This window comes from Nesoenas mayeri (genome assembly GCF_963082525.1).
Source record: "Nesoenas mayeri genome assembly, chromosome: 13".
In the NCBI taxonomy this organism is placed as follows: domain Eukaryota; kingdom Metazoa; phylum Chordata; class Aves; order Columbiformes; family Columbidae; genus Nesoenas; species Nesoenas mayeri.
The window spans coordinates 11,547,175-11,619,263 of record NC_137550.1 but is presented as its reverse complement, the minus strand read 5'-3'; positions in this window follow the sequence as shown (position 1 = coordinate 11,619,263).

Sequence of the window (72,089 nt, the reverse complement as noted above, 5' to 3'; positions counted from 1 at the left end):
TATATCTATACAGTAAAACTTTATTACTTCCGCTTTACTATGAGAGGTGTTCTGAAAAGGGTTGTAATTATATGAGATACTAGTGTGAGGAGAAGGCTGGGAGAATGTCAGTGAACTCTCTCAGCAGGTGGGGAGAGGGGAAAACCTGTGGTGCACAGAGAGCAGCTGGTGAGGAGGAGATACCACGCAGAAGGGCACAAGGGGTTCTGAGGTGGTGCTGAGGGTTGGGGACGTGACCCGAGGAGGATGTTGCCATCCTGCCTGGCAGACTGCCTGTGTTCCAGGATCAGCCTCTCGTGCTTTTAGCCGATGGGAAAGCCTAAAAACTCATGTGGCCTTAAAGATGCCTTTTGACTATACATAGCAGTCATGGTGATAATAGTAACAGGGAGTAGTATTGCCAAATGTGCCTGCCCGTGTCTTTTAAATACGCGAAGAACTAGAAGATAAGTTTCTATTATCTTGCCTTTGTTTTACTGAAACTAAGTGTTTAATTGAGATAGAGAAGCTATTAATAGTCCATGTGAATATATTAAAAGATTAGGCACTGTTAAAAAAAATTGGTCTCTTTTTTCATGCTGGGCCAAGGTAAGACTCCACCATTGGGAAAATTCGGAGATGACTGTTGGTTTTGGTGAGGTGAACTCTAGTTGTGCCTGTTGGGCGCAACGGGTGCTGGGCAGTGGGGAGTGCTTGGGCATCCCCAGAGCTCCAGGAACCTTGGTGTTTGTCTCTTACAGAGCTTCACAAAAACAACAATAGATACATCTGGGTTTAAAACAATAAAAAAGAGTATCCCACAGCGTGTGGGCAAAACTAGATTTTTTTTTCGTCATAGCCATTGAGCTTCGTATTTAATAAATGCTATTAGAATAACAGTGGGATGTGAAATATCCTGTTGAGTCTTAATAGAAACGTTATCCATCTGCTGGCAGATCATAGTGGTGTGTTAATATGGTGGCTGGGATATTTTTTGCCACATTTATTACACACTTGGCTACACAGCCGTGGGTGATGTTGCCTTCTGGGCTGATACCCTGAGCGCTGATGAGAACCTTGTGCTGGATTGATGCGCCTCTAGACTCAGGTGCAGGCGGAGAGTGTTGCTCAGATATCCTGAGCAAGACCCTACCTGGCAACTCCTCTTAGGACTTGTGTTTCCCCTGAAGTATTCCCAGTGACAAGAGCTTTCCTGTGTGTTGCACTTGTCTGTGCTCTCACTGACAGGGTAACCCCCAAGAACCACGCTGAAGGGAGCAATATGGAGAGACTAATACAGCTGCTATATCAATCATTCCCTGACAAACCATAAGACATGCATGTATCTGGGAGAAATAACAAAAACTGCTGCATATATAGCAGAGGGGAATCTCTACAAGTGTGTCCTACCCACGTGTGAGCAATGTATGCTCTTGAAGCATCTCAGGGACCTTATCCTAGAGCCTATCCTCCAACTCAGTGTATGTGAGTGGTGGGTTTTTAATCTTATTTTTTAAAACACATGTCATTATTAACCAACATGCTATTTCCAAAATCCATTTTAACATCTTGTCACCCTTCCCACCCTTCTGCTTTCAGTAGCATTCCTCCATACAGATGACAAGATGTTTTCCTCTGGGGTCCAGTCCCAGTTCCTGCAGCACTGGGGCTGCTCCTGTTGGCTGGATGTCATTGCTCCTGTCTGGCTGGCACTGAGACACCAACATTGTCAGCAAATAGCTTCTTCAGCTTATACTTGTGAATACAAGTCTCACAAATGAAACGGAATTGTTAATAGGATTTTTACCCAGTAGTGTGGCACCTAATTTTTATGATCAGTGAAAGGACATCTGTGTTTCCTGCTCCTTTGGCTACTTTTTGAAGGGATATGGGAGGTGTCTGTGGAGGTGCCCAGTGTTGGGCAGGTAAAAAACCCAGGGGCAGGAGGAAGCTTCGTTATTGTTTCTTAATTTCCTAACACTAAACAAAGCTGGAAAACAATTGAGAAGGGAAAATGTAGCTGTGGTATAAATATAAGACTTGAAGGACAAATCTATGGACAACTTTGGTCAAGCTACAAATGTCCCCACAAAAAAAAAATCAATTAATCCTTGCGCCCCCAAATCCTGCCCCATGTCAAGTGAGAGCAGTGATGCCTGCAGGGCATCCTGAGACAGCCTGAGGATTTTTCTTTCTCTAAATAGCATGGCCTTCAACAAAATAAGAGAATATAAATAATAGTACTTCACCTAGCATGATTTGCTGGTTTTTAGAGATGATTAAAACCAATTCTACTTTATGGAAATATTAATATCAGGAATATTAAGTTTCTAAAATCTCCCATGATCTTGTCTTAAATCAGTTTTTCAATAAGAATTTTTTTTTTTGAAGACACTGATTTTTTTGGCAACTGTATTTGATTGAACAGCCAGTTAAACTTGCAGTGTAATAAAATACAAGTAATTTGAAACCTTTTGTCTTCTATATCCTACCTGAAAATGCTTTGCAATGAAAGTAGACATGTGTCTTACTAGTAAGCTGGCAAACTGTTTTTTCAGGAGAGGATGGGAAGCAGGGTTCAAATTCTTTTGCAAGGTAGAGTACTGCATCCTATCCTTTTTCCTCATTTCCATTAATGAGAACAAGTGGTTTTCTGTATGGCTTAATATGTTGGAAAAAATGGAAGGGAATGTAATAACAGGCTGGAGATCACTAGTTATGAGCGAATTTGAGCTCTGTAATGGTCTCTTGAAACTTACTTGGTATATACTTCTGCTGAAGAGCAATACAGCATTGTATAATTATGACCATAAAAGTGCAAAAGCTGTCACCCCCCCCAAATAAATCATAGTGAGATATAAACACCCAGATACATGTTTTGTTTCTTTGAGCGACGATAGAAGTAGTCCAGGGATTTGCAGTTTAGAGTTTTCCTCCTCTCATCCTCTGATTGCACTCCCTATCTCTGGCCTTAGCTGACAGTTCTTGTTTTCAAGGAGAAACTCTGAAAAATAGCTTTCTCTGTGACAAGATAGGGTTTGGTGTTAATGCTGAAAAGAAACATGCCTTCCAGGTAGTGTTCTAGTGAGTTGCATAGCTTCTTTAATAAACTGAACGCAGCACAAATCTTTAAAGAACCAGTATTCCAATACTTAAATAATAGAACTGATCGTTGTTTTTTATCCAAAGTACCCCATCACTGGTAGTTCAAAAGCAGTCACCTACTTTTCTTGCAAACCACAAGTCTGGCATAAAACCTTTTCAATGCTACTGTAATTAGATTTTACAGGCAGCTATTAGTGTCATCCTTCATTTGCATGTGCAATGCAAAGGTAGGCTAGGTTCTCCCTGTTTGGGGGTGACCGAGAGACTAAGGAACTGCAGCTTCTTGAGGAGTTGGAGAAATGACTTCTTCACTTCAGGGGTTCTTTCAGTGGAGGAGTAAGAGGATCAAGGCTGGCAGTTGGGGTGAGAAACCATAATGTATTTCAAATGCATTTTTAAGAGATGCCATTTTTAAATTTGGTGTCTCTTTGCTCTTATCTTTCAAGTCTGTGATATTCTGGGTAAGACATGAGGAAAATCAGTTAATTATTTAGTGAGGCAAAGATTTTTGAAAGCAGACTAAAATTTGAGCTCTATTCTGCATTCCTGTTTTGAATTAATCCTGAAATATGGCACAAACAGCCTGGTCTGACCATTACTGATCTCAGAGGACCTGATGTGCCCAATCTCCCAGACACTACAGTGACAGGTAGAAGGATAAAACCCTGGGCAGCGCACAGTCAATGCTGACTGAACTGCAATACTGGGGTATGTAGGTGGACAGGATATAATTATCTCAGGTGACAACTGGCAAGACCCTTGGTTGTAAGAGCAAAAACCATAAATGAAAAGTCACTTGTGAGATGCAGTTTTCAGGCAAGGTGTTTATGAACCCAGATCTATCATTGGGTAATAAAAGCAGAATAACTGGATAAATGATGGTGAACCCTGAGAGAGGTTGCTAGTTTAAGCTCTTCTGTGAAAGGGAAGAGCTGGCTCTAAACTGAAATACCTAGATATTTTTGGTGCTGGTTGACCTGACTGTGACTTGCTCTACTAAGAAGAGTGCAAATTGCCAGGAGAGCAATAGTTGTCCTGCAGTTAATCAGTGATCACAAGGGCAATGTGCAGTACCATCGTTATAGAGCAGCCTGGGATTACAGGCATGAAAAGAGGGTTTCCCGACTGATTTAGTCAGGAAAATCCAGTCTACCAACTGAGAGAAAATTAAGGTAATAAAACCCCCTCTGACTAGCAGGCAAGAGAAAAACAGTAATGAGGCAAATATTACCTGAGAACAGATGAGTGCCCTCTAATTTGGCAGAAGTTAAGGGCTTAAGCTCTTCATGGTAAGAGCCCACTTGTAACAACAGTTTACTCGATTCTCTTCATCCATCTATGCATTTTTCTTCTCTCCTGGTCTTTGCGCTTTTTTTATAATCTCTTTTATCTTGTGCTGAGGTTTCACGTAGGAACTGCAGCTTTGTCCTTTTCAGATAGGAAATACAGACTCTAATACATAGGGTGATTTTTGTTTAGTTCAACAGTTACTAGCAGGAAAAGGGAACAGATATTTTTGTGAGTGTATCCATCTGTATATGGCAGGGATATCTTAACTGTTCTTCCCTGCTGTGTATGCCGAGATTTTTCTTCAGGGGAACATTGAAAAGAGCATAACAAAGTGAGCTCAGGCCACTTTGAAGGAAGGGGATCTCTGAAGGTTTAAAATTATCCTTGATGTGGCTGTTCCCATCAATGTGAGTAGGCATTGACTAATAAAATCAATCTTAAAATGCATGGATTAGGAGGTGGCTTGAGTGCATGTAGGCATGGGTGAGCAGCAGTGTGGTGTCAGCTACCGGGGTTCAGCGGGAGTGAATTTCTGACACGTGTAACTCAGATACTGCACAGGATGAATGCACAAAGCCCGGGAGTAGCTGTTGCCCTAGAATTCTTAGAGCTTTATTTTTCCTGGATATTTATTAAAAACTGAGAGCTTGTTCTGTAGCAGTTAGAAGAAAAGATACGCAGGTGGGAAGGATTTGCGGATCCAGGCAGCTCATATCACCTGAGACAAGTTCAAAGCCAAGCTAGTGTTAATAATCTAATTTAAATGTGCATTCTGACTGTAATTATTATTAATTTTTTTTTCCTGTTAGCATGAAATGTTGTTAAACTTACAGCTGTCATCCAGTTCTGTTGGCAGTATGTGGTTCAGGTACTATACAAGTTATCAAATTAACTTTTTTTCCTTTCAATTGCAATTACTGGTCTAATTAATAGTATAATTAAAAGCCTCACTACCCTTTGGGAGCAGTAGAAACTGCAAGGTGTTTCCTCTTCTTGTCAGAGTGCCAGCAAGGCAAACTTCAGCTGAAATAATGGATCATCAAGTGGCATTGAAAAACCAAACCATGGGCCTGGTTTTGAGTTCTGTGTTATTTCTGGCCTCCTGATAGCAGTGTTGTTCTTCTGCATGTCTGTTAACAACACATAGTAATTCTGGCAGGTCTGATGTCATGGCATAATCCATCTGCACAGCGGGTTTTGCACCAGGTAGTTAAGAACAGGATGTGCCTCTAGAGTGTGAGTACAGGGCAATGCTTTCCAAAGGATGCGGTGGCTTTGCATTGCACTCCAGAGACAATCTCGTTCCCAAGACACGACTGTAGATGTCAGTGTTTAACTGGCGCAGTGTTATGACTGCCCTGCTGCATTAATTTAAGTCAATGTTTGATTCTGGCTTTTCACTGCAATGGGAAAAATGTGCTTTCCAAACTGGGACTTGGTATCTGAGAAGAGTGGTCTCCTTCAATAAAATGCTTGATTCAAAAGCCTTTTTTTCCTTATTCATACTGAATTTTCCTCTGCGACCTCAAAAAAAAAATATCTGAATTACAGACTTGTAAATTCGTGCTGTTGATTTGAAGCTGTGTGTGGCTGTTGTTGTTGTTATGTGACAGGATGCTGTACAGAATTGCCAAATGGTATTAATGAGAAGCATAGAATAGTTCTGCATGTGTTTCAGTATTCCCTGAGTTTCTCAAGAAGTATTTTTACCAAGAACTTGAATAGTTCAATTAATCTATGTTTCCTAATGGGACAACTGAACATAGCAAAGGCTCCTGTTGACAGCAGAAGACTGTAACTATAGAACATGGCGATTTTTGCACAATATATGTAGTTTTTTAGCATCTTTAACTGTATAATAAGTTCTGGGGTTTTTTTAAGTGTGATTTGAAGGCCACTGCATGTTTTCATTTGACTTCTTTTTGCCAAACCCAAAATATCTTTTGAAGATGAAAGTGGAGTAAAATTATCAAATTTTGGAGCATCTGCTGAACTGTGGCGTTGAATTTTGTATGATGTGAAGGTTAAGCAAACACTGATTAAAACAAACATAACAGGTATATATTGTTTCCAAATCAGCTATGCTGCATGTATTACAACATGAAATATGGTTAATTTATACTCCTGTGTCTGATTCTCAGGAGAAGAGGCATTGCATGTTATAATGGGCTTCCAGGCTACTGCATCTGTCACTACCCAGTGAAATCTTTCAGCTAATAGAACAACATGTAAATAGAACTGGAATTGAACATGCTCTGACTGTCCAGGGCCAGAAATAAAGCCTGCAAGTGCTTGTTGCTACGTGCTCATTTTAGAGTGCTTCTTCAGCATTCTAGTTAAAATTTAAGCAGATGAATAATATCCATGCCAGTCATAATTGAAAGAGCTGAGGAGTTCCAATAAAAAATTAAAGGGAAGGCTTCTTGTGAGAGAAATGTGATGGTTGTCTTCTGATTAAGAAACTCTAGAGATGTGATGGGTGGGACAGGTAGGGCAGTCCTCTAACCTGTCTTGGTATTTCTATGCTTGAGGGGGGAGAGGTAAAAAAAACCACATTAATCTAGTTGCAATTTTTCTGTGAAGGTTCCTAGCTAAGGAAAATTGACCTGAATTTGCCCAGACTGCTCTCAAACACTGCAAAATTCTATTTGGGACGGGACTCTGCCACCTGTGTCCTGTCCAGTGTCCCCAGCTATTGCAGGATGGGGACTGTTGGCTGGGTGTTGCCTCCCCTGAGAGCATCCCTTTGCTCTCCAGAGGCCTGCCCTTTGGCTGTGGAAGTGGCAGCTGTGGGCTTTGTGTTTGGGAGGACAGGAGTGACAGGAGCAAAGAAAATGGGAACAGAGAGCCTGCAGGAACCTGGGCGGTTGGAATTGCAGAGAATTAGGATGTATCAGTGAGAGCTACTTCCAGTGGAGAACATAAAGGCTACTTAACCAGGACCTGAATTGATCTCTTCTGGAATACTGTGTACAGTTCTGATGACCTGTGTCCAAGGAAAATAAAGTGGTACAAGGAAAGCTTGCTAGTGTGCTAAGACAAATGGAGAGCCTGCTTTATGAGGGAAGACTAGAAGAGGTTGGCTTGCTTGCATTGCATAGTGTAATGAAGGCCAAGAGGGGATATGTTTGCCTGTAAATATATCAAGGAGATAAATATCAGGCAGGGAGAAGGCTCCTGCTGGAGGCCAGATAAAGCATAGTTCCTAGTAGAGGCTGTTGCTGCCATGAAGATGAGGGGGTATAAAACACTTATTCTTTTGCTGGCCATGGAAGTGAAGGCCTTGGTGATGCTGTCTGGTGGGAGTGATGGGACATGAACCATGGTGTTGAAGGTGGTCATCAATCAGCTAAGGACTGACAAACAAAGGGCCCTGTGATCCCTCAGAGCAGATTTCAGGGGAAGGGAGCAGACCAGTGCTTTGGGCAGACTGGTTGTGATGCACAAGGAACTTCCAGTGGGAATCTTCTGACTTGATCCTGCACTTGTGTTTCTGTTAATATCTGTGAGCTTCAATACAACTTGCCACAGGCAGGAGTGTTTGCCCCTGTAGATGTTGGATTAAAGCTTGTCCAGAAACTTTTAACAGGAAGGTTTTTCATTGTTTGCTTCATGGCAGCCTGCTATTTCTAGATACATTTAACCTTGGTGGGTCTTCTGGAGTACGAGAAAACTTTGGGGTAAGGCTGGAAATAACAACAGACAAGTTGTTAAGGCACTGATCTGGTATGCTGCAGGTTGAGCTCTTGGTCAGCCTGAACAGGTCTTGAGAACTCTGGCATCTTGTATTTTTGGCTGGGTGTGCTTAGTCCTATTGGAGTTCCATTTTGTCCTCTCTCCTAATCGGTTACAAGAGGTTTTTTAGCAAATGTATATGCAAACCTATATTGGAAACGGGTATGTCCTGACTTTTAGGAAAGTATGTTAGAGGTGAGAACTGAGATCAGCATGTCCTCTGGGAGCCATGCAGCTGGATTTTGCTGGAATCCAGGTGGTTGTTCAAGGCTCTCAGGCTACCATATCCATCTGCATTATTGTGAGGTGCAGACTGTTTCCATATCTTGCAAAGTTGCATATGTTTACTTAGAGGAGAAGGCAGTTGGCTTTGCTGGATTCCCTAGTCTCTGGGATCCTTTAAAGTCAGTTTAAATGTCACGGTACTAGTTGGACATAAACTCTATTTTCTAACTTAGCAAAGACTTTACAGCATGCTGTAAGAAACAGGAACTTTTGCTGGCCTTTTAGTTAACTTCAAAGATTAATTTATATTGTTTCCGCACTTCCTTATTCAAATGCATATGAGGAAATGCCACTTACATCAGTAAAAGCCTGAGGCTTTATTAATGTAAAACCCATAAGTAAATCTCCTAACAGTAGAGATTTGTCATCATTGGTATACCTATATGGAAATGTTTAGCTGTGGAAGAGTAGACTTGTTGTGCCTGATCTTGCTGTCTAAATGTTGGCAGCTCAAGAATTTCTAAAGCAGATGCATGACTTTCAAAATGGATCAAGGAAAACATGTAGCCAACACTGCAGAGGCTGTTCTCTTTCCATGCAACTAATTGCCAATAATTTAGCTGGGGTGGCTTTACTCTGGGAGGGGGCTTTCTACACGCAGACACGGAGCTCTGCGTGCACTGAGGTTCTGTCACTGGGAGCCTTTTTAAATGGAAAGCTGACTTAGAGCTTTGTACAGAGCCACTCCCAGGGGAGGTGCTTCACAGCAAGGAGAACAATAAAGAGAAAACACTTCCCTCTGGGAAGATTTTCTAGATTATATCCAAGCTTTGGACCACTGTACATCTTATTCCCTATAGGAAGCATGTGTCCAATTTTTCATGTTGGATTGAGATTTAATTTTAGCCTTAGCTTGAGGGTCTTGTATACTTCAGCACCTTGTGGAATGATCTTTTTGCTTTGTAAAGACATTGCTGACATAACTGTATTGCTGGAAGATGTATCTTGATGCCAGAACACTAACTGCATCCTATTTGTGTTGAAGAATTTGTTCTGCATTTGTGAATCATCTGTGAGAGATGGTTGTGATTCAGCATCTCCCACAGTAAAACCTGGTCAGGTCTTCATCTACACAATCTCTGTGGCTGTCACTCAGTTGGAACAGGATCTCCTGTGCTGGTATCCAAGAGTTACTGTAAGCCAGAAGAAATTTGTTATGATTGTCAAACCCTGCAACAAAGATGATCAAGGGAGTGGGGCATCTCCCTTATGAGGAGGGACTGAAGGAGCTGGGGCTCTTGAGCTGGAGAAGAGGAGACTGAGGGGTGACCTCATTAATGTTTACAGATAGATAAAGGGTGAGTGTCAGGAGGATGGAGCCAGGCTCTTCTCGGTGACAACCAATGATAGGACAAGGGGTAATGGGTACAAACTGGAACACAGGAGGTTCCACTTAAATTTGAGAAGAAACTTCTTCTAGGTGAGAGTGGTAGAGCCTGGCCCAGGCTGCCCAGGGAGGTTGTGGAGTCTCCTTCTGTGCAGACATTCCAACCTGCCTGGACACCTTCCTGTGTAACCTCATCTGGGTGTTCCTGCTCCATGGGGGGATTGCACTGGATGAGCTTTCCAGGTCCCTTCAACCCCTGACATTCTGGGATTCTGTGTCTTCCAGGAGAACCTGACGGCTCAGGAACCCCATTAGCTCTGTGCTTTTCTTGCCTCTTGCAAGAATTGGTATCCAAAGTTCAGGTAGGCTGCATATCTTGTAAGCATTTGCAGCAGGGAGACCAAACACTCTCTCTACATTAGGGTACCTTTGTATCATAGGGCTGTCTTTGAGTACATAATCTGCATTTATTTTGGATGAAACCAAACTGCGGAATACAATCTAGGATTGCCTCTACTATGCTCCAGTGACCAATGGGCATGTTGGTCTGTGGGACCAACTACATTTGGTCTGAAGGGGAATCTCTCAGAAATGTGCGCAACGCAAATATTGTGTTTTTAGCACCACCTCTTTTACTCTGTAGATCTGATCCCACTGCACTGTGCTACTTGTCAGAGTAGATATATAACCTGAGCCTTTCAGAACTGATGGCAAAGAACCTGTCTGAGCCAGGAATTCAGTCAGTGTCAAGAAGATAATCTTATGGAATATATGAAGATTGTCAGTAGACAGCCATTCTTTATAACTTCCCGAGTCACAGTTAACACTTGGATATAACTTGGTGTTACTGACATAACTCATGCCGCTTTTCTGCCTGTAGCTCAAAGTAGCACTTAAATATTTATTTAATTTGCTTAACTTCAGAAAACAAACACTCCAACAAACCTAACCTCATTTTGGAGTAGTCCCAATACAAACAGGACAAAAGATTGTCTTGAGAAACAACATTTAAACTGATGAGATGCTCAGTGAAAGGCAAGCACAGACATCTCTGAAATGGAAATGCAGTGCTGAAGCACTCAGTAGAAGGTGCTTTATTTCTGCTGACATATGGGTCTTCAGGTAGGATTGCACTCCTCTCGAAGTTAGTGTCAGAATTCCTCTGGATTCCCCTGAACAAAGCTCGTGGATCTGTCAGCCTTTGTCTGACACATGGCTGTGTTGCAGAGAAAATGAAACCTTTGCCTAGATCTGCATATGTCATATACAGACTTGAATACTTTTCCTCTGATATACTGTCCACCTTTCCAGGTTTAGCTATTTTCATAGAATCATAGAATGGCTTGGGTTGGAAAGGAGCTTAGAGATCATTCAGTTCCAAGCCCCTGCCCTGGGCAGGGACACCTCCCACCAGACCAGGTCTGTCAGAGCCCCATCCAGCCTGATCTGGAACACTTCCAGGGACGGGGCATCCACAGCTTCTCTGGGCAGCCTGGGCCGGGGCCTCCCCACCCCATGATAAATAATTTCTTCCTTATATCTAATCTAAATCTACCTGCTTCCAGTTTAAAGCCTTTCTTACAGCAAAGCAGAATGTACCTGGGGACAGCAGCAATTGGTGACATACTGATTTGAGGCTTTGTGCTGTGCTGATAAATGAAATGGTATCTCATGCTCTGGCAGTAGGTGTGTGTGTGGGAAATCCTAACTCAATGTGTATGCGGCAAGGTCTGAATTACGATCACTATCAGTTTATGTGGGGCCTAGGGTTGTTCTGGGCAGAGTATTTCCTGTAACTTGATTTAAAGAATGTCAAATTCCTGGGGTCTGGGGAGAAGAGGTGGGCTTGTGTAATTGCAGAGTATTAAAACCTTCAGGCAGGGTTAGTTCAGAATATGAAAACTCAATTACTTGTTCTGGCACTTACTGAGACATCACAGGCTTTCATGCCGCACACCACTCAGTTTGAGTCAGGCTCTAAGTTCACAGCACGCTACAGCTTTAGTTATCCAAACTGGCATCCACCAGGCTTGTAAGAACAGCCCTACTTTCATTAGCTGGAATAGTTTGTATTAGTCTCTACCTGTAGTACAGAGATCTGAGCCACAGAGGTTGCATAATGTGACACTTTTAGCAGAATGAATTTGTGTTTAGACCAAGACAATTCATTATGTGCTGTAGCGTATTCCCACACATTATTGTATATTTGGACAGGAGTGGGAGCTGTTGCAGAACAGTGGGTTCTATGTGGTTCCGTTGTTTTAAATATATCAACTCTGAGATCTCCTTGTGGAAGGTTTGGTTATATGGGACTTTTTAATGTGTTATTTTAGGAAAGGTTTTTCAGTATTTGAAGTGAGTATTCAGAACACCTAGAAATAACACGGTTAACCCACAGGAGTTGTAAAGGATGGCAGTAGGATACTCAGCAGAATGAAATACTTCAGCTTACAGGATACCACCCAAAAGGAAATTTTGAGATCTGGTTGCAAACCTTTCATTAACAGTAATATCCACATGACCTTGAGCAATTTCTGCTCCTCAGTTCTGTTTCTGTTCCTATCTTTTCTGCTATTACTGCCAGCAAGAGGTGCTTTTCTGGTGAGAGTTGTCTGTTGTTTTGTGGGCTCTAGTAGAAGGAGAACTTGCTCTTGTTTTGCACCTCTAGATGTTTCTGCAATGTAAGTGAAAATAAAAGCTTTCATCAGACAGTGTAATTATTATTTTTCTAATATACAGTTAGTTTTTATATGGAACATTCAAGGTGAGCTTCTGAGTGCCTGTCTGGGAGGCGGTGGGCACGTTACAATCTAGGAGAGTGAAAAAGGTTTACAGGGGTAACCAGTGTTACAGGCTACAGAGGGGGATAAGAATTTGTAAGAATTAGATCAAGGAAAACCATAGTGATCTTTTCAGCTTATTTGTTGCAAAGAGCTGATGGAATACCTTTTTAAGCTCCATATGCTCTCTTGTGGTTATCTGTCCACTTAAAATTAGGGCTAAATTTGGCCCTCTGTTATATGGCAGAAGGTGATGATCCGTACACAACTTGCCTGATGCAAATTTTTAGGAGGCAATTGTATGTAGTTTGAGAGCGTTTCAGGGCTTCCTAGCTTTGCTGCTGTATTCCCTTGTAGCAATGGGCTTGTCCCATAGGGTCACTGAGAAGCTTCATGAGTGTTGGTCTCTCCATGAAAGATCCCTGGGCAGAGGGCAGTCTGAGTACAATACGTGTCTTCAGAATGGCTTCAGCCTTTTGCAGTTTAGATGGCAGTGCTTTGAATGAGAATCTCTGTGACTAGTGGAGTGCCTGCAAGTAGTTCTTTTTTGTTATAAGCATTTAGAGTTTTCCAGTCATCTTCTGGAGTATAACCAGCCCCAAGGGCAGGCAGAAGAACCTCTGAACTCATTTTCCTCTTTTTATTTTGGTGTTCAGGTACTGGTCTGTCGCAATAAGTATGCTTGAATGTCTTGGCATGTAATGTGCCAGTGCTCAGCTGCTTCTGCAGTGACAGACTTCATACCAAGTAGGTGGCAGCTGCAGTGGTGTGCAGGCTCTTCCAGGTACCTCTGCCCTCTGAGTGGCTCAACAGATGTTTGTTTTCAGACTGTTTATCTGCAGTAAAGAAGTTGTGCCCTTGTTTGGGTTATCATTGCCCTATAGATCTTGCTAGTGGGAGATGATCTTCCTTCTCGAATTATTCTCTCTGAATCCCAACGACAATGTGTCCTTTTCAAGTGATAGGAGCAGACCTGAAATACAGCCTTAACCTGACTTATGTTGCTGGGTCAAGTATCTGGTAAGCAGGACAGGATAATGCAAAGCAGTGTTGGCTAGACTTCACATAATAATTTTGTCTTGGCTAAGTCTGGACATTCCTTTTGAACATTCACATATTGATACAGTCTCCTCAGCTTTCTAAAGAACCAGAGCGAAACCATTAGAAGTTAAGCTATTGGATAACTTTAGAGATTATGCTGATTTCCTTACCCTCCCCCCCCTCCCCCCCAATAACAGAAATAATGTGTTGATTTGACTCTATAGACAAATTAATTTCATGTGGCTTGTTTCTAGCTACCTTAGACTTTTTTTTTTTTCCCCCTATATTGGACATATATTTGATATAATATTATTAGACTTGCTTGCAGTAATCATTAGGGATGTGTAGTCTGTCTTTCCTTCAGATCAATAACACTTTACCACTAAAGTGCTTTTTTTTTTTTTTTGAAGAATAGCCATTCCAAGTATGGTACACCCATATAAACCCCTGTAACTGTTAATTAAAACAGATTGCGGTTTGCACCTTCTGTTACACAGTCATATTTGGAATGATAGAAATGAGAAGTTCTGTACAGGAAATATTTTTGCTCAGCCATCACAAATGTTGTCTTGCCAGCTGCTGATTTCCAGAGTGATACAAGAGACCTGTTTTCTGCTGTGTTTGTAGCTGGCGATAGATGTATCAGTAATTACTAATATTCTAATGACTACTGTGGTGATTGAGAACAAGTGCTGATATAATCAGAGTGCAGGATGATGTGCATACAGAGAAGTCCAGTTTAGGCATGACTGAACTGTTAATCATTTGGATGCTTTCACATGCTTCTGAGTTTGCTGATCACTGGCCTGCAATACTGTAGTAGCAATGATTATATTGGAAAAAAACATAATATGCAGGGGCAGGAGTTATCAACTCACCTGGTTACTATTGTCCCTCAGGCCCTTGTGATATACTGGAAGGTGCAGACATCCTGCTGTTGGACGTTGGAATGGGTGATGTTGAAAATGTGTAGTTTTTAACATGAGACACTGCAGTTTCATGAAGGAAAAGTGGCATTGTGAGTCTGTTCTGAATTCTTAACTCAGCGATCATGGAGAATTATTTGATCTGGGTTCAGATACTCAGGGTAGTAAAATAGATAAATGTCTTAGTGTATACATATGTTCCTAAAACACACGTCTCCTGAGGGGTGTTTTTGTCTATAATAAATACTAAATAATGTACTAACTTAACAACACGTTTTCCTGACCAGGTAAGCTCTTTGCCTTTTAAACTTCCTGACTGTAAGAGTGGAGAAACTTTTCTACATGTATGCTTGTTTTTTCTTTCTGAAAGCATTTGTTGTGAGACGGTTGTGATGTTAAAAATTGTAGGAAGCTTTTGATTGCGATTACACTGCTGCTCTAATCTTTTTTTCTGAAGGTGAATACAGAAAAGCAACCTATTTCTTACAATATAGCTATGTTTCACTTAATGTGATGGGACGTTGACCTCTGCTGTGGATTGCTGATTTGTTGTATTGAGATTCCTCCTGGGGGTCCAAATGAGGATGGCTGATGAGACTGAATTCCTGCAGTAGCATTAATTACTGCCTGGAGCAACTCAAGAGAGGATGGAGAGAAGCTGGCATGTTACTGAAACATTCCTGTTGGTTTCTGTGGAATTAAGAGAAGGAGGATGTAGTCCTCTTTACGTAGCATTTTGTTGTTTACTCCTAATTAGCAAGGATCATACTAAAACTGAGAGTTTATTTTCATATTTACTTTTCATTTTCATGTTCTTGAATTGCTTTAGATTTGTCATGTCTTCTAGGGTTTTTTAAATGTAAGCATTTGTGTCAAAGGAAGATAATGTGTTATTGTTGCATGCTGTTGTTTTAGTATCGGAGAGATGTGAAATATTTCTGGCAATACATTACAAATACACTGGAGTGGTCCTGTGCTCAGCAGTGGTGACTTGTGCCATTTGTTCTCAGAGGAATTTCATCCTTAATTTCTCTTTACTTCAGTAGTAGTTGAATGTTAACTATACTTAAATATCCTGAAGATCCAATAGAACTATGTAATTATTTATGCTGTTAAAAATAGGAGCGTCCTTGTTTAATATTCACTAGCTCTACCAAATAATGAGAAGTCATTGTGTTCACTGAGATGCTGAAAGGATGAGGTCTCGATTTTTATTTTGGAAGAACTATTTCTGGTTTAAGAAAAAAAAAAGTTAGAAGTCATATATTTGAAATAGTTTGTGGGAATTTGTCTCCATTCAGGGCTAATTCATTTGACATACGTGGCATGTTCCAGGCTAATCAAAGGCTGTAAAGATTTGTGCCACTCCTCAGCTCACTGCTGAAGTCTTTCTCTTGGTTGTGCACTGAAGCAAACCTGTGACCTGCTCCAGGTCCCTTCTTAGTGTTTTTGGCAGACTACAAGAGGGTACAATATTATATTACCTGATTCCATCTGTATCCTTGCTGTAGGTTGTGCTTCATTTTGGCAGCTCATGACCTTGTGTGGGTGGTTTATCACTGGGTCTGCTCACCATGTGTGTTAGCGGAGAGAGAATTTGCCTTGGGTAATGCTCTGTCCTGCCCCCAACAGGTCTCTGTTCCTGACAAAGCAACACATTCTCATATTTCTTCAGTAAACGTGCTGGGCTGTAATAGAAAGGTGTCAATCCTCCTCCATGGTTATGGATTTTTATGCAAATGCACAACTATTGATAACCTGTGTTTTGCATCCTTAATCACAGTTAGTTTCAGGTACAGGTTATGGGCTTGCTGTTGCCAAATTGTCAAATATACAGTATAAAATGGAAACCTGATGGAGGCATTTTTGACTAGATGTAACGTAGGACTTTAAAGCTTTTAGACTTGTCATATGGCTTAGGAAAGATTCTGGTTGGAGCTCCCACCACAGGTGGAAGATCTCAGCCTCTGTTTTCAGGCCGAAGGAGCAGTCTGATGGATCCCAGTATATGTTTTCAGACTAACATGTCCAAAGAGTTGAGTTCTCTCATAAAACTAGCAATATGTGAAGCATTAAATATATACATAACTCTTATTAACCACAAGCAATTAAATCTGCAGCTGCAATGACAATGTGCATGAAGCAACAGGCATTAAGGCAGGAAGTATAGGACGAGCAGTGCTGACATGGCAATGGCTGCTCTCAAAGCAGTTCTCTCTGCGGAGACTCAAACCTCCCTCATTATGACACAGGGATGATAATACTTTGCACTTACATCGCACTATACATGTTCACAGTGCTGTACTAACATTAGCTATAATTAATCCTTGCTACACCCCCGCAGGGAAGAGAAGTATTATTACTTATTCCTGTGACAGTGCTGGCAACTATTGCAGGTGGGCTACCACTGACTGGTTATTGTTGTAATCTTTATGCAGAGATCCTCAGCAGTTGGCACTTTGTACCAGGATGTCATCAGAAATGCAGCAAGTATTCCAGTTAGTCCCCCTTCTTGTGTGCCTTTTTAGTCACCTGCCATCTTGAACGCATGTTGCCTCAGGACTGTGAGCTGGGCAATGTCCCTTTCCTGCTAATAGTTTTTGGGCTGGTACAGTCTGCACCTTGTGTTATGTCTCTGTAGCCAAGCCTCACCTTGCACTCCCAAAAGAGCATTAAGGAGAAAACTAAAATAACAACATTGTACAGAGTCATGAACAGCAGTGATGTCCAGGTTGAGGAGGTGGTGTTCTGGGGGTGTTTCTGTATGAATTTAACATTATTTCTACGTGTTTTAAGATGTGCTTTGATCACTAAATACCAGTGCTATTAGAATTTCACACCAGCAAACTTTAAGCGACTCAGCAAAACAGTGTTCATCCACCCAGTGATGCATCTGACCTGCATTCAGGTTTTTGCACCCCTGCATTCATGGGAACTCTTGCTGTGAGTAGCCCGTTGTCCTTGGCTGTGTTTTTCCTCTTCATTCAGGGTACTTACATGGTTGAGCTCCACAAAGGTGTCTTGTTACTATGGGGCAAGTTATTTTTAAAGTTATGTTCTCAACTCCTGCAGTTTGTGAACCTGTTTAACTTTTAGTTTTACTCATATAGGTAAGAAACACGAAGGTGTTGTATTATTATTATTTTTTTTAAGTTGGTACAGAAAATGTTTGTAATGGATTTGAAAAAACTTGAAAATTCTCTAGAAAAGATGGCTCTCTAAAGATTGAAATTAAAAAGGAATTTTCAGGATCTCTTTTTCTTTTAGGGGAGCGACACTTTTACCTTGGAGATTTTGTTTTGGTGGTGCTGAACATTAACGGAGCTCTTGGCATTGGGAAGCTCAGTATTTCCTGCCTGTTCCCAACTTGGGAATATTCCTGCTTTCTGCTGTGAAGAGGTGGGAAATACATAATGTTCAGCCTCTGTGTAGGCTGTTGTTCCTTCTATTCACATTTGCTGAGGACACTGAAGTACCAGAATAATATGAACATGTACAATATAGTTGTCAAAATAATATATTTGTTGTTTAAAGATGGAAGAGGAGTATGGTTTGTACCAAGTAGTCCTGGAGATCCAAGTGGGAGTTGTTAGTGTTTAGCAGAGCCAAGACAGGGTTTTAGAATGAACTTGAAAATGAAAAGCTGTGTTGAGATTTCTTTTTAATGCTGGAGTAATTCAATAGGAAAGTTCTTGTTATAAAGAACTTTTTATAAGAAGAGCTCCCTTATTCTCATTAACTAGGTTCCTGCCCAGGTTTTAGCATGCTGGGCTGTGTCCTCATGTTGAATGGGGTACACCAGGGGAGTCAAACTCGCTTTCACCGGGGGCCATATCAGCCTCACAGTTGCCTTCAAAGGGCCAAATGTAATTTTAGGACTCCTACATTTATAGAGTCCTAAAATTATATTAGTCCCTTTGAACACTTGCTTTCATTCTGATGTGCTGGAAGAAGAGTGATAATGCAGATATGTATCACTGAGTGCTGTTTCTATTCATATATCTACCTTAATCATGCAGGATTTTCAGAATTTTAGTGGCTTTAATCTAGTCTCTAGTGTTGCTCCTGTAGCTTAAAATGAGCTATAGATGGTTCTGTTACAAAGACAATAGCAGAGAGTGAAGACCAATTGCTTGTGCAAGAATGTTGCTTGTGTATGTTATTGGATTGTGATATTTGCACTTGAATTAATGCAAGTATGTAAGGTGAGGTGTTTTTATCCTGCGTTGTTGATTTGTATGTGCGAAGGCATGCATACGCTTGTGTGCGCTTCCTGTGCATAAATCTGTTGTCTGCCTCTGAAGCTACTTGCAGATTTGATGGCTTTTGATATCTCACACCAAAGCAGAGGAGGAAATGCTAACCAAGCTCTCCATCCAAGTTACCTGGAAGAGCCTGTTTCGTTTGTGTAAATGAGAAGGAGGCCCAAAGGAAAAGGTTGTGGCTAGGAGCAGAAGAAAAGCATCATCCTGACTGTAGAAGAGGAGAAGTAACTAAGATATTTATTTCTATCAGGCTGGAGAACAACATATGTTAGACAGGCTTGACTTTTTCCAAGCATAAACTTTACTGTGACATGCTCTGCTACACACAGCAACAAACACCCCTGAAGCAGAACATCAGATGGAGCATTTAGTGAACACAGGGTAGCGGATGCAGGATGGTGTTTGTTTAAAAAGAAGCTGGCATTTGTCAGAAGCTGCGGCAAATATGCCATTATTTTTTATTTTCTACACAACCTGTGAGATATCAGACATGTTCCAATGAGATTCTGAAATACCAAGCTTATAAATATTGATAGGGAAAGTTCATTCTTATCCATGGAGAGAGATTGCATTTTGCAATTATACAGCTTCACTCAAGTGAACTATATTGCAATTTGTTCTTCTTTCTCCCTCACAGGAGAAGCTGTTCAGAGTTACAGTTCAACCTCTGTTCTCAATCAACCCTCTTTTGCCACCTCTATCTCCTAGTTGATGAGATATTTAAAATTGCCTGGTGTTCAGAGGATGCCAAACAGGGAGATTTCTAAGGCATATGTTGAAAACTTATAAATTGGCAGCAGCTGTTTTCTGTTAGAAGAATGTGAAAGATGGTCATAATTTCTCATTTGAAATAAGATGTTGCATTTTTAAGCAAAGCTTCTGAAAATATTGACTTTTTAAAGCAAAAATTATTTTATTTCAGGTTTTTATGGATTACCTCTGTGCAATATCCTCTGGGTAAGTCACGGCACATTACAGATATTGCATGTTATTATGTAAAACGTGGGCTGCAACCCTGTAATGTGCTGTGGTTCTTTCATGGGTTGCAGTGAAAGCATACAAGATATTTCCATCAGTCTTCATTACAGTAAAACCATCAGAAGTGTCCAACCCTTATTTAACTTCAGACTTAAAAACAAAGCAATAGGATGATAAGAAATGGCCTCAGGTTGCATCAGGGGAGGTTTAGATTGGATATTAGGGAATTTTTTTTCATGGAACAGGTTGTTAGACTTTGGAACAGGCTTCCCAGGGAAGTGATTGAGTCGCCATCGCTGGAGGTGTTTAAAAGACCTGTAGGTGAGGTTCTTAGGGACATGGTTTAGTTCCAGAGTTGGGTTAATGGTTGGATTCGATGATCTTGAGGATCTCTTCCAACCAAAATGATTCTGTGATAAAACAAAAAAACCTGAGATCTCAAAAGAACCCAAAACAAAACAAAGAAAAAAAAAAAACCCAAACCACCCAACAAAAAAAACAATACAAAACTTTTTCCTGGTTAATAGCCCTGCTGGTGATATGTCAGCTCTGGGGCCCCCAACATGAGAAGGACATGGACCTGTTGGAGCAAGTTCAGAGGAGGCCACAGAAATGATCCGAGGCTGGAACAGCTGTGCTACGAACACCGGCTGAGAGAGCTGGGGTTGTTCAGCCTGCAGAAGAGAAGGCTCTGGGGAGACCTGCCAGTACCTAAAGGGACCTACAAGAAAGCTGGAGAGGGACTTTTTACAAGGGCACACAGTGACTGGACAAGGGGTAAGGGCTTTAAACTGGAAGAGGAGAGATTTAGATTAGATACAAGGAAGAACTTCTTCCCCATGAGGGTGTTGAGGCACTGGCACAGGCTGCCCAGAGCAGCTGTGGATGCCCCATCCTGGAAGTGTTCCAGACCGGGCTGGATGGGGCTCTGAGAGACCTGGTCTGGTGGGAGGTGTCCCTGCCTGGGGCAGGGGCTTGGAACTAGATAACCTCCAAGGTTCCTTCCAACCCAAACCATTCTATGATTCTATGAATTTTAAAGTCTCTGAATATCAAAATGGGACTGTCTTTCACTAAGGAGATGTAAGTTTCTCTCCTTGAGTCTGACTGGCACATTGATTTTCAGGCAATACGTGACTGCAGAGATTGCTTTTCATTCTTTCAGCCTTCAGTGAGATATTTTCACTACTGCATCAAAACTAACACCTGCTGTGAACAATGGCTGACAGGTACATAGTCTCTTGTAAACCGTGTAAGCTGCGCACATAATCTTATGCTGCTTGTTTAGTATCTTCGAAGCTGAAGACAAAGCTTTTGAATCTGATTTGAAATAAAAGATATATGAAGCAAATGCTTCCCGAGATGAATCACTGACCTTAGCTGCTTGCATATAACTCTACACAGGGAATCTGAGCTTTGTGTTCCCTATTTTGAAACATAGACAGTAAAACTGTATAACAGCAAGGCGGGTTGTAATACCCCTCACACGCAGGGGGCTGTCTGTAGAGACATGGAAGGCTGATCAAGCTGACTGCTGCTTGTCTGTCTGCAGATCTGTCCCTGGGGTTGGATCTTGCAGAGCTGCTGGGCAGCCAGGTCTGTGTGCTCTTGTGTTGCGCCCTGAGCGTTGCTCAGGACCCTGCTGCCCTCCTCTGCCTTTCTGCACTTGACTTCATATTTTCCTTTTCTCCACTGCATGGAAGCCCTGTTGCTGTTCCTCTGGCCCCTTTCAAGGGTCCTTGTTGTGGTCCAACACCACCACAGGGACTGGATGCCCCTTCAGGACAGAAGAGAAAGGGGACAATCCAGTGGCTTTCAGAGGTACTGCTTTGCTCTGCCAGCCACAGGCTTCTTGTCAGGTATCCCACAGCTGGTTTTATTTTCAAATTGGTTGACTGTGATTTTCTATGATTATGACTGCAGTTTTTGTTCTCTAAATAGACAATAGGGACGGGCTACTCAGTGAGATCAAAACTGCTTTAATAGTACATTTTTTGTCAAAGGTACATACCTGTAGTAGAGCTGTGTTCAAACTGAATCCTGTTAAGCTTTTACTGGTACGCAGTGAGAGCATGTAAATACATAAGATATTGAAGTAAAATTACATCCTGATGTTCTTGCCCTCAGAATTATGCAGGCATTGATTTTCAGTATATATGCTGCAGTGCCTTCATGCAGAACCATAATGGATTTGCTTACTGTCTGGTAGAAGGGCTTGTGAAATTGCCCGCTTCTGGGAGCGTGAACCCACGTCAGAAATGAGCTAAAATCAAACACAAGCAGAAATCCAGATCTCCAATTGCCTGAAGCTGTATTGTCCTGGGCTGTGATTTAGCGAAAGAAGTAGAGTCATCCCAGATGAGCACTTGTGTTTGAGCCCCTGTACAAATAAGTACCTTGGTGCAGAAGGGGATGGCTCTTCAGGTGCCTTTTTTTCATTAGATCATGGTGTTGTGACTAAACAACATGTTCTTGTGTCACTTTGCCTGGAGACTTCTCTGTGGATGAGGTGAGCAGCTTCGTGTGGCTGCTGGAGTGCATATCACAGCTGTGTTGCAGAGGGAAAAATCCTTGTGTAAGGAGTGAGGCAGTGGAAGACGAGACTCACCTCTCCAACTTGGCTGAGCTTATCTGCTGGGTCACTGAAATATCAGGTGAAGTTAAAGCAATGTGAACTTAGGAATTCTTTTTACGACATGCAAACTGTGCTGATAAATGCAATGTGAGGGAGAAACCTGTGGTGGATGGCAGGTCCTCTGGGCTTCATGCCAACCAAAAGTCATACGGCTGTAGCGGATATCTTGCTGAAGCTGCACTAACAAATTCTGGCAAGAGACTGAACAAATGTAGTTTGGCAAGAATCTAGAGCTGTTGGATTCAGCAATGCATGCATATGGTTGTATATGCTTTGGTCCTCTTGGACCTATGCTGTGTCAAGTGAACATCCCCTGGATATTTTCCTGGCCTCTGGTGTGTCGGTTTGAGATGAACTTTCTTCTGGAATAGTTTTTCTACCACTGTGCAAGGCAGCACAGGATGATGGAGCAGCCATGTGGCAAGAGGCTTTGCCCACTTGGGGTTATTAAACTGGCACACTAGGTCTTACAAGAACAGATACTTTATCCTTTGTGCATAGTAAAATTATTTCTCTGTGCAATTATAAATACAAATACATGCATTTTTTTCTTACTCTCCCCCCCTTTTTTTTCCCCTTTGTGTTGGCAGTTGCATGTCCCCTTTTCATCCCTGCTATTCCCCGTGTAGCTGCGTTTCCCTGGTGGCTGTGGGGACCTGCTGGATGTTCACTTCAAGGGTGTGTTCCCTACTTTGAACTGTCCTTTGTGGCAGTAGTGGTTCTTTATGCAGACAACTTCAGTATCAGACCCAAGACTTCTAAGAAGCCTTTAGAATCACTGAATGAAAGTGCTGTGAAGTGTAATTAGCTTGAATTTAGAGTCAACTTTAGTCCTCTTGAAGTAAGTAAGTGTAAAACTTACTTTTAGCATTCGATGGAGAAAAGACCATGATGTTCAGTCATGGATATAAAAGTCATTGATGTTTCAGGCCAGTGCTGTGGTTTGTGGTGGTATAGATAAATCCCACATGTGAAGCTTTGCCCAGTGCAAGGCAGCAGCAGTGTGAAGCTGTCTGTGCTTTATAAGTCACTTAGGGTAAAGAGAGCTTTTCCAACAGCAGGCTGTGATAAGACAGGCTGCAGCCTTTGGATGTTCCCCTAATGCCTTGAAGTGCATATGGAAAAGATAAATGCTTTAGGACGTGTGAAATATTAGTAGCTATACAAAATATTGGTAGAATATCTGTAGCAAGTGTTTCCTGTTGATATTGAGGAGGAGTGACTAGGGCAAAATACGTACTAAAATGCATCATGCTAACTCATAGGCAAAGGTTGCAAGCATAGATTTCTCATGGAAATGTGATGTTATTGTATGCCTCAAGGTCACATGCAGATATGTTCTCTAGGTACTTACCTGTGCAGATTTTTCACAAGTTGATGCATTACCTTGCTCGCATTTGTTCAAGGACAACTCATGTAGAATGAGAGGAACTTGAACAGCCCCAGGCGGTGCTGCTTTTATAATTCAAAATTAGAGGGACCACATTTTTCATAATTAGGGAAAAAAGCAGGAGCAGCTGACTGACTTTTGTTATTAAAGAATAACTGAATATTCCTGGCAGATATGTGAACATGAATTATGCTTTGAGATACTTAATAATAAGGTAGTGAATCTATCTTTTTAATGCAGGAGATATTTTCCCTAGAATTGTTTGCTTACTTGCAGTGCAGTTGCTGTATTCAAGGACAAGAAACACTCTATCAGTGTTTTTTCCCTGTGTTTTTTTTTTGCAGCCAGTTACAGCCCACAAATTCATAAATTCTGATGGATTTTAGTAGCGTACAAGTGGAATAGGTAGATCTACTTATTTTTGTTACTGTTATTAACACAAAAGCCTGTGAAGACAGACACAAAGGAATGGAAAATCAGTGTAAGAATAACTCCTACTAAAACTCTGGACAGCAAAATGGTTGGAGAGTAGGGAAGGAGAGGGATACATATTGGCACATGTATTGGATGATTCCCTAAGGAGTAGTGTCTTCTGGAAGGTAAAGCTGCCTGGTTTTGAATTTCAAGATTAAACTGCTACTATTTGGTTTAAATAGGAAAATAATAATAATAAAAAAATAAAAACAATTGAAATCCCTAATAACTGAGCAGACCACACTTCAAAAGTATTTCCTGATAGAACTTCCTGGCATCATGTCAGGGCTGGATCCCGGTGCAGTTTAAATAGTCCTAAGTAGCTGGTGGAGCTGCAGTGTGCTGGACGATCTGGAATAAGCCATCAGACAGGAGTGTCCATTAAGAATTCTCCTAATGTAGCACAAGCAGCACTTAAGGTCTCTACTGCCACGGGTGAGTTTCATAATTGTGAGATTTGGTTTTATCCAGGTGAAGCTGTTGTAAAACAGAATGAGTATTTTGGTATTTACAGTCTTATGTTGGATTGTGTAATTTCTTTTGAATGTCATCTCTAAGATAAGGACATCCCCAAGATGCCATCACTAAGCATGACAGAAGACTTACCTCAATTCACTGCACACCACAGCCCAAAATATATACTATAAATACACTTTAAGTTGTTATTTATCAGGCAGTGGTTTTGTAAATGAATAATACAGCCGAGAAGAAAATGTTCCTATCATGCTGGCTGCTGGGGCAGGTTGTGCAGTGCTATGTTTATCATGTGCATAGGAGGAGTGGGTGAGGTTGAAATACAGATGTCATGTTGCAGCAATGGGGCTGTAATTGGCTGGATACTTGACAGTCCTGTTTTCTAATTATTGATACTGAGGCTTTGATCAGATGTATTTTATTGTTATGTTTAAGCAATTATTTAGCCTGCATGCAACATGTATTTAAAGCATGTAAATAATAACAAATGGGCCTACACCACCTTGTGCTTAGGTAAGGATAGGAAAGGCAAATTTCTAAGGCAAAACATCTTTGTGAAAGGAAGACTTGTATCTAATGGATTTGGGTTATACAAGAAAGAGATAAAACATCCGTTTTCAAGAGTGGAACATACAAAAGCAGGCAAGATCACTTTAAGAGGAGCTTGTGGCCATGTTCATTAGTGGTTGCTGCTGTGACCAGCCCATATGATTGTATAATTTTGGTAGTGATGCACAGGTTTAACCAACCGCCAGCTGTGAAGAGAACAGTGCACTTTGCTGGTGTAGCTGCTGACTGGAGCAACAGTTGAAATCTGCTTTATGTTTATACTTAAGATGTGTGCTTTTTTTGCTAAGGCTGTTTGATGTGCACGGTGACTTGCATGTTGTCCAGGACTGGCATGAACACACTTCATCTGTGGGAGCTGGCAAGGTCTTGTGTGTGAAAGGGGGAGGAGGAAATCCTGCTCTGTGTGTCAGGGCCACTCTGTACATGAGCCCTGTCAGTGCGGCTGGAGAAGCTGAGCACCATTTGTTGTGTGAGGAGGTAGCAAGAACTCCTGCTGTGGTTTTTCTGTGCTTCAGCAAGGGCACAGCTCAGGTGGGGGACCTGGGAAAGGCGTAGGACCATTGTCTGGGTAGAACCAAATGCATAGCAGCTCTCTGCGGGAAACAAAATTGGCCTGGCACAAACCTGAGGGGTGAGGTTTTGTAGGCACAGCTGTTGCCTGTGCCTTCAGGTTATTGCAAGTATTAGTACAGCTTCTCCTTTAGCACATTGGGGAAACACAATCCCCTCAGCTGATTGATTATTTTTTTTTTTTCTTCTCTTTAACTAGATGCTTTGAGTCTGTGTTGCTCATCCTTCCATTAATTTTCACTGATAAAAGGAATGAAAGTCTTGGTCTGGCCTGGCCCCATGCTTACTGCAGCACTCTCTTAAAGCTTCCTTGCAGTGCTGTTAGCTGTATTCTCTGGGTGTATCATTCTCTTGCATAAAGAACTGTTCCGTACTTTGGTTTACCCATTAATATGAAGGCTTTCTTGTTGCTTTAGCTTCTGGAAGAAAGCTATTTTCCTTTCATATTATTAAAATCACGTCCTCTCTGTCACTGCAGAGCTGTGTCCCGCTCAGGTTGGAGCTGACAATCCCTTCTACCTTGCTGGCAGTTGATATAAATAAATGCTGAAAAGGTGAGGCAGGTTCAGCAGTTGGAGATAAGGACAGCAAAGGGAACTCGGCCAGGATGAAATGATGATGTTGCATGACTGAGGATTTCTTGCTGAAGCACTTATTGGGTGTGAAACGGTGAGAGTTGACAAGTGTTGTGTGGCATCTCTTATAGAGGAGATTTCCTAGAGATCTTTGGACAGATTTGACTTTGCTTTTCACTACCTGTTTAGGTAAATAAAATTTGAAAATTGAGAAAGGGAGAACAATCATGCTGAGATATCTATATCTATATCTATCTATATCTACATCTATATATATATGTATCCATATCTATCTATCTATCTATTTCCCCCCCTGAATACTGTTGTTCCCCTGATGAACTGCTATATTAATTCCACTGGAAGGAGAAACTAGAAATTGGTTTAGAGAGGTTTACAACTTTAATGCTGTTTTCTGATGCTTGCCTTGTGTAGTGTTATTTAGGTTTATATTAATATGTGGCAATTCTGTGTTGATTACTTTGATGCATTGAAAATATAGCATCTGAACAGATTGGAAGGATAAAATACAGGGTGAACCTGGTCATTGCAGGAGACTAGTAATATAAGTGAACATGTACATGTTGCCTTTCATTTCCATTGAGGAACATAAATACTTCCACACAGGTCTTATTTAGCACAGCAGTCTGTGTCTGACTGTGCCTGAAAGAGGATGCCTAGGGAAAGAATACATGGAGCAAAGCAAATACTCTCCAGTCTTCTGCCTGTTGCAAATACTCTCAGCAATCAGCAGTTTAAAATTTTTGATGACCTAGGAGTGCAGAGATCCCTTAATATATTTTAAGGAACCTGACAGATTAAATTATGCTTTGATTCCTTGTAAAATGATTATGCTGGGGAGTGAGCCTTCCAATAAAGAAATAGGCTCTGAGAAGAGACATGAGAAGTTGCAGCATTCTCAGTCAAAGGTGGGGAAGCAGAGCAGTGTTTTAGCAGATGGGGATGACAGATGAACAATAGCTTAGGTCTTTGAAAAATGAAAAAACTTAGAAGCATCCATTAAGGGACTGGGTGGCTCAGACATTGGTAATGACTAATGTGCCATTTGCCTGTTCAGATTTGGCACAGACCCACAAGAATGCGGTTTTCTCTGCTCAGGACTGTTATATAGCTGATAATGCTACTGGACTCGGTATCATGTATAACTATGCGGAATATTTATTTTTATGTATGAATGAATTTTCTACTTTGCTAGAATGAGGGATTGCACTCAGTACAGATGGGACTGGTGTTGGCCGGGGTCTCCTCTGGTTAGCTCAGTGAGGGAATTCCCATTGATGGCAGCGGAACGTGCCCATGCCAGCGCTCCAGGGCTTTGCGAGCTGACTGGCCCACGGCCACTTGCAGGGCAAAGGTAGAGAATGTGCCAAGGCAGCAGCATGTGAAGTGTTTGCGCTGTTTGTTTGTGCATGAGGCGTGGGTGCAAAAATACAAACCCTCAGTCATTGTTAATGTCATTTTTTCACCCACGACACTGGAATTTGGCACATTTCTATCCTCCACAAGTGTTACTGCGAGTATGTGGCACTGCACAGCCTGCAATGGCAGTTAGCCCTTGTAGCGCACAAAGTATTGGTGACAGTAAGCTCTGTTTTTCTCATTAATTAAAAAACCCCCAACACTTTGACTTAAAATAATGCTGCCCAAAGCTCTGTTCTGTCCTGAAAACTGCACTGTGTAAAAGCAGAGGAAATGAATTGCTTGGGAACTTGCTCATGACAGCACTGTGTGGACTTTATCCATCTCTTGCTCTGTGTAGATACTCTGTACTAAACCGTAGAGCTAAACCAGCCAAGATCTGTACAAGAAACTCCCCAGAACCCAGGAGCCTTGAGATATATTTTCCTTGGTTTAAGGTCTTGATTTACGTGTTTAATTGGTTAGGAATGAACTGCGAACTTCTGTACATCTTAATCCAGAGAATGTAGGAGTGTTGATTGAAGTCCCTTTTGCTGTTAGAACTGTGAAGTTAGAGTAATCATGTATTTTGCTTTATGCATTTTGTCTTGGTCAGGGGGGGATATGGTTAGACAATCTCCTCTGGCTGCAGTCTCAGATGATCAGAGTTGAGATGGGAACTGTTAATTGGCTTTTGCTACAAATCTCAAGCCTTTTCTTCCTGATATTCACTAACTGAGATTACATTTTATGTTTATTTACTGGATGATGTATGTTATATTTGAGGTCTATATAATTTCTTCCCTAATTTAAATCTTCTGCAGATCATACCAGTCAGAGGAGGTCCTGGCTGAGGCTTTGCTCTGTCAAATTCTGTCTTGTACAAGCATCTGAGAACAAAAAATAATATAGAGAAGGCCAGAAAATGTAGTCAGATCTTTCGTTCTGCTATTCTTCCCACTCTGCTGTTGTTAAGAGGGGTATGTGACCCAGCACTATCTGCAAGCTCGTAGAAGTTTGTCAGTGCTGGTTCTGCTCTTGATTTTGTTCTCAGACATTTGGCTCATCTGGTATTTAAGTGGGCACGTGATCCTGAGCTATAGGGCCACTGAGTTCTCACATTGAGTTGGCTCTGTTGAAAGAAATACAGTTTTTCATTCACTGATGATAAAAGAACGGGTTTCCTGTCATAGATCAGATATCTTTGCAGAGCTCAGTTTGGATTTTCCAATATGTCAGGTGTTTGTGCAGCAATACATAAAATAAAGAGGTATCTCTATAGGTTGCTTAAGTTATTCTGTAAATTGCTTTTGGAGGAGGAAAATACTTGGTGGAATATAGGACATACTGAGTTGGTAAAGAACAAAAAGCTCATATCTCTCTCTCCCAGCCTTTTGCATTCCAGATACCTGAGCATGGACTGAATAGATGAATCCCAGAGCTTATGACTCAACACCATAATTTAAGCTCATAGAAACACATTCCAAAAATACATTGAAAAATAAAGCTGTTCAGCTGGTCTTTTCTAGCAGTAGAAAATGAGGCTTCCGGTGATATAGCTCTAGTTATTGTGTGGTGATTTAGTAAGCATTTTAAGAATCCATTTATTCGGGGCTAGGGTTATACATTTCTGTCCTGAGCAGCATCTTGCTTTGTCGAATGCAGGCACTGCTGACAGCAGGAGGATACTTAGAGACTGCATGACTAATTCAGTGGTTTTGTGTTAACGGTAAATTTTTTGCTTTGTTGTTCATAGGGAAGGCTCTATACATGTATATTGCTAATTGTAGTAATAATTTTTATTAATTAGCTGGTAAGTAGTAATGTCTTTCCCAGTTTACCTGAGCCTGGAGCCTTTTACAAGCTCCTCTTACTGTCATCCATGAAACTCCTCTATCTGGAGCTGATCGTCTCTGTCGGCCAGTTGCTTTGTTTCAGTGAATCACTCTGCTGAGGAGGTTGCTCCACACCTCTGCTTCTTAGCAAATTGCCTTCTGAGCCCTGGCACCGAAATCCAATTGGTTATGCTTCATTATCTCATTCAATGGAAATTCAGTCTCCTGAAGACTGCAATTAAGTTTCCTCTTTGTCTGAAAGACACAGAATTTAACTGCAATCTTGTTGGTCTCCTCTGAAGCGGGGGAAGGAGGAAAAGGCAGAAAAACATTGAACCAAACTGGAGCCAACACACTTTGACAGCCTGTTTTTTTTCATTTGGTAGTTTTGCTTTCCTGTATGTGACTTGGATCTGGAAGCCTGGAGCTGTGGATGAGGCCAGGGAGGGAAACCGGGCTGGTGGCTCCATCCATGAGACTTGGGTGACTCAGGCCACTCAGTTGTCTTCAAGGCCCGATGCTTTGACCCACACCATTCCTGCTGCTCATACCACCTGCAAACTCTGTGCTTGTCACACAGATCCCTTGTGTTTAGCATGCTTTAACTTGATTAGAGGAGTTCTATAGGTATCATGTTTTCTGCTCAGTAGACATAAAGGTCTGTTCACAGGCTACAAAAGTAGTTCAGGCACTCATAACTGGAGGTACTTATTGCCCAAACTGAGGGTCTATGGTTTATTGACAGTAAAAGGAATCCCTGTCTTAAGATGAGCTAATGCATGAGAGAGGCTTCTAGCCTTAATTTCTGATGCTTGACTTCCTGGTGAGACAAGGGCTGTGACTAGAAGTGGAAAGAATGACACAGTGGCAGGGTTATTTAGCCAATCCTTTTTTCTGTAGATTGTGGAAGATGGAGCAGGAGATGCCGTAAGTTCTGTGCAAAACCAGTGCTGCTGTTCTGCAATAGTGCAAAAATCTGGATCTGTAAGCTTTGGCTGCTTCTGGTCTCAAACATCGTCCCACCTCATTTTTTGATTTTCAGGTGTGCCTCCTTTAGCCTGCCGTCCCCAGATTTGCTGAGTTATTCCATGCCACTGCTGTGAGCTCGGTGGATTTTTCAAAGTGATGGCTTCATTATTATTATTATATTTTTTTCTCTGCTCTTCACAGTTGTGTCAGACTGCCCTCCAGCAAAATGCATTTTGGGTATGAGCTCTCACCAGTCCCTCTAGGAATAAGTCACCACTTCATTTCTCATCTGTAAAAGGGAAGCAATAGCTTCCTCTGTCTCATGTGATATAGGAATAGAAAGTTCATTTGTTGGTATGGGATGTTGGGTCCCTATAGACACAAGGCTGTCCAGATTTTTAGGAGAGCTGTAGATGTTCATTATCCAAGGCATTTCCTTTCCCTACTGCACCTTTTTTTCTCCCCGGCAGGATAGTCTTGTAGAAGTAATTAATTAGTCTACTATTTTGGCAGAGGAAAACAATGCTGTTGTTGTTTAGAGCATAAAACAGTATGAAGAACAGACCCCCTACTTAAGCACTGTGGCTATTAGCTTCTGTTGGATGAAGATGAATAGTAGCTTGTACTTCCCAGTTGTAATAAGTATAAACATTTTTCCAAGGCTGTTTTTAAGTTCAGGCAATTCTACCAAGATGTAGTATAACATGGTGGCTACACTTCTCTTAAACAACCTCCCCAAATCCCATCGAATAACAAACATATCAGTTTTTTCTGCCTATTTTTTGTGGCCGGAGAGAGAAGGTGAAGCTCTAGGAAGCTACAGTATGCTTCCCTCCACGTTCCCACCATCTTCATGTAGGCTCAGCTGGAATACTCCACTGCTCACTGATGCCGCTTTCTTTGCTCTCTGATCTCTCATCTGCCATCCTCTTGAACGTGGGAGCTGTGCTGCAGAGCTTCCTGGCTTGTGACTTTGTAGATGGGTAAAGCTGGGCACAGCTGACTTGCCCAATATAAGCAAACTGGGTCCTTGCAGTCAGAGGTAAGGTCAGAAGCAAGGGGCAGAAATACAGCTTGACCATGGGGTGAAAGATGTGAAAGTAATTTCTAAAAGCTCCTATAAAACTGTGTCCAATGGGGCCCAGAGCTGGAGGAGTCATTACACTGTGATGGTGGCATCAGACTGGTGGCCAGTCACCAGTAGGGTTCCCCAGGGCTCAATTTTAGGGCCGGTACCCCTTAATGTATTTATAAATGACCTGGATGCAGTAATTGAATGGATATTGAGTAAGTTTGCCAACACTACTGAATGAGGAGGAGCTGTGGACTCCCTAGAGGGTAGAGAAGCTTGACAGAGAGCTGGGCAGCCACTGACTGTATGATGTTTAACAAGAGCAAGTGATGGATTCTTGACCTGGGGTGGGGTAGTCCTGGTTATACATACAGACTGGGGGATGAGAAGCTGCAGAGCAGCCCTGTGGAAAGAGATCTGGGGGCTTGAGTTAATGGCAAGTTGAATATGAGTCAGTGTGCCCTGGCAGCCAAGAGCGCCAACCGAGTCTGGGCTGCATCCGGCACAACATTGCCAGCCGGGCCAGGGAGGTGACTGTCCTGCTCTGCTCTGCACTGGTGAGGCCTCAGCTCGGGAACTGTGTGCAGTTTTGGGTAACTCATTGTAAGAAGGACATTAGACTATGAGAGTGTGTCCAGGGGAGGGTGACCAAGATGGTGAAAGGCCTTGAGGGCAAGGCTTCTGAGGAGTGGCTGAGGTCACTTGGCTTGTTCACCTCGGAGAAGAGAAGGCTGAGGAGGGACCTCATCCCAGTGTACACCTTCCTCAAGGAGGGCAGTGGAGAGGAAAGGGGTGAACTCCTCTCTCTGGTGACCAGCGATGGAACACAAGGAAATAGAATGACGTTGTGTCAGGGGAGGTTCAGATTGGACATTAGGAAAAGGCTTTTCACTGAGATGGTGGTCAGTCACTGGAACAGGCTCCCTGGGGAAAGGGTCAAGACTCTGAGCCTGTCAGAGTTCAAGCAGCATGTGGATGATGCTCTGAACCATATAGTCTAATTTTAGGTATTTCTGCGAGGGGCAGGGAGTTGAACTTGACAATCCTTATGGATGCCTTCCAACTGGAGATATTCTATCATTTCCTTGCTAGCAGTGTCCTTGCTGAAGTTCAGGCTTGGCTGAGTAGCAGTCGGCTGGTTTGTCTGCAGGATATTTCGATCATGTTCAATGATTACTCAGTTCTTGTTTAGCGCTCTGTGGAGATGTGTTGGAGCAGGGTGTTAAGCAAGTCCTGACTGGTGACTTTGCAGTGGATCATCTTCCTCTCTCATGAGGCCATTCAATCGTGCAGGCTCTGTGGCTCTTGATGAGCTATTTTCTATGTTGACTTGGCTTGTGCTTTCAGAGCAAATTTTTGACTGGTAATAAAGTTCTTGCTACTGCTTGTTCTCTGCCCTGGTTAAATTGCTGATGCACCCGGCTTATGGAAGGGAGTTGGAAAGCTCTTTTATCTCATTGTGTTGTGCTGTACTGCAGAACAGACTGCTTCAAACACGGATAGTGGAGCGTAGACACATAGTCTTGTGTGAAAAGCTCAACTGTGTAACAACCCTGTTGTGGAAGGCTGGGTTAAAGGGAGTTCACTCTTAAGATATGACTGATAACCCAAGACATTTTCTCACAGCATTTTCCTTGCTCTGCTGTTAGATTCCTCTGGATTTTTCTGTTGCTGTCAGGATGCCCCTGGTGTTCATCACTTTGCTACTTTCATTAACATGTCTTTGTTTCTTTTTCTTGATTGCCAGTAAAGATTGCAAAAATACAGCCTGCTTTTTGGCAGATTTCTTGACTTCCCCTAGTGTGCTCTTCCTTGACAGATTGGGCCTTTATCTTGTGACGCTATCCTTTTTTAAATAATGTTACAGGAAACTGTCAGTAATCTTATGTCCCAGCTGTTCTTGGCTTTGAGAGTAAAATTTGAGAGACATTGTGCAGCAACCAAATATATTCCAGCTGCTTCTGTAATAATAAACAAGTACTTTTGTGACTAGCAGAACTAATGAAAACTCATTTCCTATGGCTTTGTGTCTCATGGTTGATTGGCTTTTTAACTAAATTTTTCTAAAGCTGCAGTAGTGAGGTAGAGATTTACAAGACATCAGAGTATTCACAAAAGGTGGGGATGAGTTGGGAAGAGAAGATATTTTGGTCATGAGAAGAGCTTTAAATGAGCTTATAACTAAGAGTGAGCTCTGGAGGATTCATAGCAGCATCAAAATGCAAATCGGATGTGGAATTTCTCATGTCTAATAACTGCAAAGTTTGAGAGATGCTTTTGCTGCAATTAGGAATACAATAACGGAGAAATTATTGATGACTTAGATTTTGAGTGTCATCTTGATGTAGATATGGAGAATGGGGTAAATACATTTTACAATGCCAACCCATTACTGTCCTTTCTTTTTTCCTTATATTTTACCACTATGGGATGTTTTTCTCCAAGGGGGAAGGACAGGTCAGTGTTAAGCAAAGAGAGAACTTCACCAAAAGAGTTAAAGCCCAGGGATAGGGAGAGACAAAAGTTTGTATGAGGTCGAGAGAGACCCAGCCGAGCAGAAGAAAAAAATGAAGGAACCTGTTCCAGTGATGTGCGTTGTATGAAAAATATTCTGTGTGGCAAATTTGTCCATTTAATTTCCACACACTGGAAGGCGGTCCAGAGTTAGGTTTTCCCACATTCTCCAGAGCCCTACGAAAGTCACGCTTGGAATAACATCCCCTCAAGGAGAATAAGTGGAAAGCCGTCTTTCTAGAAGCTTTGCACTTTTGTCCAAATAGTCACCACAGTATATATGCTGTGCAAAGGTCTGACCATGCTGTTCTTTAATATCCTTGTGCCTGCTGCTCTGGATTAACTTCCTTCTTCCAGCGCTTCCCCTCCTCACTGGTAACTTTAGTACTTAAGAACCCCATTGCTATGACTCTAACACAATTTCTTCTGAAAACTGTAATTTCCAAGTATTAAATTGATTTTTTTTTTTTTTTTTTCCCTGGGTTCTTGATCAGGCAATGGGAGCATCTAATTATGGAAAACAGACCATATTCCTCTTCTTGGACTGGGTTTGGGAAATGCAGCATGATATCTTTTATTATTGTTTGTAATAAGTTCAGCTGCTTTTAGCTCCTTTATGTATACATAGTGTGGAAACACTCCAGTGAGCTATGTGGATGTTTCAGCTGTGTTTTGTGCTGAGAAGTGATCAGCAATAGTCCTGCTGGCTATAGTGGCACCTGGTCAGCAGGAAGAAGACATTAATGGTTGTCACCCCTCCAAGACCTGGTTAAAGCAGATGGATGTGATGGCCCTTCCTGATTCAACCTGAATGGATGGGGCTGTTTCTCCCCACAGGTGATGGTGGGAATGGTGGGAAGCTGCTGTTTCAGACCTGAGGACAAATACAGTGATGCCAATTAAACTAGACTGAGAGGACTGATGGCAGCAGCTGGGGATCGAGCTCACCTGTGAGAGTAAAGCTGAGGATGAGGAAGGTCAGAGGGCTGAGCACAGCCCTGGGAGGAGGTGGAGATGGAGCTTCTCTGGGGTGTGGGGCTTGTGGCAAAGACTGAGATGACTGCGCTGGGTATTCTTGTTTGCTGTGTTCAGGCAAATAGGATTTTGTAGGTTCTTTGGAAAATTGCGATGGCACCAAAATAAACGTCTCACATATAATCTGTTCTTTCACAGAAACAGAAGAAACTTGTAAGGCCCTGAGTGCTTGCCTAAATAATCATAGTGTCTTAGCTTTTTGCGTCTTGAAAATTATTTTACAGTTTAAGGCTTTCAATCTCATTTCAAAGATAGTGCAAATCTCTGCATTGTATGTAATGGGTGGAAGGGGAAGCTCAGGGGAGATGTTTCTTTACATGGAGCCATGGAGAAGAGGGGGAAGTAGAACAGCTTCCATTCCAGATAGAGACTGCCAGTAGGATATCAGAAGTTTCTTCCTGAGTTCTAAAACCCACAGAGGTCTCTCTGGACCAGGAGTTGCAGGCCTTTTCAGATTCTTTCCACTATCTGTGCCCCTCTGCTGACTTTATCAGACACTCTGGAATTGGAGATTCAGATCTCGGATGAGTTCACAAAGCACTTGCTGCTTGTGTGTCTAGCGCTGCCTGGGTAATACCAGCTGTACGAGCCACTAAGCAATGAGTTTGTTTCTCTTCCAGCACTGAGAACCACTGAACAAGTTTTTGATGTATCTGAATGAGAAACCTAAAATGTTAATGGTGAGAATAAGGTCCTGCGAGTGTCACAGTCCGCTCGCATGCAACCAGTGTTCCTGGAATAAAATGGAGCATGGTGTTGTGCCTTTTTTGCCATATGCTGTGATTTCCAAACGTTGATGGATAATTGCCAAAATTAGGGAGCTGGTGAGCCCAAGAAGATGAATAAAAAGCATGTGATAAAAGTGTAAATAGAAAAGTTGTGTATCATAGAAATTTTATACAGATCTACAGTTGATAGTTAGGAGACCTTTAACACAGAAAGTAAAATAGCTTTTAATAATTTTAATCAGCTTCATTTCTAAAGAATGCTCTAGTCATGACTAAGCCTTTGCTGAGGATTGGAACTGTTTCGAAGGTTTTTTTCATCCTTTAATTAGTCTTGATAATGAGGCCTCATTTTTAGGGGAAAACTTAATTTAATGGTTTTGGTATTGAATGACCTTGATGTGGTTAAGACACTTGTCTGTATGTGTGTGTGGGAAATGCAAATTATGGAGACTGTTTGGCTTACAGCCTGTGCGCCTCAGTAAGGCACTGGATGTTGCTTTAAATGTGCTTGCTTTGCAGGGCAGGCTGACGGATGCCTGAGACAAGCAATAAATTTTTCTTGTGCCGTTGGGAGGTTGAACCTGCTGATTAATGCACCTCGCACTGTTTTTTTTCAAATGCCTGAATTCACCCTCCATTTGAATTTTCTTTGGTGCTTGAGGCTTCCAAGAATTTTTATTTTTCTAAATAAATGTCAAAGGATAGCTATGACTCATCAGGGTCTGATAATTGAATCAAACATCTAACTTATTTTAACTACAGTAGGTTTTGAACGTGTGGCACAAAATTTCTATAACATGTTGCCCCTGAAAGCAAGATTGCATTTGAAATAGTAAGGACAATTGTTAATGTTTGATGCCCTACTTCATTGGGCAAATGCTAAAATGTAATTATAACTGTATGTATTGGTATTTGTAATATATAGGTACATTTTCTTTAAGCTTATTTTTTGTCTTTTTTTTTTTCCTCTTAATATCCTAGCTGCAGTTTATTTTAGCATTTTCTCCATATCACATCTTTGTTTTCATTCCTAAAATAGCTGTTAAACAAATTCTATGAATTGCTTTTTCAAACTTAATGGGGGTTTGGAGCAGAGCATACAACAGCAGCGACTGGAACAGGTTTAAATTGTAGACAAAGCTGTTTATTGCATCCTGATGATAGTCTAATGTATGAGAACAGAGAGCAAACTGCTACTTTACTGGGAGGGCAGCCTGAGAACCAAGTACCGGGGCACTGGAAATACCAGTTTCTCTATCTAGTCTTGCTATTAGTTTGCTGGATGGATAGTCACTTTATTACCCTGGACCTCTTTAACAGAGGATGATGCAGACTGCCACTTGAAGCTTGGTGAACTACTGATGGAAAGCTTTCTCCCACGGAACCTATTATTACTGTTTAAGTATTGTTAATTAGGCATTGCAATTAAAGTCATAGAAAGGAAGATGTGAATGACCTCTTAAAATGGAACAGAAATAGGGGCAATGTGAGTGTTTGTGTGGGAGAAAGATGGGAAGTAGGAGGGAAACAGCTGGAACTGTCCAGATCATATCTGTGTTCTTCTATTGAAAGGGAAGATTACCAGTTGTGGCACAGCCCCAATTGTTACAGAGCTAGTGGGCCTTTGCTAATTGGTCCTGGCTAAGGACAACTGTGTGTCTACCTTGTGTTTTGCTTTGCTTGCAACTGACTTTGCACTCATATTTTATTGCACTGGAAAACCAGAACGGGCACTTGGGATTCATGGCTGAAAGTGATACTTGAGATACCATTGAGGTGAGAGATGAAGCTGGGTTTGGTATGTGCTTTTGCTCTGTTTAACCAGAGTTCTACTGTATTTATGCCAGAAGTGACCCTGTGTTCTGGCCATAGTGTGAATCTCCTCTAAACTGATGCTAAATGGCTGTTGGTGCCATCTCACAGTGTGTTCAGGCATGCAGGTACACGTGTGTGGGAAATAGTGTAATGTGACTGTGTCTTGAATGCCCCTAGAACCCGATCCTTTACCGTAATTCACTGCATTTCCAAGTGCATAATTATACGTTTCAACCCAGAAGCTGGTGGGCAATGTAGTGTTAAGTTTTGCCCATTAGGATTACACTTCTGTCCGATTTCTTTCAACAGAAGGTACTTTTCTGCCCCACTGAAGCATGGCTGACATAGCTTTCAGCTGCTGGCACACAGGAATGCTTTGCTGCAGAACAGACAGATGTAGCTGGGGAGCAGGGATAAAATTTGGGCTTAAAAAAAAAAGACAAAACACCCTCCCCCAAAAAAAAACCAACCAAACAAACAAACCCCCAAATTGTGTCCAGGCTGTACCTTTCTTTTAAATTTCTTTTAAAGCACATTAGTTTTGCTGCTCTGTGTACTTGTGAGCTTCCTGGCTGTGAATCAATGCTGATTAACCTTCTGCCGTTACGCATTTGGGCAGCACCTGTGTTGATAGGCAGCAGAGGAATGTGCAGTTCTAAAGAATGAAGCATTGCATTTCACCAGTTGTGATTCAGGACCCTTTCTGGTGCATTTGTTCTCCCTGGTCCTTCCTGATGGAGAAGAAAAGGGAGGGGCAAAAAATAAACTTATGTATTGTAATGGTCAGCCAAACCAGAGCATATGTTGGGCATTGCACATGTGCTATGTGTCTGTTCTCACAGCATCTCTTATTGATGTGTGCTGTTACATGCTTAGACTGCTGCCTTTGTACTTGTGCAGCAGAGCAATAATAATATAGTATTTTTAGTTAGTGCTATTTTAGTGCATCGTATGTTTGCCTCTGCTGGAGCATGTTTTGCTCATATTCTAAAAACTGTAGAGTTAAAACAAATCCGTTTGTGTGTATAAATTATGGTACTTAAAGAATCAAATTTTGGTCCCTGCATATCCATAGCCTTAGATTTATGAACTTGTAAAACACCATGTTTCTTTGTGATTTGTATCTGACTGTGTTTTTTTCAGATATAATGCATAAATGGAATGCACTGCTGCCAAATGATATCAGCTCTCTGGAAACCTATAAAATTTTCTTGTGTTTAACTGATTTTACACTATTGCTGTGTAAAATTAGCATTTTATGAAGATGAATAGAGAACTTATAGATTGCATAAGGCCCGCGTTGGAGCTGCAGTGCAAACTGTTTACAACAGGAAATGCAAATAACTCGATGGTGTTAAGTCTTCTAGTCTGCTCTTTGCTCCATGGATTATCATGATGTTTCATTTACATTTACTTTGACAACAGTATCTGCCACTGATAAAGAGGTGAGAGTTTAGATTTGAGGGGAAACATTTGAATAACGAAAACATTGTACTTATAAAAAATTGTCCCTTGGGGGCAGAGTGTGGCTGCAGATGAGCAGAACCCAGTTTACTTCTTGTAATCCATTATTGTTAATTTGTTGTTCTCTTTAGGAGCCTTCAGATGGCCAGGTGAGAAATTATTTCTCTTGTCTGTGTATGGAGCTTTCTGAACTCTAAAATGTCAAAGGGAACAGTAAAAATGGAAGGGGAGGGGGAACCACCCCAGCCTTGCTTTTGAAGTTGGCAGCTCAGCCTGTGCATCAGAGAGGCAGCTCTGGAGCTGCTGCCTTCTGCCCATCTCAGTTCAGGAAAAATAACCTGTTAAAGTGAAACTGTGACAAGATGTTCAGAATTTGTCTAAGCTTATTAGACAGCGAGGTGGAGGAAACCCCAATGAAGCTGATCATAGCGGAAGGCTCAGTCGCAGGTCAGGGAGCTCAGTCTGCAAACAAGTAGGACAGTGAAGCTGGAGGAATGGATCGTGTAGCATTGCAAATAGCCTGGTCACAACAACTGCTGCAAAGAAGGGAATTCAGAATGTAGGAGACAGGAAAGAGAAACAAGTCCTTTAAAAATCAGGGAGATACCCTTACTGGATGTATTTACAACACACAATGCCCACCTTTACAGATGATGGTCTCCCTCAAAATAGAATTCCTGTTGGCGATACTGACACTCTCCACAAACAAACATCCCACTTGCACAGGAATTGATTACAGGCTGTGTCCCTGGCGGTCTGTGACACTGGGGACGTAAGAGCAAAGGTAGCTGTTTCCGTATGGCTAACTGTTCTCCTCCATACCCTCTCCCTGGGCAAGCTGTTTGAATAAAGCTGATTGCTCTAACCCAGCTGGAGTTGATGCAGACAGTTGTAATGCTGTTATAATTGTGCAAGTTTTTGGTGTTGTATGTGTAAAGTTTGTTTCAATGATTCTGATAAATTTCAAAGTTTTTTGTGCAGGTGAACTCAAAGCTTGCAGGATTTATTATCTGGTGCTTTCTGTGTGCCTGGGAACAGCAGTGCTGCCCTTTGGAAAGAGGTTCTGAAGCTTTGAGTGAGCCAGGGACAGATGGGAAGAGGAGCAAGATGATCTCTATCACTTCTACTATGTTTTAAACTATGAACTATAGAATTGTTTGGGACTATCTGATTGAACATCTTCTGTTGGTCCATCTGGTCTTTCCCTGCCCTGGACTAGGTGACACAGTTTTTGGATCAGCCCTTGCAGTAATCTCCTTGTGCTCTGAGCATTGGGAAAGACTCTCTTTGCGATTTATTTGTTGTTAATTTGGCACAACGTTCAGTGAGCCTTTTTTATACTCTATAATCTGAATGTCCGTAGTTTTAAGTCCATTTGTTTTTCTTGGGTGATGACTAGACTGGTCATTATAGCTTTCTTGTATTTAGTGATGCTGTACCCATGACATGACTGCTACTTTGTAGCTACAGAATAATTAGAAAGTAAGAAGTTGGTGTCACATTTTATGCCAAAGGATGGAAATTCACAGTGGTGGTTTTCTTCCCCCTCTTAACCAAATGCTTTGCCATACAGATTTTAGTGATGTTTCTGCAAGCTAAGGCTGAAGTTTTCTAATTTTCTTCTCTATGTGTGAATTCCTCTGTAAGCTCTTAAGTATGAGAAAAGTTCTTGACTCATTTCCTTTGCATCTTGTTCTACTGAAGGTGGAGTTTATGGCCAGGATGTGCAGTTTTCTAGCTCCAGCAGTGGGAGGCTGATGCAGACTGCAATGCTGTTTCATGAGTTAACACAGCTTTCACCTTTCAGATTTCATTCTAGGTGCTAAGCCAAGTCTGTGAAAGTCATTTTTCTCTACAGAGTGTAGAATCTATTATCAATTAAACTGAACAAAGAAAGTATTTGCTGCCTTCTGTAAGGATAAAGCAAGTGTCTTGTGTTCTCAGCCAAATGAGCCTTGTAGTTTAACTGCCTCCTCCCCTGGATTGTACCTTGTGAGCTGCCGAAACATCTTGCCAGAAAAAAAATGAGTGAGGGATTTGGTGAGCTCTCTTCTTGGTATGGTGGTTATAACTCAGACGATAGTCAGCGCCACAGTCTTTAATTGCTGAGCGTGCTCTGCTGCGAGAGAGTTGATGCAACGAAGCACCAAGGACACAGTTTGTCACATTGGCTGCTGCTTGCAAAGATCTGCAGATGGTTTTTGCTTTCTCTCATCTCACAGGGCTAAGCTGGAGTTGAGTGACCTGAAAAGAGGTGCCCTGTACCTACTCAGGCAATTTGGCATTTAAGCAAATAAAACAGAAGGACAGTTTCTTTTTACTTCTGGCTGTCCATGGCAAGGCATAGTGAGGTTTCCCAGTTCTGAGTCTCCTCTGTTTCTGCAGAGATTTCCTCTTGGATAAGAGTACCTGTTAGTTGTGACCAAACTCTTACCACCCTCTTAGGTTTGAACTGCACAGTCGTGATCACTTGTGAACAAAAACCACTGAGCATTACTAAATGTCTGGGTCAGGATTGGAAGGGCTGAGGGAGAACTGGGGGAAGCATCTTCTGTTTTTATCCTGTTCAAATTTCCCTATGTTCTCTGCTTATGGCCTGTGTTAGGACACAGGAAGGGTGAGTATTTGACCTAATCCCATATAGCTGCTCTTGTGTTGTAATTAAGGTGTAATTCTGGAAGTCTGAAGCCTTGTCTGCTTTGAGAAGCCAGATATCCATAGAATCACAGAATGTCAGGGGTTGGAAGGGACCTTGAAAGCTCATCCAGTCCATTTCCCCGCCCTGGAGCAGGAACACCCAGATGAGGTTACACAGGAAGGTGTCCAGGCAGGTTGGAATGTCTGCAGAGAATGCACAACCCCCTTGGGCAGCCTGGTCCAGTGCTCTGTCACCTTTACTGAGAAGAAGTTTCTTCTCAAATTTAAGTGGAACCTCTTGTGTTCCAGATTGAACCCATTAGACCTTGTCCTATCATTGGTTGTCACCAAGAAGAGCCTGGCTCCATATTCGTGACAGTCACCCTTTACATATTTATATATATTTTATATCTATATTTGTTCTTGGTGCTGTGTCTATGAGTCCAACAGATTTCACAAGGGGGAGGCTGTTTGCTGTTGGGGGTCAGCTGCAGCCCTGAATCAACCCCTCAGCATAAGCTGCTTTTCCCTTTGGTTTCCCAGCCCTGAGCAGAACAGCTTCATCTGCCTCTCCTCGCCATTTGTCAGTGGGCCTCAAGTGGGAAGGAATGGCAGAGTGTGGGACTGTGCCCTGGTTTTGGCTTTTCCAGAAGCGTTGGCAAGAGTTTCTTCAAGACATCAACTGGTTTGGGGTTTGCTGGGCTCTCTCTGCTTCTTCCTCTGCTGGTCTTAGCAGGTCTGGACACCGAGAACTCATGAAGGTGAAAAGGTCCTGTGTGAGCACTGATGCTGCAAGTTCTGACTGCCTGTAGCAGAGACAAGCTATCCTTGTTACCACAGAATATATCTTTTTTAAATTAAAAAGAATAGGGATGTTTTCTGGGGGTGGGGGTATTGGTTTTCTTGCTGCAAAAGGGAGTGAACAAAACAGTCTCCCTGTTCTCCCCAGGGACTGCTCTTTTTCTCTCCAACCTTCCCCACACCCTAAAGCTTTTGGCTAGTATTTTCTCTGAGTGGAAAAGGTGTTTGTTAAGATAATCCTTCCTCCCTAGAGTGTTGCAGGCGTCGGGGCTGCTGTCACAGGCTGTTCTCATCTGCGGTCCTGGCAGCACTAATGGGGGGCACGTGCTGTTTGCAGCACTTTACCCCTTCTGTCTGCCCTGCCTGGGGGGCCAGTCATTGTATTGCAGTGCTGTTTTTACGTCAGGTATTGCATCAGGCAGCACAAGGGATGTGGTGCTGAGTTTGAACAGCTGGAGGCTGTGTTGTGTGCTTTTCCGACAGACTGAAAATAGCCACTGGCTTTTTTTTTTAACTTTTCGGTATGATTCTATCTGCCTTAAGTGTTATGGCTCTTGTGTATTTCCAGCAGAGGTTGTTGAGTTTAGTAGCCGGGTTTTTCAGTGTGGTGTTTTACGTGTAAGCCTATAGGAGACTTGGTGTGTGTTTGGTTTTTGTTTTTTTAATATAAATCAGCACCACGATCCAATGTGTCTTTTAGCAGGATGTATTTTACACATTTGCCATACTCAAACAGGCTGCTCATGGTTGGTTTGAATTGCTTTGCTAAGTTTCATGGAGGGCGAAGAAAAGAGATAGTGTAAAGCTCCTGCGCTGGGCTCATGCCAGCTGCTGACGGTGAGTTTATTGGGTCTTTTCTCAGTCCTCTGGAAGGAAACTGTGTTGGGGTTTGTCGTGCTGGTACAGCAGCGTTTCACAGGTGATTTCTTAGTGCTGGTCTCCATTGCAGGAATCTTGGTGAACTACTGTCTTATAGATGTGCAGGCACTGTGCGCATCCTTTGTTTCTGGGGAAGTGAAGGATTGCCAGAGCTTTACACAGGTGGTTCTGTGTGCAGTTCTGTGGAACCAGCTGTGTCCTAGCTCATCACTTTTTAATGACTACTTCAAACTTGTCTCAAAGCTGTTTGTTAGTATGACCTCTTGGCTGGCGTTATACATATTTCTCTCTTATCATGTCAAATTCTCCTTTTTTCATGGTAGGCTGCTCTTTTTCATTTCATATCGTATATTTATTTTAAATTTTATTTTACAGTTGATAGAGATGACAGTATCCTTAAAGTGAAATGGATTGTGTTATCCTTACGCAGAAGATATACCTTAATGCAACACTTTTTTGTGTGTGTGTATGTGCCCTGTTTATAAGAAAAATCAACCCAGAAGTTAAGAAAAAGCATATCTGATAAGCTATTGTTTGGAACAGTTGTTTGCCAGTACTGCTAATATGAAAATAAGTAATTCTAAGGTAGACTTAGTACTTGAATATGGCAAGAGCTAGAAATTAATTGTCCTGAACTGCGTGGTTACTGATCTGCATCAGATCACATTTGCACACATTATTGTCCATCTTGCGGCTGTATTGCTTTCACTTTCTGGTCTGTGTGAGAAAGATCTTGACAGAAACTGAAGCTTAGAACTCATCTATCAACCAAGAACATATTAAAACAGAGTGGATGAAACCTCTTCTGCATGCTTGTTTTGCCTGTGACAAGTGAAGGTGGATTCAGGTGGGCAGCAGGGAAGTTGCATCTTGGTGCTGATGGTGCTGCCAGCACTGCAGGCTGCAGTGAGGGGCAGAGCAGCCCACAACGTGGGCAGTGAAGTCATTAGAAATGGGAGGTATTCTGGAGAGTTTCACAATTTCCCAGTGCCCTTATTTCTTGAGTCTACTAGAGTTGCTTTCCAGTACATGCATACACTTCATCTTACTGGTTTTGGTCACAGATTGTTCCGTAGATGTTGATGCTGTTTCACCTATTGTAATTGAAATCTGAGGACTTCTGTTGCAGGAGCAGTATTTGTAAAAGGGTGACTTATCAGAGATATGGATTACATGCATGGATGCATGCAGCATATCTGAAGTCAGCAGCACGTACATCTCTATCCGGGACAAGAGATATGAGGGAAGGATTTTTGCCTCAAAGGCAGATGATGATTCAAGTTCCCCAAGTGTATCAAGGACTGTTTTGCATCCTAATCTCTATGTTGATGTTTGTGGGGTGTCTTGTCCAAACAGGGCTGTTCCTTTTATATCCATGATGGTTTTTCTGTGCTTGTTCAAGTTGTGTGTAGGACAGACCACCCTGTTCGGTGTGGCTGTGTCCTGACTGGAAGTGCATGTGGTCAGTGGTGCCGGGTTGGGGGACAATATTTAGCTGAGAGTTTTGGGGTTGTGTGAAAGAAACTGAGACAAGCTGTACCTATATGGGATCTGGAAAATGGGCTGAAAGACTTAATTTAATTATTATCTCTAGTATTCAGAGCTCTCCCCATTTGCCTTATTGTTGTATATGATGCTGTGTTGGAGAGGTAAGTGTCACACTGCTCACTTACGTTCAAATAAAACTGTAGCATATTTTTGTTATACTTTTTCAAGCAAATACGGATGTTTTGGCCTGTAGATGGACTCTGCATGTTCCTGCTGTGAAAGCAGACTGGCAGTATGTGCTTCCAGTTAATTTGATTCACATGTGGCAGAAAAGTGATTATATCCGTGCTTACTTTTCTGTGTGTTTGTCCGTAATGGGTTCAGACAACGTCCTGCTTCTCTGAATTCTCCTGTTGTACAGTTCACAGAATGACAGAATGTTAGGGATTGGAAGGGACCTTGAAACATCATCCAGTCCAGTCCTCCAATTCTTCTGTGTTAAGTTCTGATTTATTAGAGAATGTATATGAAACCTGCTGATTTATCCATATGACATGAAGAAAACACATTGGTTCCAGAAGCATTAATTTAACAACAAAGTGTCCACTTTGAGAATTCTGTTGGTGAGATGAGGATTGCTATTGATGTGACATTACTGACTGGTCTAATTACTGGTTTAACTGTGTTTATTGACGTTTGTTTCAGGATTGCCATTAAATAATTTTGAAATGGCGTTTAAACAATGTTGTAAAATAAGAAATAATTTATTGGTAGGACATACTTGTGCTGTGTTCTGTTGTTCTAAAGGGCTGCCTCTTACCTCTTTAGCAACAGTATGGCAACTGAACATTCTTTGAATTTTTTGGTATGTCTACCTAACTTCAGGTGGCCTCACATAGCTTCTTTTGCTCAGGAAGTTAGAGTCTAAAGATATATTGTCATAGTCATGATTAGGAATATGTAGCTGCTACAATATATTTCTTATGTTAGGTTCCTCCTGCTATTTAAAAATAATCTTTATATAACTGTGTGGTTTTTTTTGTTTTTTTTTTTTTCTTTTACTGGAAATTCTGCATTACTGCTATTGGGATAAATACAGAGCAACTCTAACTTCCATTTCATGATACTTTTCCAGCTGGTATGCAACTTAGCATTATATTTTTTTAATACAGAAAACATCAATTAGAAACGGCATTAGTATTCTCTTCACCTACAGTGAGGGAAGGTGTCTGGCATGGAAAATAAATAGAACAGAAGAGGATGCACCCTCCATTACTTTAACGATTGAATTGGATTTCCTGATGTTGCACGTACAGCCCTCTACTTTGTACAGGGATGCCAAACTTCTGGCCGGGGCAGACAGGGTCTTGATGAGCTTGGCCTGACTTGTTTTGGTGCAGTGGTTAAAACCAGGGGTTGACTGGGAGAACTGAACTCAGCACTGCAAGCACAGCAAATACTAAAAGCTATGTGCTGTTATTGAAATGGAAGTAGGATGGGCAAATGATCTTTTGGATGTGAAATCACTCTAAGGAAGCTGACAAAAATGCTTGTTGCTACCTAGGGCTGTATCATTTTGGTAACTGAGAAAACTTGTGCCTCTACCTCTAGTCTTGTAGAATTTTTGTGGTGTTTTAGCTGCAGCTGAGAATTTGTATCTTTGCTAGTGTGGTGTATTTGAAAGCATTTTTTCCCCCTTTAAATGTGATTCAGTGACTTAGAGAAACTATTTTTGCAGCCTGCTTCCTATATTGTTGGTAATGGAAAGTAAATGCACAGCAAATAGAATTTCATGCTGGCAAGAGCTGTGAGGAAAATAAATTTTTTATACATTATGAGCAAGTTCTATATAGTAACAACTTGTGGAATGGACTTCTATTCCTTCCCCTATCTTAATCTGTCCTGGCTCTTATGTAACTATAACCTAATTTCTAACAGTTTTTAAACTTAGACCATTGGCTGAAGTTCTGCTGACTGCCCAGTGACACACATTGGTGTCTTTCAAAGTGATGATTGACATGACCTGACAGAAACATGAACTTAAATGATCTTATTAATGTAAAATGCCTCACTGCAGTCTATTTTCAGAGTGATCTCCTATGTAAAGAGGTAGAGGTCCTCTGCCGTAAAACTTGAGCTCAAGCTGGGGTGAAGCATTGTGTCCAGTGTTCTTCCTTCCTGAAAAGCACTGATTTGACAAGGCATAAAAATTCCACAAAAATATGATGGAAAAATGAAATAGGGTTTGGATGCTGTTTGGAAATTGAGTTTTGAAGTAAGGTAAGTAGTTACCCTGCATCAGCAGCAGGGCAGCCCTCAATGGGCATTGTGGCTGCACTTCACGACTCTTTGGGAGTTTGGCCTCAACCCCTGCAACTGGAACCCTTTTTCATGTAAGTGAATTAAAACTTTGTGGGAAGGACACTGAACCTTGTAGTCTCTCCTCCACTGGCTGTATGTCATGACCTATCTTTGTATCTTGTCTGCAGCAAACATTTATTTATAAAAACAGAGCAGCTCTACAGGAATCCTGTCACTGCCAGGCAGTGATAACTAAGGATTATATTGTTTACTGGACTGTGTGAGCCCTATGTTCAAATCTCTGGCTTGGAGAGTCACAGCAGAAATTTAACAAAGGGTTTTCTGAGGTGTAAGGAGTGTCTGAGTTAAGTCTTTGCTTGATGCAGTCACTAGGCTCTCCCTTCTTTAGAACTGACCAATTTGAGTGATTATTCTGGGACCTCACTGTCTTCACTCTGGAAATTTCTTTTAAATCCCTCCTCTTCCCCCTTTGCCTCACACGATGGGATTGTCCTGATGATCAGCCAAGCTGCCAAATGACCCCCTCTCCCCATCTCCAAACTGGCAGCAATGGCAGGACCCTGTGCCAGGTGAGACACTTGACGGGCACCTTCTCTTTTCCTGCTGTGCCGGATCCAACCCAGCATCCAGTGGCCGCAGGCTCTGCCCACTCGGTCCCATCTTTTCCCAGTCTCAAGGCTGTAGCAGTTGCTGAGGTGTGGTTATTAATAATTTTGCTTCCATGTGCAGCAGTCAGCTTGGGTAGCTCTGGTGATTTTAATTGGCAATTTTGGGATCTGGGTGCTGTCACTTCATCCCAAGAGGTGCACTCCCTTGAGCTGGTTGTTTGCTGGGGCTGGTGTGGGAGAAAGGCCAAATCCCCCTGCCTTGAAATCTGTTTGGACAGAGTAATAACCATTCAGTTTCATTATGCAGCAGCACCATTCCCACTACCCCATTTCTCTCTGAGTTTTTAGCAACCGGAGACAAAGAACAGAGCCTCTATTTAAATAGAAGCTGGATAAATTTTACTGGGAATGAATAGTAGCAAATGTACACAGTCATATTTGTGGAGATTAAGATAGCTGAAGCCCAATCTCATCAGCTAGCCTTTAAGATGACCTCTATAGGAGATGCATGGGAATTTTCCACTAGTTGCATCATTTCACTTGTAGTAGGTGTATGGTGGGGATTTTATATATTTTGTTCCTTTCTGCTGCAGTCATTGCCCGGAGCTGTCAGGTGAAAACTAGTGTGACTGCACTGACCTGCCATCCACACTCCAATGTGGACAATGGACAGTCACATATTCCTTTGGGTGAGGGCATTTCTCTAGACGAGGACAGGGAAGAGGATCACTCACTTGTACCAGGCACAAGAAAAGCAGGAGGCACCGTGTCCCTGCAGCAAAACTGACTTGAGAGAGATAACAAGAAAGAATAGCATAAAAACTGTTCAGCTCCAGTCCTTTTTGCCTGCATTGAAAACAAGGCGACGACATGATCTCACTTTTTCAATACCTTTTCTGACCTTGTTTTCTTTGTGTTTTTTTGGGGAGGGGATAAGGAGGGGTGAAACCTGGAAAAAAAAAAATCCCTTAATCGAATGTTCTCATACTTGCTAAATACTACCTTAAAAGAAACAATATTATATATTAATAGGTACTATAGCTGTTTTGGTGGAGTTATCTCACTGGTAGTGACCCATTGCTGGGGATAGCTGATGTCTCAGTCTTGCAGCTCTAGAGAAAAGTGATGATTGGTGGTAGGGCTTGACACAGTGAGGAGATAAGGCTTAGAGGAGGTTAGGGACTTCTAGGATTGATATCAAAGTTGTAGTGAAGATAGTTACAGTGATCTTTGCTTACCCCGCACTCCTGTTAAATTCAAAGAGGAAAAGGCAGATTTAAGCTGACTGGAAAATTTCACGAATTTGTGCCAATTTGTAGTGTGCGTGTGTGTGTTTTATTTGTTTTATTTTATAGTCCATCTTGCTGTGTGAGTTCTGGGGAAAGAAGTGGTCTTTCTTTTTCCTGTATTCTAAAAACTGAGCCAAAGTCTCAAACCTGTTTCTATTTTAGTTAAAAAACAAAACCCAAATCCCCCCCTTTCCCCCAACAAACAAAAGAACCCAAACGTTCCCCTCAATCCCCCATTAAACCAGGATTAGTTTGTGATGTTCCCCTTCCTTTTTTCTGTTTATGAAGAGAGTTAAAGTATGTTTTTAATGCTATGTTTGGATTTTTTTTGTAAAGCTTCCTGCCACAGCTTTACTGATCACTTAAAAAAAAAAAAAAGGCAAAAATGGAAGTATGTATTTGTGGATAATAAAGGCTTGGAGAAGTTATCGATGTCTTATGTCTATCTGAGACTCCTTGGTGTGCATCTACTCACAATCAGCTGCACTCGCTTCCTGAGTTGCTGGGGTGTTCATCTGCTTCAGGCTGCTGGGTTGAACAAGTCAGATCTTTCCTTATCGTATTCTGAAGTTATATCTTGTTTCCAAAACCTGTCTTTAGACTGATTAAAAGTTCTGTGAGATTTCAAAATGCCAGGTCAGTGGCCATAAGTTAGTGGGAGATGAGGTTGCCAAACAGAATAGGGGCCAGGGGCTTATATTGAATGGTGCCAGTGGGTGATGGGTTAATGAGTTATGCTCAGCAGAGTGCTCAGTTGCCCTTAAGCGTGTTCTTACAGATTGGACTCTGAGTAGCCCCATGGCAGGAACTGTTTCTTGTACAACTTAGTGGTGGTGTTAAATTAGGGTCAGAGTCTATTGCACTGTGCTGGAAATGAATCCTAAAGTTGTAATTAAAATTCTAATCCCAGAATGTCAGGGGTTGAAGGGACCTGGAAAGCTCATCCAGTGCAATCCCCCCATGGAGCAGGAACACCCAGATGAGGTTACACAGGAAGGTGTCCAGACAGGTTGGAATGTCTGCAGAGAAGGAGACTCCACAACCTCCCTGGGCAGCCTGGGCCAGGCTCTGCCACCCTCACCCCAAACAAGTTTCTTCTTATATTTAAGTGGAACCTCCTGTGTTCCAGTTTGTACCCATTGCCCCTTGTCCTATCACTGGTTGTCACCGAGAAGAGCCTGGCTCCATCCTCCTGACACTCCCCCTTTCCATATTGATCCCCATGAATGAGTCAGCCCTCAGTCTCCTCTTGTCCAGCTCCAGATCCCCAGCTCCCTCAGCCTTTCCTCACACGGGAGATGCTCCACTCCCTTCAGCATCTTTGTTGCTCTGCACTGGACTCTCTCCAGCAGTTCTGTGTTCTTCTTGAGTTCCTGCTGGCTAGCCAGCATTAAAGTCACACCAGCACTGCTAAGGATAGTTAAGGAAAGGCTGCAGTTGAAGAAATGTCTTGCTATAGGAGCATGTGGGTGTATGAGTGGCGATGGTACATGGCGTGGACTGCCGAGGGTCTGTAGCAAAGGCCCCGTGCAGCAGACCCTGCTTTTGGGGAGGGCTCCCAGTGCTGAGCAGAACATAATGAGTAATGCTGGGCCGAAGAGGAGACCTTACTTATTGATTCTGTTGGAGCCCAGACCAAGTCCAGTGTGTCCCTCACTGTGCTGGAGCAGAGGTTTGGATGGGCTGTGGGCTGAGCATCTCTGCTACCCCATCCCAGCAGGACAAGAGTGGCGTTAACTCTGCAATTATGCTTCCGACAGCAATAAATTCTGACCTGTTCTATTCCAATAGGATTATAATGACATATTATCTCATTAGAGTAATGCTAATCTTTCAAAGGCATCTTCAATGGGAAATTAAATTAGAAGGAAGTTGTAGAAGTACAGTAAACGGTTGTCCTTGTGGACCTTAATAATGCTCCCTGTGTTAACAGGGCTGAAGGGTCTCATCTGCACTCAAGATTTCCCTGCCACAGGGCAGCTGATGCTGATATATTTACGCTATTTTACAACCCATATGCCAAGTTTACTTCCAGAGGTGGAGAAAATACAGTAAAAAAGTGACGTCTGAATGGCAGTGCAAAGGCCATTGGTTTAGGAAAATGTGGAAAATCGCCATTCCTAGGGTCCTATGGTGTAGTTAATAATGTTTAAAATTACTTATTTTGCTACAGGAAAAGAGAATACAAGTGATTAATTGTAAAAATGTTATTTCTCAGCTAAGATTGCCCTTTTTACTGATGGGAGGTGATGTCTCTGCCTTGAAAAGAGCTTGAAGTAGTTTAGCTCTACTGATCTCTAGTGTTGTCTTTCACTTTCTGGTGCAATACAATGCATTTCTATTTTTATTCATTTCTCGAGATGGGCAGCTTTTGTGTAAAGGGTGAGCTTGGATAAACAGTCATTTTTGAAGTTGTCTGTGGAACCATCTGATATCCTGTTGGAGAGAGAAGACAATGCTGTGGAAATGAAAAATGAGTTTGTGTAAAAAGTTATCTTTCCTCCAAGATACTACGGAAATAGTGTTTCACAGCAGAGTTTATTACTTTTCCCTAAGATATATAGACATGTGTTATCAGTTTAATGCAGCTATTGGACTTATAGAGGAATAACATCACTTCCAAAGTTGCAGATAATATTGAGTAGATCTTAGAGAGTCAAAGAACTTTGTGTTAGTTCAGCTTTGGCCTTTGTTTGTGTCTCTTGGCTTCTCAAGAGCTTTTGTGTAATTATTTTAGTAATTTTCCGTTCACAAAAGTCTAACTAATACAGGTTATATCCTTTTAAACGTAATTTTCTCCCCAGTGAAATACCAGACTATTTAAATGCAAATGGCAAAGGGGAGAAGTAGGAATTATCTCACTGGATATTTGAACATGTTGAGTGGATATTACACAGGTACTTGTTTAGCTCAGGAATAGTGTATCTTCTTGGAAGACGTAGATAAATTTTCTTTCACTGAAAGAAATTTAAAATCTTAAAGATAAAATTGAAAATTCTGTGGGGAAAAAAAAAAGGAAAGTGCTTTGGAGGTTTATAGAATGTAAAACTTTAGACTGATCTCTTGCCATTCCAGGATTATGATATTTTCATTCTGCTTTCTTGAATGAAAAGGATACAAGCTTAACCCCTTTTCCTTCCTTGTCCTTGATGTTGGCATTGCCTCACTGGATTTAATGAATGTCATCTTCCTGGGTGTCATAATTTCTGCGAAGGAGAACAATCTTTGGAAAGCCTAAGAAAAAAAATCGAAGGAGACAAGATAATTACAAGGACTGTTGCTATCTGATGGTATGGAGGTGCACACATTCTCTGCTTGAAGTGCAAAATCTGGGCATAATCAGGAGCTCATGCATAAACTCCCACGCATCCGGATGGAGTCAGAATGGGGGCTGTGGCAAGTGGTTATTTAGGGTGGAACGAGATTCCTGGCAGTAGAGCTGGAAACCTCTCTGCTAAAAGTCACAAGGCCATCCTTTACATTTTGATTTGAATGCAGTAAATTGCAAATGTCAACTTCTGAAAACGTCGGCAGTAAATTGAGCGTCTCATTTGTTGACTGTAAGGAAGAATATTACTGTTTTGAACATGCAAATTGAAAAGCATAAAAACAGTCTTTTATGCCTACCTTGAAATTGTTGATTTGCAGCTGCATGGCTGATGCCTTTGAGAAGTACAAATGATTAGAATAGTAACATTTGTCTAGATCACTCTGTATTTAGTAATAAGAGTCTCATGGGTATTTGAACCACTTGGCTGAGTGCAAATTGTGAATTGTAGAAATACAGTACACGAAAGCAATCAAAATGCGGTGTCTGCTTTTTAACTGTAATGTAAATAATATTCGTCTGCCAGCTCAAGGAGAATGCCTGCAGGAGTTAGTAGTAAAAAATGAAATAATTGCCAGGTGTACCTTGCAGGGCTTTCATAGTATGACTTACTGCTCAGCCCCTAATAAGAGATGGGACAGCTATTAGTCCAAAATTGCTCATACGAAGTGAAACAGCAAAACCTCGTTTTAAACCCTGACCTTTCTGGTGCTGATCCCTGGGGCAGGGCAGAAGTTACCGCTGCCCTTTGGAGTCTGATGGTTTGGTGATCCTGCCCGTGCTGACACAGTACCTGTGAAGTGATGCAGAGCTGTGATGGATGCCATTAAATAAAACTGCCTCAAAAATTGGTAACAGTTGTTATAATCACTTCAAGACACATAATGGACAGATCACTCCTGCACTCCCCTGGCCTCAGGCTGAGTGATGACATGAAATTCAAGCTGCTTGGCTTTGAAACACTATGTCCCTTACAGGAAAATAGTATAGAATTTAATAGGTGCTTAACAATAGCTGATGGTTCTTATTGCCTGTAAGATTCCTACTGAACATCAAAAGATGTGTTCACAGGAGGCACTATGGGAAGGTCAGTATGCTGAGGTGAAAACACCTTCACACCCTCATGCTTGTGTTTTATGTATGTTCCATGTGTGGAATGTCTTTTTTGCGCTCCGAGGAAAGCACAAGACTGCAGAGGGCCCTGGGAGCTGGACTGAGGTCCTGCAGGGGAACTCCTGGTGGAGCTGCCCTGGGTTCAGAGCAGACAGAAGGGTGCTTGCCCTTGTCCTGGCTTGGAGACCCCAAGTCAAAAGATGTTTTCATTCATTTGGAGAAAACTCGAGAGAGAAATTTCTACTTCATTTTCCCTTAAGCTATTTACCCCCATGCTGTACCTTTTTTGTGAAGACGTAAATGGATGCTTTTGTTTTCCCAGATATTGTCTTCCATTCCAGACTCAGAAGGTTTATAAACCTTGGTGAGCTGGAAAAAAAGGTGCTGAAAAGGCTGGTGACAATTGGTCTACTTTAAAATGACTCTTCATTAATTAATTAACTCTCAATCAGGACTTAATTTGCTTTTTTGGTCACTCCTTAGCATTAAAATAGCTTTTTCATCATTTCTGATTCCACTGTTTTACACCTCTGGTATGGAAGAATACCTGGCTTTTCTTGAAAGGATCCTGAACCCACCAAGTTTACTAACAACTTGATTGTCAGACAGGATGTGAAAATATCCCTAGTTTCTTCAGAAGGTGGAGTGACTGTCATGGTAAAGTATGCTAATTGGTATCTTCATGCTGACACTGCGTCAACTCTTTACCCCACCAAGGATTCAAAATGCAGCATCAGCTTGGCTGGAGAAGAAAGATGATGTTTTTCCTGAGCCAGTAGTGTTTGCAGGAAGCAGCGTGAGGTCTAAGTGTCTGGTGTGTTAGGAAAGTCTTTGAAGTCCAAGTTATTACAATAATTCCCTTGGTACAAAAGAAAGGACAATGTTTCTAAGTTAGAGATGTTTCTCTTTACGTTAAACACAGTGGTGCCTCCCAGGTCCCTTTCCCCTCTCTAATAGGTCATTCTCCAGCTCCCTTTTGCCATTTGCTAAGGAATCCTGGGGTGAACATCTGCAGATTGACAGGAAAATAAGTATTGATATAATGGGCTGGAGGCTGGACGTAGCTGTCAGCGAATCGAAGACACAACGCAAGTACTCAAGAACATTTTAGCTGAATTAAAATTACTTTTGCGGTGTAATGTTCATGTGACTTCAGAGTTGTTTATCTAGCCAGTTTCTTAATATGATAATGAATGTTAACATCTGTTCTACCAGTGATTGTCACTGTTAAGCAGTTTCTGATTTTGTGAAGCTTCCTGTGGTGATAATGAACCTTGGAGTATGAAGAAATTCTTTACTGTGCGCTGTTTGTCTCTTGTTCAGTAGTTTTCTTTATGCATCTAATTTTTTTGCCCTTTTAGGATTAAATTTTTTGTATCTTGCCACCTTGCAGCAGAAAATAAATGATTGAAACTACAGGAGAGCCTGGGAACACATGGGTTGCTGAGTCTAGTCTGCTGCAATCACAGCCATCTCCATAGCAGATGTTGAATTGAGACAATTTCACAGAAACATCCGTTCTCCTGCACATCTCCTGAGCCACTGCAAGTACATCATTAAATGGCTCCCATGTCTAGACATGGGAAGAATGAAGTTGTTCAGTACAAACACCAAAAAGTTTCACATGCTGTATGTCCAATGCTGCAGTGGGAGGGAGCGGGAGAAAGAAATTTCCAGCTCTTCCACAACCCAGAGATCCATGGCAAGCCCCTGGCTTTCCTGAACAGTCCACATCATTGCCTTCCTCAGTATCAAAGCTGTAAATTTGTCAGCTGCTTTTAGATAATGCAACTGGAAGTCCCACAAGGGAGATATGAGCTCTTTATGCAATGGGTTTGAGAGGCTTTTAGTGCAGAGATTTCAGCTTAATATTTTGCAGCCTGTTTTATCCTTCTAACTCTGCTGAGGTCACTGAAGTCAGAAGAGGGCTGAGGTTGCCCATTTCTGTTTTATTGCCATGGAAAACAATTTGATGCATACAGAGAGCTTCCCCTCCTCCCTCCAAAGCTTCTGCTTTTATTAGTCTTCTTTCCTCTCCTCATTTCATCCTCTATAACTTCTTCTCTTCATGCTTTTCCTTCTTTCCCAGTTTCCAAATTGCTACATTCATCACTGTCGGCTTTCCCTTCTTTACTAAACTCCTTCAACTTATCTTTTGCTTCAGATAAATGGCTTTAATTTAATATTTTTAGATGCATCCAGGTTTATTCTGAGTTTTCCTTATGCATAATCTTTTTTTTTTTTTTCAGATATAAATATTACATTTTTATGTTGAACACTATTTTGTACTCTGGTATTTTGTGTGCCAAATTTCATGTAATCAGTGGTGCTTAAATGAGGAGTAAGTTAAGGGAAAAAGATCTACAGAGGATTTTATTTTTCCTGGAGTGGTGCAAGAAACTTCTAGTTTGGGAAGGGGCAGAGAAATGCACAGGTGCATTATGGCTTCAAAGCAACATTTACCAAAAGCAGACAGCTATTTTTGAGTTTGGTTTGATGCATTCAGACTGACTTTAATGAACTACACAGATTTACAGTATTGTCAGTCTGTTATTGCTAAACTTGCTCCCATGGAGATACTGGATATGGAAAAGATAGAAGGGATCCAGAAAAAAGCAAAGTCTTATAGGGATTATCCAACGTGGGAGCTTAGACCTCCCCAGCTTTTGCTCAGTGAGCCTGAGGGAAAGTGGGCTGATGGATGCCCATTGAAGCTGGATGTCATGGAAAACTGCGGGAAATGTTATGAACTTTCTCAAAACTGGTTTGTGAGATGCAGAGCTCTTAAGAAAACGGAGATATGGTTGTATTAGTCTGGATAGACTATTCCAGGCTTTTGAGTTCCTTTAGGTACGTGAACCACAAAGGTTTTCAGCTTCTGAAACTACCTCTTCTAATGTCCTCAGGAAAATTCAGTCAAGGTTTTGGTGCTTTTTGAACCTGGTGGCCGTGCAGGCTGCCGTCTGCTGCGGCACTGTGCACACCTTGGTATTGCCTTTGTGTGCTGAGGGGGGTTTATAGGTTTCATTTTGCACTTTTTCGATGTGTGAGCTACGCATTGATGCTGTTCCAGAAGAAATCTTGGCAGGGCTAACGCGGTAAGGAAGTCTTTTCACAAGTGGCAATGGGAGGTTTTGGAGACAGAAATGTGAGTTTTATTTGAATGTTGCAGGGAGAATAAAAGTCTTAGTTTTGAAATTTATCACATGGTTTTGCCCACTCCTTATTTTGGCCATGTTGCAGTCCTCTATTTTCCCGTTGCCTCAGATTTAAGCTTGTCACAACCTCCCAGCACGTCTGTGATGTGACTTTTCCTGGCACGTGTTTCTTGTACAAATGTCTTGGTGGTACTGCTGGGCTTTCTTCCTATCAACCGCTCCCTTGTCATCTCTGGGTCGGGCAGCTGGGAGGTGTCACAAATCACCCTGGTTCAGCAACACTGTTCTTCTCCAGTTTGTGCTCCTGCATCTCCATAAATTGCACTTCAGCCCCTGCAGTGAGTCTGTGCTCATTTGGAGCGTTCGCACTTGTTTCTTCTCCTTTTGTCCATCACTGACCAGAAGATTTGTGCTATTATTTTTTTATCCATTCATACATCAGGGGAAAAGTGCTTTTGCAAATCTGTAATAATAATCTTGAGTTTATCAGCAACGGTCTTATTTGTGCATCAGCCCTTTTTTTATGCTGTCTGTAGGCTCATCTGTTTTTCAGGATTATCTAAAACAGCGACTAAAACTACAGAACTGACAAACTGAGAGTTTAGGAGAAATCTGGTTATAGTTTAAAATGCCAGGGAGAAGGGAGCTGAAATGCCATTAGGTAGAATGCTTGCAAACGTTGGGTAGAATACTTTAAAAAATACATGACCTATTGCTGGCAGACTAAAACAATATTATGTTTTCAGTGTTTTATCTGAAAGCTTATATATAATAAATGCCACTGATGTGAATTTGAAAGTATCACTGGCTTTGTAGCAAAGCTGTTGGAGTGTGATGTTTAGTTTTTTTATTGCCCCACTAAAAATAAAACAAAAAGTGTTTGTTGGATAGAGGTTTTTAATTGCTGCGTTTCCCTCAAAGGACCCAGCTGAAGCTTTAATTCACTGTCTTCATAACTGTGGACAGTGCAGGGAGTTTAGACTTCAACTTCTGGTACAATGACCTTATTAAATATGGATGTGCTCTTACCATGTAAGGGAAAGCTAAATCAGACCAAATTTGTTGCTCTTTACATAATTATGCATTGAGAACAATATATAATTAATAAACTTATAATAAATTCAGGCTATGGGGTGCTATTACAACTGAAATAGAAAATTTTTTAAGGTGTGTTTCCTGTGTCTTTTTGGGAAAACCCTGCAAATAGGGATGTCACCCTAATAAATCACTGGAATGACAAATTTCTTCTGTAGAAGTAGGAGATGGTTTGAAACTCAAGTGAACCGGGGTGATCTTGCTTACCCCATTTTCTTTTTAATTCCAGTTTTTGGCATTGTTTCCACAAAGTTGCGTAGTTAAATTTCAATTGATATAGAATTAATACTTTATAGCTCAGTTTTTAATGTGCCAAACAAAGTACTTCTGGACGCTTTCCCAGTGTAACAAGGCATGAAGAATACACCTAAAGACTGAGAAGGACAGGAATTCATCAAAATGTGTGAAATTTAACAGTACATCTCACATTTACATGTAAAGGGAAAGAAATAAGACTGTACTGTTGATTTTTAGTTTTATATAGGCTTGGGTTTTTTATTTGTAATATTAATCTCTCCTGTCTCCCATTGATTTGCTGTATTTTAGGGGCCTGAAGTAATGAACTAAATCCTGCTCAAGCAAACATGCTGATAATATGAAAGGAAAACAGTGGCACCACATCAGCCGTACCTTCTAGTTCTGCCTGTGTTGGTTGTTGTCAGCCAGAAATAATGCAGTGAAAAGCAGTGCTTAGGAGCACAAAGATGCCCGTGTGGCTGGTGGCTGGCGCTGCTCCACCTCTTGGTCGACGCTTCTATGAAAAAGATTAAATTATTGAATCAAAACATGTTTAGTTTTTCTTGTCGGCAATGGAATAGTTGACTGAACGCACCTTTTAACTAGCAAGAATTTTAGCAACTTACGCTAAGATATAAAGCTGCTTAAATTAATTGCATTTAAAAATTGGAGGAGCGACTGACAGAATAGGTGTGATTTCTTCTGTACGTGTGTCTTTGTCCTTGTTCTGCTGCATTTCCTACCTGCGGCGGTGAAGGTGGGATCTGTTGAAACATCATGGGCTGAGAGAAGTCGAGGTCAGATTTCTGCAGACTGATATATGATGATCTTATTTATCCTTCTTCTTGCAACACCATAGCAACGAGCTACATTTTCTTGTTTGGCAATCAATACAGGAATTTATTCTGCCTGGCAACTGAATCTTGGAGCGGCCTTGAAAGGAGGAGGTTTAGGGGCTTTATACTGATGACTGTAGGTGGAGTAGTTGCCACTGAGCTGTTTGGTGGCATTTTAATGGAGCTGTGTTGCGGCGATTACTTGGGCATTGAGATGATTTTTTTCCTTTGAACCAGAATTTACAAGATTTGTTAACAGGCATGTGGCTTTTCCTGCTTAGATGGGACTGGTGACATTACTTTTAGAGGGGGAAATATAGATTTCCATCATATAGATATCTTGTCTTTCTTCACAGACGATGATGGAAAGATGAAACCAAAATTAACCACTCTCTTTCCCCCTAGAGTCTTGATTTCTTTCGCAACGCTGCTGCTGTCCTGCTTTGGCTCAATCTCTGCTGTCAGGGCATGAGGGCAATGAATAAAATGTTCATTTAAAGTCTCCACATCAAGTGTGTTCAAAAGAAGTCAGCCAGCCTAGAGAGCAGAAATGATTTTTGACAGCTACAACAGGGATGAGATTCTGCTGAAATTCTGTTTAATCAACAGTGTTCGCCAGCTCATCTGTTAGTTTCAGCTGTACCGAATAATTCTGTTATGTAAACTTTCCCTCCAAAATGTAACTTCATGTTAATGTCTGATAACCAGCAGCTACCTGTTAAAAGCTAGTAAATTCAATGTGCAAATAGGATTTCCCTTCTGCTAACACAGAAGATAATGCAAGGTTAGAACAGGAAGGCATAGTTGTGTTTTTCTGCCTTTCTTGGTTTCCTTATAAAAGATTCAAAGCTTTCCTATAGTTTAATTAAACTTCAGCTGCTGAATTTCAGTGCGGGAGAAAGTGAATGAGATTTTGAGGCCCTTGTGGGGCTGGACAAGACCCAGTGTTGCCTCCGACCTTAATAAATAAGAAGGAACAAAATAAAGCCAAAAAGATCCAGGATTAATAGCATTTCTAAATATGTTCTTCTCTTACAGCAGGATACATTAGATTCTGTCCTGTCCCCCAGGAACCTTCCCAAATCAGATGGAATTTTAAGGATAAAAATAATCTCCCTGAAGAGCACTTGGAAGAAAGTTGTAAGGTAGAGGAAACTTCAGGGAATTAGTGTAATAATTCTCATGGCTCTACTAAATAAGTAGACAGCCACTTTGGGTGTTAGTTAAAGGTTCACAGTAGTCTTTCATGTTGTAATGTGTTATTAAACAATTACAGCTTTTCCTTGTTTGTGCTTGCAAGTCTTTCACCTGTTATTGTAGCCTGAGCCTTTCAGCATCAAGTTTTAAAAACAATAACAATGCACTAAAAAGCCACAACCTCCAAAAGAACACAAACGCCCAAACCTCGCACAAACCCAGGAATAGAAATGCCCAAACCTCACACAAAAAGAATAGAAAAATATTCACCTATTCCTCAAAAGTAGGTGTGTTAGTTCCCAAATTATCATTTGTTTGCATCAACATCTATCGCCATGGAGTCTGCAGTCGTTAAATCCAGTGTTAGAAACTTGAGTTATTCCACAGTAGGCAGAATTCAAAAGCAAAACTGAAGGTGAATTATCTCTCATAAAAGGTTTCAGGTATTTCGGCTGAAGTTTGAGGAAAAGACTTTTTAGTTTGATTTGCCTCCTTGCAGTACACCCTTTGTAGCTAAGGTATTTATGATGATGTTTTTCCCTTATTTAATATTCCCAGTCTCAGTGTATTCCACACAGTGAGTGGGGAGGTGGCAGCCCAGTGATGTTTTACCTGGTCCCTGCTCCTGGTCTCCAGCGCAGGTTTCTCATGGATTTATCAGCAAGTGCAGCAAAATCTCTGGGCTGCTGCATCTGCTGCCAAGAGAGCCCTTTGGCCCTCATGAGATCACTTTGCATCTGATGAAAGGCCAGCGTGCAACTAAATGGCAGGTAGCATGCAGCCCTGACATTTACACTGCAGGTTTTTCTCCCCTCTCTAACCAGACACCAGACCACATGTACTCTCTGAGGATCTGTTCAGGAGTAGCTGATGAATAATTACTGCCCCTCCTAAGCTAGAGAGCTCATCAACTTGGAGAGAGTATCGCTATACTTATTTTCCTTTCTTGTCTGGCTTGGTTTTTCTGTTCTCTTTATCCTGCAGTGGAGGGGAAAGGGACCTGGGGGTGCTGGTGGACAGCAGGATGACCATGAGCCAGCACTGGGCCCTTGTGGCCAGGAAGGCCAATGGTATCTGGGGTGGGTTAGAAGGGGGTGGTCAGTAGGTCAGAGAGGTTCTCCCGCCCCTCTGCTCTGCCCTGGGGAGACCACACCTGGAATATTGTGTCCAGTTGTGGCCCCTCAGTTCCAGCAGGACAGGGAACTGCTGGAGAGAGTCCAGCCCTTTATATATGAAGTGCTTTTGTGTGTAATAACTGATAGAGGAGAGATGTACAGAAGAGATGACAGAGAAAATAATATTGTTCTTGCCTTGTCTTCACCCTGCAGACAAAATTTAACATACAAAGTAGTTGGCCACGGATATACTGTTTCTCATCTCAATGGATTTTGCTAGCTTTTAATTTTAATTCTAATTCTTTTAACTTTATGCTTACCTGGCTTCTTGGGAGACAAACATCTTGCCCTTTTTCTTCCACTTTGTTTCCCCATGTTAGCATATGTTGGTAATTATAGCTATGAAATGAGAATACTGTTATACAACAGTGAATACTGCAGTAGTTATATTAGGCTGCACTAACCAGCAGAAGATTTAATATCTTCTACATGCTTTAGGTCAATTAATTTATAAAATGAGAACATCTTGTACAAATACCAAGATAAGTTGAAATTTGGGACTTAAGATCAGTTGCATCCCACATTTAATTAAGCACACATAATAAATTACAAATAGCGATTATGAAAGAAAAGAGGGGGAGGAGAGGAAGGCCACATATTGGGAAGAAAGTTTTCTGCAAGCTACTTAGGAGTAAATGAGCCCTTTCTTTAATTATCTGCACTAGTCTTTGAAATGAGTGTCTGACTACAGCTGCTCTCAAAAACTAAATTAAAAGCTGTGAAGAAAATCCAGTTGTGTTCAGAAAGGGTTTGCCAAGACTTCGTATTCTAAAATGGCCAAAACTGAAGTGAAATTTGGGTGGCAGAAATTCTCATGCTGGGCTCTACCCTTGGACCTTCAAGAAGAGAGGTGAGATTTTTAGGATGATGATGAGCAAAACCTTGAGGTCTTGGACCTGATAAGTTAGTAATTGAATTCGGTGTGCTAAACCATGAGAAGGGAGGTTGCCATACTGAGAGAATGCGTCTGGATTTTCTGGTATTTGAGTGGTAATAGCCTCTCTTGGGCTATTAACTGCCTGATAATGTTTAATACAGTGATGAAGTGCACAAGGTCATAAGTAGCATAGAAAGTGGGGAGATGAAAGGCACTGAAGAGAAGGTGTTGTTACTAGTTTTAATATAGTGTAAAATAACATGGTATCGAGGCAGAGTGGCTCTTCTGAGAGTTCACTTCTGCTTGGAAATGTGGGGTTTTCCAGTTCCTGGTGATAACAGGGCTTTGGAAATACGGCATCCTCCCCTGAGGCAGAACTTAGCAGCATCTGACAGGGTTATACTGATTGATGGGGTACTTTGAGAGATGTTTAATTCTCACAGAAATTTATTGCTGCTCAAGAATAATAATGGGGACCTTGCATGATAAAGAGGCTTATAAGAAATGGCTGTTTGTCTTGTACTGTGTTTGTAGCCTTTTGTTAAACCCTTAGCCTAACTCTTGGACTAACAATTTTCAGTGGTGTGGGATTTCTTAAGTCTATGCTTTGATCTATGAAATATTATTTTCTTGCTGTCATGTGTTGTATGAGCACAGTTAATGCCACTATAAGCAGGTAAAAGGATATTAGTAGAGGGCAGGAGGAAAGGGGGGAAAGATAGATGGTTTAGAGATTTTAAAGGGTACTACCAGCATTAGATGCTTAATGCCAATTACAAATGGACAATAAAGCATCTGAACAAATTGGAGACTTGCTGTTGCTGAGGCTTAAAGATCATATGTTACTTAAGGATTATATGTTGCCATATAAAATGGTTTTCCAGATAGTTGCTGACTGTCGATAGGGTTGTTGGGATGGTAACTAGAGGCACAACTGCAAGTTATAGAGGCCTTAGCAACGAGGTTCCAGTAGAATGGATGGAGACGTTATCTAAGGAAAAGAAAATCATATGCTCTTCAGATGAGAGCAAAGCTGTGGAATTGAACTAGAAGAAGTTGCTAAAGACAGTGAGGTGGACATACATGGACTTCTCCAAATCTCTACTGGAAAAAGCTTGTTCGAGAGTTGAATGAGAGCTTCGAGAAGTCAGCGGACTTTGGTGCTGGACATGGCTTCCTAGAGAAGCAGAGATAAGATTAGATATCTTCATCACATGTACACTGAAATCCTTCTTAGTAGTGAGCATGAGCCTTTGTTTATTTCTGTGATTTAGTAGCCTGTGATTAGCAGAATAGGGCACCCTGGACTCTGTCAGAGAAATGAGTTGAGCAGAAATGTGTTTTTTGAATGTGCACACAGTACTTAGATCTGTTTGCAGCCCTTGCTGAATCAGCTATCACTTTCAAAGGCAAAGTTGTGTCAGTGTATGAGAAATGATTTGGTTTTGCTTCAAATGGAGATAAATTAACAGAAACCACCCCAGAGTGATCTGAAACCTTGGATGTAAGCTAAAGAAGATCTAAAGAATTGCATATTAATCAAATTGTGACACTTTGTTCCTGACTACTTGTACTGCTGTCACTTGTCTGCACAGAAAGTCAATTTAAGGCCATTCTTAACAGAGTATGGCTGCCTGTCCTAATTCTCGTTAGAATCAAAGGTGTCATTAATCCTCATCTGATTTTGGAGGCTAATATAAACCCTTTTTTTCTCCCATTTTTACCTTAATTTTCAACTCTGTGTGTTTGGGGGAACACTTCACGCTATTTCAAGCCTTTAGTTTATGGTGTTGCAAAATGCACATCTTAAAAATATATTTTCCCAGCTTATATTTTTCTGCCAGGTAACTCCCAATCTGCTTATGAAGATGCCACCATGTTAGTTTTTGGTCTCAGAGTCAATTCAATGGTTGTCTTTCTCAAACTGGCAAAGGCATCATTAAGCTTTACAAGAAGAGACAGTCTGTATGAGGGCAGCAAGAATTGCCATCCATGCCTGTAGCTAAACTGAGCCTGTCCCCAAAGTTCCTTGAGACTGGTTTAGTTTTGGCATTCTTTCTTCTCTGTTCCTGTTTCTGATGCAATAGCTCAGCATACTGTTATTTTTTTCCTTCTGCGACAGGAGGCATAAGTGTTAAAATGCTTATTAACATAAGCCAAAGCTATGAATTCGAATACACCCACATTCAAACTGGAAGCTTGCCATCTGGGCTCATCTCTGTGTTAAAGCACTCTCTGTTGCTGTTTGCAGACTATTTGGGATTGAAGCAGCACTGCAAACATCAAGATGTCTTGCTTCCAGAGGACTTGAGTTGCATTTTGGAGAGCTCTGTATGAGTTTTTGACTTCAAGCATCTCTAATTTCTATAGCTGTTGCTTCCTTGATCTTTAACATAGATGTAACTGCATTAGTACTGTGGTATGGAGGTTCTATCAGAATTGGTTGTTTAAGTGGTTCTCATTTGATTAAATATCTAATGGTTTAGTTGGCAAACTTGCTATTTTGCTTCACTCCTGGCAACTCTGTTTCTATTTAATTTGCTGGGTTTGTGTTTTTTGGGAGAGGAATAAAGAAAAATACTGAGTGATTACTGACAGTGCTGCCTTAAATGTGAAGAGAAATTAAGTGTGATAGAAAGGTGGTGCTGCTTAAAGATGCTGTGCTGGTGCTGGATGGAATATTTTAACATTTGTTTTCATCTAACATGAGTTAGGTTGAAGGCTGGATTCATGAGATAAAATGACATCGAGAGTTAGGTTATGCTGCTCCTATGAGTCTTGCATGCAAATCACAGTGCAGACTTCATATGAATGATAGCAAAGTTCTTGTAAATGCAAATTCTTTATAAGCAGAAGTTAGCTAACATTTGCACTTAAGCGGATGTCAGGAAGCAAGGTTTGCAGAAGAACAGCAGCAAGCAATACAACTTCATAGTAAGGAGGAAACCAAATATTATTGTGTTACAATCTTATGTACCCCCTGAATTAATTTATAGGTCTCTTTAATCATTCTTCGTCTAATCACTTCAGTAAAAAAAATGTAACCCAAAACAGGGTAGAGAAGGAAGAGTGCTCAGAACTTAAAGGCTGGATGTGCTGCTGGGGAACCTGCTTCTATGGCAGTAAAGCAGATGTATGAAACAGGTGAAGGCTGCTCGCTAACATTAAGATCAAGTGACATCGAGACACATTATCTCTTCTCTCTTCCCTCTGTGTATGGCCTCATCTGTACTGTATATTAGGAAGTATCCCTTGGTTGCACTCGGCTGGGTGGGCTGAAGTGCTCCAGGAGGATGCCAGCAGTCTGGTGATGCTCAATCCCGGTTAGTCACTGTTGTGAGCCTGGTGAAGTCATCTTGTTTTTCAATTTCTAAATTCCCTACAGTCAAATAACATTGTCCCTTTTTTTTGTTCAGAGAATGCCAACAAAGCTGGTGCAGGGTCTGGAGCACAAGCGTGATGGGAGCAGCTGAGGCACCGAGGGGGTTCAGCCTGGAGAACAGGAGCTGAGGGGAGACCTTCTCGTGCTCTGCAATCACCTGAAAGGAGGCTGGAGCATGGAGGGTGTTGGTCTCTTCTCCTAAGTAGTAAGTGACAGGATGAGAGGAAACGGCCTCAAGTTGCACAAGGGGAGGTTTAGATTGGACATCAGGAAAAATTTCTTCATGGGAAGGGTTGTTAGACTGCCCAGGGCAGTGGTGGAGTCACCGGGGGTTGAACAAATGTACAGATGAGTTTCTTAGGGACGTGGTTTAGTGCCAGAGTTAGACTAATGGTTGGACTCAGTGATCTTGAATGTCTTTTCTAACCAAAATGATTCTATGTGTATCCTTCTGTAGGCATGGCCTGCACATGTTTTTGCTTGTCTGGTTATCTGTGCTCTTTATATGCGTAGCTTTTAATGGATATACTTCTATGAAGTTGCTTACTTTTTCGAAAGGTAATCACAGATGCGGTCATAGGTATTGCTCAAGGCACATTGTGCTGGAAGAACCTGGCTCCATCTCTTTAATAACCTCAGTGTAATGGTGGGGTGTCTGATACTGCCCCCCAAGCAGCCTCTTTCTAGGCTTGAACAAGCCCTGCAGCCTCAGCCCCTTGTGACAGGGAAGGGCTGCACAATCAGTGTGTGTGGTGTTTTTGCTGTTGTTTTTAATGCTCCAGTTTGTCTATTGAAGCAGTGCTTTGCCTCAGGTCTGCCCCATCCTTCTGCCCATGTGGGGAGGCTGCTGGAGAAACAGTGTCTTGGAAGATAATGGAAGGAGCACAAGCAGATTTTTCATATGCTGGTGGCAACTGGAAGCAAATGTGCAGGCTTTCCAGCAAGACTGCTTAATGAGAAGACTAACAAGCAGAACGGTGTTGCAGGACATTTGGGATTCATTAGCGTTCTGAACTTGTAGGTGTGTTACCTTTCTATCTGATTCTTGGTTTTCTAGTCATCCGTGAAAACCTTCCCCCCCCCAGTTTTATAGTAGGAAATGGCAATATTGACAATACAACAAAATTTCTGTCTATTCAGGTTCAAAATCCAGTAACAAATACCCACATCAAAATAATCCCACTAGAAAAGAATCTGAATACAGGATTTCACTGAATGTCTTTGCTCACACTTCTAGACAAACCTCTATGGCGAGATGGAGTTAAGGCTGACATGCCTGTAATCATTTGAGAGTGGGGGAAATCATAACAAGGGCTGTTCGTTATCCCTAAGTAAGTACTGCATAACAGAAAATGAATACTGTTAAAGGAAATCTTAATACCTCAAAATGTAAAAATACAATATTAAGTACCCAAGTAACATTGACAGTATCAGTGCTGCTTGATAACCAAAATAAAAATAGCTAGTATTTATAGTATCAAATTAGAGTTTTTAAAAAAATTATATTTCTCATCCTTTTCTTGCCTCAGAATAGTGCTGTATTTAAGGAAAGTTGCTACATTCATGAGCAGCGAGCATGGTTCATTTTGAATCATGTGTAGATGTATTTGGGTTAGTGCCCTATGTGTAACATGCATATTTGTACTGCTCGCTTTCATTTGTGCGTGACTGTTTAGTGCATTAAGCCTCAGTAAGAAATGACATTGATGGCTTATTGATGTGGGATATCAGAATCGGATGGAGTAATGGGGGAGTGGATCAGGCAATTGGTGCAGCTACATCAAACCATTTCATAGATGGATTTGCTGATATGCTGAATGCCAGAGCCTTCCAGTGCCCGATTCCTCAGCTAACAAGCAAGCTCTGACCCTTTACCCACTGTCACATCTGGCCCAGGAAGAGCAGCCGGTCAGCAATAACGCACCAGCAGTGTCAGTGCTGGGTAGGCGATTGCAGCCTCCTGTGTTCCACCAGGTTTGCAGGAGGATACACTTGATCAGCTCTTCTTGATAAAGACCTGGCTAATGTTTCTGAGGTTAACCCAAACACAGCCAAGACTGTTTTGTGCAATGCTGCCATGAAGAGTTGCATTCTGAATATGACAAAAAATAGTTTCTTTATGTAAGTTAGTATTTTTGTGTTTGCCTTTCCATCCCCTGACCATCACCCCATTTTGTGTGCTTGTTTATGAGTACAGGAAGGTGTAGGAGCTTTCTGTTAATGTTTCAAAGCTTTCTTGCGTCATTCAGCTCCTCAGGTATGTTCTGCACTGAAAGAGTCTGTCCCAGTTCCTCCGAGTTCTGTACTCAAAAATAATATGCATAGTATTTTAATTAATTTTGATTATGTGGAAGGTTAGAAATATCTCTCTTCATTTAGGATATAAAAAGGCCAACACATGCTAATTTTCTTTGAATTAATTAAACTGGAGTAATTAAATTCAATTTAAGTAATGGTTTTACTTGTACAGTTGCACAGTGCTATCCTCCCCAACACATGTGCTATAATTCTCATACCCAAGAAAGTTCAGATCCCCTGTTAGAGAGGAAGGAAGATAATGCACAGTTTCTTTGGGTTGCATGGCTTTTGTCTAGGGCGTGAAAAATACCATCATATTTGCAATGTGTATTTTTAGGACAACAGGTTGATTTTGATCTAGAAAACGTATTTTCTGTCTCAGCACAGAGCGATGTTACTGCACAATTCCACACCCCCTGCTCCTGATCCAGCATGTGCTGCTGAAAATAAACACATTTTGTACCTCGACAGTGATTGTGAACTGCTTCCATTTATTAAGTCCCTTGAGGCCTGTGTTCAAACAGAAGTGGACGGAAATGGCAGTGATGAGCATTTCCCTAAACTGAGAAATAATTGCCTAATTTGTGGCAGGGGAATGGTGACTACCTGACAATTATAACTTGGCAGAGAATGAGACTTTCTAGTATTTGTTATTTGCATGATTCAGGAGGATAGGAGAAATAAATGACCCTCATCCCCCTCTTTCCCTCCTCCCATACGCTCAGAGCTGTGGAAGGTGACCCAGATGTACTGGGGGCACCTCAAGGAGTGGGTGCTGCTTGGCCTCTCCTTGGCTTTTTATATTGTTGGCCGATATGGTTTTGCGGACAGAAGAGTAAATAGGAGCTTAAGTATGTTTCCTTAATAACAAGTTGGAAGAACCTTCTTTGTGCTGCGTACAACTGAGGCAAGTGCAGAAGTTTGCACTTAAACCTATGGAGCTTCATTGAGATGTAAACACTTGGGAGAAGCTTAGGAAGTCACTGGGCTCTCAAATGTTTTGAGATTTGTGACAGTACTTCCAAGTCCTGCATCAGGCTCGAAGAAAATCATAACATTGGCTTAGGCTTTAAGGGAATACTGAAGTTTTAAAGATTTTTTTTTGTTTCCTATCTTGGGCTGTTTGGTAGTTATCTCCTTTCTCTAAAGCCACAAAAGCTGAAAGGATTCTTAAAACAAACTGTGAAACTTGAGAATCTCTCAGCCTGAAGACAAATATCAGAGGCCACAAGTTAGCAGCACTGTATGACACGCAGGCAGCACCAAACAAATCATCATGCAGCACCAAAACAAATAATTGTCTTTGGTCAGAGAATAATGTAATGTTATCTGAAATGCGGAGTGAGATCTAAGTGAGCTAGGCTATCCAAACCTTAATAAAAAAGAAACACCCCCCCATGGATTTAGCAGTGAAAGGCAGCTTCCCCACCCTCCAATTTCTTGTGGGATATATCACTCAACATTTCAATTACAGCATATGTCAAGGAAAAGCCTCTAAAGATAAATTAACTCATTTTAATATTTGCTGTATTTAATATGTTAATGTTTTTGTACCTAAAAGCAGTTAAAGGATATTCTGTTAATGTGCGACACAGAGAAAGAAATGACAGTCAGTGCATTCCAGGAAGCAGAAGATTTTTAATTAGAAAAGCCAGGCTGATTAGTTTCACTCTGCGCCATTGCCGTTGTGCCACTGAGCTGTTGTGCGGTCTGTTGGCTGTTTGTCTGAATATAAATAACTATAATTTTCACACTTGTCTCTTGCTACAGTTCGTAAAAACGTTTGGTTATAACATCAAATTAATTTCCTATCTGCTGAGCAGGTTTTAATACGAGTAGTTCTCAACAGAAAAGTATTTTATCTTTAATAAAAAAACAAAATAAATGGCCTTAGCAGCACACAGGAGTCCTGTTTTCAATGTGCTATAGGCAGGGTGCTGCAGGAAGGCTCTCTCAAGCTCCCTCTCCCAGGCACAGCCCCTCTCGTACCTGGGGTTGACTGAGCCTCTGGGCTGCCAGGGCTGCTGCATTAAACTAGAATGGAATAGTTCAATTGGAAGGGACATACAAAGATCATCTAGTCCAACTGCCTGACCAATTTAGGGCCAACCAAATGTTTAAGCAGGTTAAGGGTATTGTTCAAATGCCTCTTAAATGCTGACAGCAGCAGCAAGTGGAGAGGAGGCTGCTGGCACAGGGAATGAATTTCCCTCTGAAAACCCCTCCGATTGCTCTTGGAGATGAGAGGCAAAACCAAGGATGTAGCTCTTCATATATCAGTAAGTTTCTTCATGTATTCAAGGAGAGCAGTGTGGTGTTGCAAAGCTGTTTTGCAGAACCTTGCTTTGGGGCACCTTTTCCACCTCTGGAGTACAGAGCCACAAGAACAAATATATTGGACAAGACCAAGGTGCTGCCTGGTTCAGTATCCTGCCTTCAGCTGTGCTGACAGGTGAATGCTGACAGCGGAGGAAGGCCGTGGAGGGACCAGGCATCCCCTGTGGGGCTGTGGCCTTCAGCTGTTTGTGGCTTGTGGGTTCCCCAAGCCGGTGGATCACAGAATCCCAGGATATCAGGGGTTGGAAGGGACCTGGAAAGCTCATCCAGTGCAATTCCCCCATTGAGCAGGAACACCTAGATGAGGTTACACAGGAAGGTGTCCAGGCAGGTTGGAATGTCTGCAGACAAGGAGACTCGACAACCTCCCTGGGCAGCCTGGGCCAGGTTCTGACACCCTCACTGAGAAGTTTCTTCTCAAATTTAAGTGGAACCTTGTGTGTTCCAGTTTGTACCCATTGCCCCTTCTCCTATCATTGGTTGTCACTGAGAAGAGCCTGGCTCCATCCTCCTGACACTCACTCTTTCCATATTGATCCCCAGGAATGAGTCCCCCCTCAGTCTCCTCTTGTCCAGCTCCAGAGCCCCAGCTCCCTCAGCCTTTCCTCACACGGGAGATGCTCCACTCCCTTCAGCATCTTGGTGGCTGCGCTGGACTCTCTCCAGCAGTTCCCTGTCCTGCTGGAACTGAGGGGCCCAGAACTGTACACAATATTCCAGATGCAGGCTCATGGAGGTGTGTGTTATGTAGGATTTGTACCTAAGTTAAGCTACTTATGTGAGTCTGACTTCTGCAGCCCACTACACTCTTCTGTTTCCAGTGCAACACTTTCCAAATGATGATTTCCAATACTTGAGAAGTCTGTGAAGTTTTTCTCAGGCTTTCCCCAAGCCTTTCCCGTAGCTCCCCGGGGAGCAGAGCCCCAGCAGCGCTGCGGTCCTGGGTGCTGCACCAAGGCGGGTTCAGCCTGGGCCAGCACGAGGGCTGCAAAAGCCCGGTGTGGATGTGGGGACTCCTCACTGCTGTCCTGGGCTCCTCTCAGCAATGCTCGCTCAGCCTGGCTGGCCTTGCGCTTGCTTTCCCCAGCGGGTACGGGGAGAACATGGCACTGGGCATAGTGCAATTTGTTATCTGGTCATAGTGAAAAAACTTTACCAAGCCTTCTGTGTGCTGGTGTTTCAGGGGCTTCTGGATTCATTAATCAATTGATCAAAACAGCAAGAGGTCTCTACAAGCAGGCTGATTTCAGGTTTTAAATTACTGCTATTTTGGGAGCTACAGCTGCTTTTTGTGTTTATATGACTGGTGAGAGACTGGTAATTGGGCTCCCATGTAAAGGTTTTCAGGCATGTAGCAAGGAAGTGCAGGTGCTATTGTATCAGGTGTCTTGAATTTTTCAGAGTAACATGTTGAACTTTTCAAAGTTTAAAGATTTTTATTTGGTGCGTAGGTACAATGAGAGAAAAACCTTTAACAATAGTTTATGTAACATTTTTCTTCCTCTGAACCAGACATGATTAAAAAAAAATAAGTTGGGTTCACATTTGTCCCAATTATTTGTGGAATTGTGTGGAGGTATGCCCTTGAAAAGCAGCAGCAGTGTGACCTTATCATTACTGATTGTTAAATCACTGGAAAGACCATTTGAGTAGCTACTACACACAGAAAGGTAGTAGACTTTGTTACTCCTTTGGCTGTTCTGCAGGATCCCAGAGCTCCTTGGAGCTGACAGCAGGAGCTGTGCTGGTCTTGGCTGACAACCAGGAGTTCTCCCCTGCACAAAC